This window comes from Salarias fasciatus, chromosome 19 (genome assembly GCF_902148845.1).
Source record: "Salarias fasciatus chromosome 19, fSalaFa1.1, whole genome shotgun sequence".
In the NCBI taxonomy this organism is placed as follows: Eukaryota; Metazoa; Chordata; class Actinopteri; order Blenniiformes; family Blenniidae; genus Salarias; species Salarias fasciatus.
In genome coordinates this window covers 404,523-474,307 of record NC_043763.1, presented here as the reverse complement: position 1 = coordinate 474,307, position 69,785 = coordinate 404,523, and the positions used below count along the sequence as shown (strand labels likewise).

At 49.8% G+C, this 69,785-nt stretch overlaps 3 protein-coding genes across 3 annotated transcripts; all 3 read right to left on the bottom strand.

Moving 5' to 3' along the window:
• Nucleotides 1–914: 914 nt before the first annotated feature.
• LOC115406482 (cytochrome c oxidase subunit 8A, mitochondrial-like) lies at nucleotides 915–3,032 on the bottom strand. The gene is made up of 2 exons (XM_030116557.1): nucleotides 2,866–3,032; nucleotides 915–1,226 (listed from the first exon to the last, which is right to left on the bottom strand). Exons 1-2 carry the CDS (start codon nucleotides 2,980–2,982, stop codon nucleotides 1,131–1,133), a joined length of 213 nt encoding a protein of 70 aa, XP_029972417.1. The 5' UTR covers nucleotides 2,983–3,032; the 3' UTR covers nucleotides 915–1,130.
• Nucleotides 3,033–26,066: 23,034 nt separating this feature from the next.
• Nucleotides 26,067–51,901, bottom strand: hhipl1 (HHIP-like 1). The gene is made up of 13 exons (XM_030117424.1): nucleotides 51,839–51,901; nucleotides 51,431–51,556; nucleotides 50,980–51,318; nucleotides 50,633–50,850; nucleotides 40,712–40,988; nucleotides 33,307–33,953; nucleotides 33,078–33,221; nucleotides 31,033–31,361; nucleotides 30,266–30,392; nucleotides 28,664–28,809; nucleotides 28,516–28,597; nucleotides 26,714–26,796; nucleotides 26,067–26,632 (listed from the first exon to the last, which is right to left on the bottom strand). Exons 1-13 carry the CDS (start codon nucleotides 51,899–51,901, stop codon nucleotides 26,067–26,069), a joined length of 3,147 nt encoding a protein of 1,048 aa, XP_029973284.1.
• Nucleotides 51,902–54,981: 3,080 nt separating this feature from the next.
• Nucleotides 54,982–67,468, bottom strand: rrh (retinal pigment epithelium-derived rhodopsin homolog). Its single transcript, XM_030116552.1, has 7 exons — nucleotides 67,357–67,468; nucleotides 65,677–65,867; nucleotides 65,437–65,536; nucleotides 65,057–65,210; nucleotides 60,887–61,055; nucleotides 59,887–60,065; nucleotides 54,982–55,124 (listed from the first exon to the last, which is right to left on the bottom strand). The coding sequence occupies exons 1-7, from the start codon at nucleotides 67,466–67,468 to the stop codon at nucleotides 55,019–55,021; spliced, it is 1,011 nt and encodes a 336-aa protein (XP_029972412.1). The 3' UTR covers nucleotides 54,982–55,018.
• Between the last annotated feature and the right edge of the window lie 2,317 nt (nucleotides 67,469–69,785).

Sequence of the window (69,785 nt, the reverse complement as noted above, 5' to 3'; positions counted from 1 at the left end):
GCGATGAGGGGGTGAAGCAGTGGTGGAGCGGGGTGAGGGGGTGAAGCAGTGGTGGAGCGGGGTGAGGGGGTGAAGCGGGGTGAGGGGGTGAAGCGGGGTGAAGCGGGGGTGAAGCGGGGTGAGGGGGTGAAGCAGTGAGGGGGTGAGGGGGTGAAGCGGGGGTGAAGCGGGGTGAGGGGGTGAAGCAGTGAGGGGGTGAAGCGGGGGTGAAGCGGGGGTGAGGGGGTGAGGGGGTGAAGCAGTGGTGGAGCGGGGTGAGGGGGTGAAGCAGTGAGGGGGTGAAGCGGGGCTGAAGCGGGGGTGAGGGGGTGAAGCAGTGAGGGGGTGAAGCGGGGGTGAAGCGGGGGTGAGGGGGTGAAGCGGCCACATGGACCCAGCAGAGCTCGACAGGAGGAGGAGCTCCATGAGTCCGGCGAGGCGGCGGGACTGGGACTGTCTGCACCACAGAAGCTGGCCTGCTGAGACCGGGTTCAGAGCCGTCACGTTGACCTGAAGGTCCAAGAGGAGACGTCCCTGACTGCACGGCAGCCTCCAGGACGGAGGACGGCTCCACCCCGCTCCCACTGCACACCGCACACCCCCGTCCAGGAAACGCCAGCCATGACAGACGTTCACCACTTCAGTCCTCGTCCATCTGCTACGAGACACTCTCTCTTCTGCTTCCATTACGGTTTAAAAAACCTTCAGTTTCTCTCAGTCACTTGTGAAGCTGCACATCGGAGAAAATAAAAATACAAGCTCGAAGGTTTTCACACTGGCTTCACTCTCTAACTTTCCCTTACTTGGTAAAAACTCGCCCGCCTGCTCACATTTCCTCTCTTCAAACTGAAAACAGCAAATTCAGCAGAAAATGTTTTTCCCGCAGCTGTCGACCAACAGGACTGACTTCTGGAGAAAAGTCACAGGACAGACCGTCAGCTCAGAGAGTGTAACATTTATTGGTGTAAGAGGAACATTTACAACAGAATCCCAGTGGATGTTGAGGAAGCAGCAGGTGTGTGTCCGTGGTGCAGAATCCAGCAGTCACAGCTGCAGTGTGGTCCGTGCTCCTCTCTGCAGGGGAACTTCCTGCTGGTCCCATCAGGACAGACACTGCAGACAGCCGGGACGAGACAGTTCAAAGGTCCACGCTAGTCTTTCTTCTTGTAGTCCTCCAAGTGGGCCAGGATCCATCCCGACGGTCCCAGGATGGCCAAGCTGAACATGCCCATTGCAACCACAGTTTCCTGAACAACAAGTAAACAACAGACAGTCAACAAGATGCAACATCTGCATGTTTCCCATCAGTGAGCTGTGAAGAGCAGCGCAGCTGTACTGCTGGAGCACTGGCTGGAACTGAAGAACACACACTGATCTGTCCTCATGATCAGCACACACTGCCCATCCAAACAACTATGACTGCAGCTCCTGAACAGCCTGTCAGCGCTGACAGACGAAGCTGGAGTGTTTCAGAAACACCCGATGCTGCGCTGCAGAGGAGGACGCTCAGTCACGACGCTTCAGTCCCTCCAGCACAGCTGGAGACACCCTGAGCCACGGCCACACTGAACTGCACTGAAACATTCTCAGTGCTGTTTACACTGCAACTCTACTGCAGACATCGTGCGTGTGAATGTCAGAGGTCAAAGTTCAGCTTTGTGGATGAGTCCATAGATATCTTATAGAACACTAGATACCTCGTCTCCGCTGCTGGCCAATGAAGTCGGACGTCTGCAGAGGTCGGCCATCTTTGTACGGGAATCTGGCTCGCTCATGACATTGTGTTGATGAGACATGAACTGCTTAACAAGCTGTAACTTGCTCAAATTTTTACCGATTTTCAAACGGTTTGGTTTGTAATAAACATCAAATCTCTGTTAATGACATGACAGATGTTTGATGAGCATGGCATGCCTTAAATATATATAATAAATATATATCATATCCTGAATATTCATAATAATCTTCATATTAGGCTCCATGTTCAAATCCTGACACTGAGATATATTTATAGCACTTATGAATAATTTAGACAAGCCATACATGTCCATATTTTTAGTTTTGGTGAAAATATTTTAAGACGTGGCAGGGCTGTAGTGGAGGCTGAAGATAAACTATTTACCCACCTGAAACTTCAGAAATACTTAAATCTCATGAACCTCATTATATTGAATGTATTATATTATTTTTCATTAATATATAACATTAAACAGTAACCTTCCACATTATTAAATCTATTGTGAATGTATAATGCCCCCCCATAGATTATTTAAACATGAAATAGTGCACCAGAAAACACATAATTTAAAAAATATATTTAATTAGGCATTGTAAAAATGTATAAAAGGAGCTCAGAAAGTTTCAAGTCAAATAATGGAATTACAGTCACAATATAATTAGGTAAACGAATAAAAGGCAACTGAGTGAATCTCTTGATCAATCAATTTTTATATAACTCAGAGTCACAACAGCAATTGCCTTATAGTGCTTTAAGATGTTCCATTAAAAAAATTCAGTGAAATAAGAGTATTAACGTCTGCACAGATCATCAACCTTATGCTGCGTTCCATAGAAACTCTGACAGCTTTCCCGTACAAAGATGGCCGCCCTCTGCGGACGTCGTGGACTCTGCCGTGAGGCGTCTAGTGTTCTGTAAGATATCTATGGATGAGTCCTCCACCTTCACCGTGCTGCTACAGTCACCCGATAACAACACAGCAACTATGACACCTGTCCACAGTGAAACAGTCTAATAACTGAGAGATCTTCTACTGTAGGAGATAAAACCTGACCTCCTCCTTCAAGGGCGAGTGGAGGCTGCAGCTAGCAGCGCTAGCAGCGCTAGCAGTGTTAGCATGGAGTGTCTGAACGCTAAAAGTGACGAACCAGTGGACCGATCTTCTCCTTGGCCGGCCTGGTGTACAGATGAGCCCTCTGAGAGGCGGCTTGTGTCCGCAGGACGGGGACAGCGCGGCGGACAGCTGTGCTCAGAAGTCCCGACATGTCGAAGAGTGTTTGAGTCCGATGACGCAACAGGAAGTGGCTCTTCTTCACTGGAGGAGGACTGGCAGCGGTGAGCTCTCTACTGCCACCTGTCAGAGCCAGCGTGTCCTACACTGGTAAATGCGGCGAGGCGGGCGTCCCCTCACTTCAGGGCATGTTTCTAAGACGTGCAGCAGCCTGCTGAACGTGAGCCAGACCGTGGCTGTGGCGGGTCGTGGCGCCTCCAGCATCTCGGCGCTTCGCTGGAGCTCTCCCGGCGACTGGCCTCGGCAGTTTGAGGCAGCTGCCACAGATCAGCGGCTGCAGGTTGAGCTGCTGTCGCTGTTTGAGGCAGTCGCCACGGACTTGCGGTGGGTTTTCAGATCGGCAACTTCCACATCACCTAACAGTGATTTTCGCCGCCTGCCACAACAACTACACAGGTTACACTGGTTCAGTTTATGTTTGTGTCTTTTTCCAATTCAATTGAAAACAATCATATTGAATATATTTGCAAACCACGTTTCATCCTGGCTGACCAGGGCCCTGCTTACACGGCATCCCCCAACGCACGACATGCCTGCCACATGTGCAGAGTCTCTTCTGTGTTTTGTCTGCTGGATATCTGCTCAATATCTCCATGAGACGCTGCTCAGAGAGCTCCTCCCCTGCCTGGTGCCACATCCCGGTGTTCAGCACCGGGGCTCTGCCCTGCCTGCCGATGTTTCGAATTAACTGGTGTCCGTGTTAACTTGTGACGAACAGATGTTGAAAATCCGACTGAAACTTAGTCATTTTAGTGAACGTCTGTTTTCTACAGTTACAGTAAATTTACAAGTGTAGAGCCTTTAGTGAGACTTATTTTAACATCCGCTGTTTGACTTTCCTGCTTCCTGTTTCCTGTCACATCATCACGTCACTACGTACGACGGAACGCATGGCGGAACGAATAATCCACCCCTACAATCCGCCCCTCATTGACTGGAGGTCTGCTACACAATCATTTTAATCCTAAAAAATAAACGAATTCAACCAGGGACACTGAATATAAAAGAATGGAGTACGGTGCTACGTGTAATCCAAGTCGTCTCCTGAACTGATGGATGGACCTCCTGGACACCACGGAGGAGAGCTGAGAGTGAAACGTTCAGTTCCTCTTGTGACTCAGGGAAAAGATCTGTTAAAATCAGCATTTATTCCCACATCTCTAGGGTGACCATATTTTGAATTCCAAAAAAAAAAAAAAAAAAGGGGGGGGGGGGTTCGAGACACAAATTCAGATAGGCTTCCCAGAGGTTGATGAACATGCTTTATTATGCTAAAATGAAATGTAAAAACTTGTAACAAAATAATAGCTCTCTTACACTCTTTAGAAATATTAAATAATGTTCTGTTAGAAAATCCAGCTTCAACAATATATTTCTTAATAACTGTGATAAGATAGAAGAATGGAAGAGTCTCACCAAAATACTAACTTAACAAACAAAAAGGAAATAAACTTTTAATCTTTAATTGTTTTCTTCATCCTGCCTTTCTTCTACGTTCTATTTTTCATCTCGGTGTGTTGGACATTATTTTTGCAGTTCATCTGTGAAGGTGCTCTGAAGCTGAGGCTTTTCCTGCTCTGCTGTCTGAACAGCCCGCCTGCTCCGCGCTGTGTGTGTGTGTGTGTGTGTGTGTGTGTGTGTGTGTGTGTGTGGTGCAGATCTGCTCACAAGACAGCCTCACGTCGCCCATCAAAGTGTTATCATAGCACTGTGAGCAGAGCGCTTAGTTTACGTTCACGTGCTGAGAAGCAGTGAACCCCGGACATTTCCTTGAATTTAAAAAACCCGCCCGGACGCCCGGGACAGGACGTAAAAAGTGGACATGTCCGGGTAAAAGAGGACGCTTGGTCACCCGACTCTACCAGGCCTTCCAACAAAGTGGGCAGCAGCGCTCCTTCAGCTCCAGCAGCTCCAGCAGCTCCACCAGCTCTGGGCACTGCCATCTTCTTTTGGGGTTATTTTGGTAGCGTCCACATGTTGGACTCTGTTAGGTTCTATTTATTACCTGTCAGTTATTTCGGACAGAGCTTCTTGCACATGCTCACCTGCGTGGAGCGTTACCTGGCTGCAGTTCACCCCATCACCTACAGGGGGCTGAAGAACAGCTGGGGGTCCTGATCAGGAACATCAGCATCGGTGTCTCTGGTTGCTGTGTTTCATTATTAGCATCGTGTTTGAGCTGAACGATGAGGCTTCTCAGACAGTCACACTTCTCATCGTCAGGCCTCTCGCTAGTCACCGCCTCCTTCTGCAGTGTCTCGGTTCTCTGCGTTCTGATTCGTCCTTCTGGGGAAGGAGGCGGGGACAGGGAGCGTGTCGACCAGTTAAAGCTGAGGGTGTTTTTTACAGTCACGATCATCGTGGGAGCCATTTGGCTGTGGTTCGTACCATTCTTTGTCACCAGTGTAGTAACTGGAGCAGTCCTGGAGGCTGGCCATCTCTCCTGGTATTGTGACTTCAGTGTTCTGGTTCAGTCTGCCCAGCAGCTCGGTTCTCCCTCTGCTGTCCCTGCACCAGACAGGAAGACGAGCATGTTTACAGCTGCCAACCGTTCCTTGTAAAACGGAATCGTTCCGTATTTGGACATAAAAGTGTGCGTTCCGTATGGAGCTGAAAAGGAACGCACTTTGTTCTGTATTTTTGTGAGAGTCGAAACGTGAGCAATGGAACTTGCGCTTTTTTATGAAAACTTAGGGTAAATTGTTCACCGGCTCTGTGACGTTCTGTGACCAATGAGCTGACAGACAGGGCTTGACAACACAGAATCACTCTTGGTCAAAAAAAGACCGTTCCTAGCAGGCTACGGCAGTTCATTGGCCAATAGTCCGTTTGGTCACAGAGCACATGGGAGGAAGTAAATCACAACATTAAAGGGCAACTCCGGTTTTTTGACACCTGGACCTTATTTCTAGGTGTGTGCATGCTCATATACTCACTCAGACAAACATCGTGCAGCTCGGAGTCCTTCAGAAGTTATTTAGATCCAAACGATGTAGCCGCACTAGCGGGGTTGCCACAGCAATGGAGCGTTAGCGCGGGACATAATCTCTGCAAAGTCGCTCATTTCGGCTGTATTTCTTCATCCATCGCCAGTGTTATCATAAAGTCAGCTCGTCTACCGTCTTCAGGTGGGTCAGCTGACAGTTTTCGCTAACTTAGCCACAATTAGCTCGGATGGGAACGTTGCGGAGCTCCTCTCCCCAGCAGAGAGGCACTTTGAGTCGGCCTCGGCTGTCACGGTGCCCCGGCGTCTGACTTCCAGGAGCCGAGTTGGAAAACGGCCCTCAGCTGCTCCACGGAGGCTCCGGACACCGGCGAAGACGCACGGCTCACACGCGGCCGCTGGGCCGCTGGACGTCTCTCCTCGTCGGGAGGAAGCGTATCTCTGCTTCCCGGCGGATGCGCGCTCCACGCCGGCCGCTGGACGCGCGCCGGCCGGAGCGCTCTCCTCGCCGGGAGAATCCAGATCTCCGCCGCCCGGCGGATGCGCGCTCCGAGCCAGGCCGCGGGACACCGCCGGAGGCCCCCCTTCCGACCGAAAGGCAACCCAGCGCCGATGGATGAAGAAATACAGCCGAAATGAGCGACTTTGCAGAGATTATGTCCCGCGCTAACGTTCCATTGCTGTGGCACCCCCGCTAGTGCGGCTACATCGGTTGGATCTAAATAACTTCTGAAGGACTCCAAGCTGCACCATGTTTGTCTGAGAGAATGTATGAGCATGACACACCTAGAAATAAGGTCCAGGTGTCAAAAAACCGGAGTTGCCCTTTAAAGCAGCAGCATGGCTTCCAGAGACATGTCAGTTTGTGCCGTTTCCATATCAGATATTTCATGTTTAGTTCATTGATGTGTGTCTGCTGCTGCAGACTGTGGAGTGTTTTCAGTTTAGATACTGCACCTTGTTGGTTTTTTGTTCAGAAGTTTTTTCAGTTTTGATTTTGCACTTTTTTAGTTGAAAATAAAAAAAAGAACATGTTAAAATCCAGAAGAGACAGCAGCTGTTTGATGTTATTTTGCACATTTAGCAATAAATATAGAATAGAATAGAATAGAATAGAATAGAATAGAATAGAATAGGAGACTTTATTAATCTCACAGTGGAGACATTTGCAGGTGTATAGGCTCATAGAACCCACAGCGGGGTGCAAAACTACTGAATGGTGCAATAATTAACAAGTGATAGTGCAAATCATACTAGGATTGATAATAGAAGCTAAAGACAATGAAGATCTGACTGTATGTACAACCTGAATCTTAAAAATATAACAGGAAATACATAATATATACAATATGCAATATATGATGCAGTACATAACTATACAGTATGATATATATGTACAATATGTTTTAGCAGAGTGAAGGGATGATAAAGTGTTACTGAATTTCTTAAGGGGGGGGGGGGGGGGGGGGGTGCAGGATATTATAATGTCCAGGATTATTGCTCATATTCCACAAAGTAGAACTGTACAGTCTGACAGCGGTGGGGATGAGAGGCCTGTGGTAGCTCCTTCCTGCTCTGAGGGTCTCATATGGAGTGAAATGAATGCCAAAACCTCACCAACACAAAAAATGTGTTTTATTCACAGCCAATGATTCACAAACAAACTCTGTGTTTTGCAAAAGCAAAATGTCATTCACAACTAATGCACTGAGTTCATCAAAAATACATCCCACAAATTAAAAAAATATATAACTGCACTTACATTAAAATATCTTTCAAGATTAATTATTTTTGTCCGAGTACAAAAAACTATTCTGCGGGTTGGAGAAACATTTCTGCGGGTTGCAGAAACAATTGGCTCCCCGCCGTCACGTGGCTTTTGGCAGTGATTTTGCACCTTCCTGATTCGCATCCGCAGGACTTAGGATTTATTCACAGCTGACAGTGTGTAATTTGCAGGCCACAACAGGAGGTGGCGCTGTTGATGCCGTTTAACGCAGAGCACCATCCACCATCGCCAGGACCACAACCGAATCAGTCAGTCGCCCCAGTACAACGCACCCTGAGCAGCCAGCAGCTGAGTTTGTGGTCATTGTTGATGAAAAATGAAATGATCTTCGTGGGTTCATGTCATTTTGGTCACTGCCGGAGCTAACCCATGTAGCGGTGTCAGCAGTGTTAGCTGGTTGCTAGCGTTAGCCACGCTAGCTCGCACTCTCTCTTTCCTCCACTTACTTGAATTTATATGATAGTTGTCCTCACTCAGAGGAGACTGACTTTGAGAGCACACTGTAACTGGCACATGGTAAAAGTCATAATGTTCGTGTGTGTTTTTCAGGAGAGCTGCTGATGAATGAAACTCATCCAGACTGAAGCTGTCGTTACATCTCGACACACGGAGGTGAAAGCTGCGGATTACCAAAGATTCCAATAGAGAAAAAGGAGACAGGAGGTCGTGACGGCAGTTACTGCAGCTGCTGCACCTGAACCTCACACACCTGGTGTGTATCAAGCTCCACAACAGAACGACATGGTGGAGAGTGAGCAGTGTGTCCGTAGCTTTCTGGTCTTCAAACATGAGCCCCCACACACATCCTTATGCACAGAAAGGTCACAATTCCACCTCCAATGCTTTTGAGAGTCTTGTTTTTCCATGTCCTCACTAAAGTGATGGTCATGGAAATATTCTGAATAAGGCGCGTGCCTCGGAGTGAATACGAATACGATCCATCCATCCATTTTCCACCGCTTATCCGGGGCTGGGTCGCGGTGGCAGCAGTCTCAGCGGGGATGCCCAAACTTCCCTGTCCCCAGACTCTTCCTCCAGCTCCTCCGGGAGGATCCCAAGGCGTTCCCAGGCCAGAGAGACATAGACTCTCCAGCATGTCCTGGGTCTTCCCCGGGGTCTCCTCCCAGTGGGACATGCCCGGGAACACCTCCCAAGGGAGGGATACGAATATGTCTGCTTTAAGTGACGTTTAAGGCATAGCGCCCCACACTTAAATGGTGAGGACCAGTACTGCATGCAGGCCGGCATCTTTATTAAAATGAAATAGTGAAGCGCAAATCATACATTAAAGTTGGCCTTATTCTGCATATGATCCTTGATTATGATCACACAAAAATAATAAAAAAAAGGAAATACATGAGGGAAACAGCATTTTGCCAATATTTAAGGCCCCCCCCCCAAAATTTCACACATCACAATTTCAGGGGGGCTCATGTCATCAAGGGGGGCTGAGACCCCCCTGGCTGCCCTGTAGTTCGCACCCTGCACACACAAAAATATGTGTACATAAGGTAAAGTTACTACCTGAAAATGTTTGATGTACTGAAAGCAAGAAAGGTAAATTTTCTTTTAATGGAAAGAAGCTATGCTCCATCAGCTAACGCTAAACCTGTAGCCTCCACTGTTCTGAACAGATGATGTTGTTCCCGGGTGGAGGAGTTCAGGTATACAGTCACTGTCCCGGTTGTTGGTCCCTGGTTGTGTGGTTGTTGTTGGTACCGGCTACATAGATGCTGGTACCGGTTGTGTGGTGGTTGTTGTGTTTTGTTTTTTCCATTGTCCTGTTCGACAGCTGGGGAGTGCAATATTATATGATTGCAGCCTTTTACTGTCCGAACAGATTTTAATGTCAGCAGCAGGAAGAAACTGAACCTCCTCCTGCTGCTGCCTTTATTTGAAACCGGCATCTGGCATGGCTGTCGGACAGGACTGGGACAGAAACGCTCAAAGACCAAGAGAGAGAGAAAGAAATAAAGAAAACGAGAGGGGGGACGAGGGTGGGGGTGCAGCACAAGATATATACAAATTCACAATACAAAACAGTCTTGTCGACACACCACATACAACAGAGAACAATCACAAGCCACAATCTAAACAGCACGAAAACAGAGCCGAAAACCAACACAGAGACTGACAAAACCAAAACCGATAGGCAACACAAAGACCGACAGAACCAGAACCGATTTTTTTTCCCCACAAAAGAGTGGAAGAAACGAAAAGTCGACGAAACAAGTGAACAGACAAGGCCACAACAACAAAAGGATGTGGAGAGAAGTGTGTGGGTGTTGTTGGTCCCTCGTTGTGTGGTTGTTGTTGGTACCGGCTGTGTAGACGCTGGTACCAGTTGTGTGGTTGTTGTCGGTACCGGCTGTGTAGACGCTGGTACCAGTTGTGTGGTTGTTGTCGGTACCGGCTGTGTAGACGCTGGTACCAGTTGTGTGGTTGTTGTCGGTACCGGCTGTGTAGATACTGGTACCGATTGTGTGGTTGTTGTTAGTACCGGTTGCATGGTTGCTGTTGGTCCCGGTTGTGTGATTGTTGTTGGTACCGGCTGTGTAGAGATTCTGGTACCCGTTGTGTGATTGTTGTTGGTCCTGGTTGTGTAGATGTTGTTGGTACTGGTTGTGTGGTTGTTGTTGGTACCAGTTGTGTAGATCCTGATACCGATTGTGTGGTTGTTGTTGGTACTGGCTGTGTAGATGCTGATACCGATTGTGTGGTGGTTGTTGGTACCGGCTGTGTAGATGCTAGTAACCGGTTGTGTTGTTGTTGATAGTACCGGTTGTGTGGTTGTTGTTGGTTCTGGTTGCATGGTTGTTGTTGGTCCCTGGTTGTGTGGTGGTTGTTGGAACCGGCTGTGTTGATGCTGGTACCAGTTGTGTTGTTGTTGGTCCCGGTTGTGTGATTGTTGTTGGTACCGGCTGTGTAGATGCTGGTACCCATTGTGTGGTTGTTGTTGGTTCTGGTTGCAGGGTTGTTGTTAGTCCCTGGTTGTGTGGTGGTTGTTGATTCTGGTTGCATGGTTGTTGTTAGTACCTGGTTGTGTGGTGGTTGCTGGAACCGGCTGTGTTGATGCTGGTGCCAGTTGTGTGGTTGTTGTTGGTAGAGGTTTTGTGGTTGTTCTTGGTTCCGGTTCTGTGGTTGTTGTTGGTACTGGTTGTGTGGTTGTTGTTGATTCTGGTTGCATGTTTGTTGTTGGTCCCCGGTTGTGTGGTGGTTGTTGGTACCGGCTGTGTTGATGCTGGTACCGGTTATGTGGTTGTTGTTGGTACCGGCTGTGTAGATGCTGGTACCGGTTGTGTGGTTGTTGTTGGTACCGGCTGTGTAGATGATGGTACCGGTTGTGTGGTTGTTGTTGGTACCGGCTGTGTAGATGCTGGTACTGGTTGTGTGGTTGTTGTTGGTACCGGCTGTGTAGATGCTGGTACTGGTTGTGTGGTTGTTGTTGGTACCGGCTGTGTAGATGCTCGTACCGGTTGTGTGGTTGAAGTTGGTCCCTGGTTGTGCGCTTGTTGTTGGTACTGGCTGTGTAGATGCTGGTACCAGTTGTGTTATTGTTGTTGTTGGTACTGGTTGTGTGGTGGCTGTTGGTACCGGCTTTGTAGATGCTGGTACCGGTTGTGTGATTTGTTGTTGGTCCCAGTTGTGTGGTTGTTGTTGGTACGGGCTGTGTAGATGCTGGTACCGGTTGTGTGGTTGTTGTTGGTACCGGTTGTGTAGATGCTGGTACCGCTTGTGTAGTTGCTATTGGTACCGGTTGCGTGGTTGTTGTTGATACCGATTATGTGGTTGTTGTTGGTCCCTGGTTGTGCGCTTGTTGTTGGTACTGGCTGTGTAGATGCTGGTACCAGTTGTGTTATTGTTGTTGCTGGCACCAGTTGTGTGGTTGCTGTTGGTTTCGGTTGCATGGTTGTTCTTGGTCACGGTTGTGTGGTGGTTGTTGGTACCGTCCCTGTAGATGCTGTATGCTGTGTAGATGTTGGTACCGGTTGTGTGGTTGTTGTTGGTCCCTGGCTGTGTGGTTGATGTTGGTATCGGTTGCATGGTTGTTGTTGGCACAGGCTGTGTAGATGCTGGTACCAGTTGTGTGGTTGATGTTGATCCCGGTTGTGTAGATGCTCGTACCGGTTGTGTGCTTTTTCGTTAGTCCTGGTTGTGTGGTGGTTGTTGGTCCCGGTTGTGTGGTTGTTGTTATTACCGGTTGTGTGGTTGATGCTGGTCCCGGTTGTGTGGTTGATGCTGGTCCCGGTTGTGTGGTTGATGTTGGTCCCTGTTGTGTGGTTGATGTTGGTCCCAGGTGGTCCAGGTTGTGTGGTTGATGTTGGTCTCGGTTGGTCCCGGTTGTGTGGTTGATGTTGGTCCCGGTTGTGTAGATGCTTGTACCGGTTGTGTGCTTTGTCGTTAGTCCTGGTTGTGTGGTGGTTGTTGGTCCCGGTTGTGTGGTTGTTGTTATTGCCGGCTGTGTGGATGCTGTTGGTACTGGTTGTGTGGTTGTTGGTACCGGTTGTGTAGATGCTGGTACCGATTGTGTGGTTGTTGTTGGTACTGGCTGTGTAGATGCTGGTACCGGTTGTGTGGTTGTTGTTGGTCCCTGGTTGTGTCGTTGTTGTTGGAACCGGCTGTGTTGATGCTGGTACCAGTTGTGTGGTTGTTGTTGGTACCGGCTGTGTGGCTGCTGTTGGTGCCAGTTGTGTGGTTGTTGTTGGTTCCGGTTCCGTGGTTGTTGTTGGCACCGGCTGTGGAGATGCTGGTACCAGTTGTATGGTTGTTTTTGGTCCCGCTTGTGTGGTTGCTGTTGGTAGCGGTTGCGTGGTTGTTGTTGATACCGATTGTGTGGTTGTTGTTGGTACTGGCTGTGTAGATGCTGGTACCAGTTGTGTTATTATTGTTGTTGGTACTGGTTGTGTGGTTGCTGTTGGTTTCGGTTGCATGGTTGTTCTTGGTCACGGTTGTGTGGTGGCTGTTGGTACCGTCTCTGTAGATGCTGGTACCGGTTGTGTGATTGTTGTTGGTCCCAGTTGTGTGGTTGTTGTTGGTACCGGCTGTGTAGATGTTGGTACCGGTTGCGTGGTTGTTGTTGGTCCCTGGCTGTGTGGTTGATGTTGGTATCGGTTGCATGGTTGTTCTTGGTAGCAGCCGTGTAAATGCTGGTACCGGTTGTGTGGTTGTTGTTATTACCGGCTGTGTGGATGCTGTTGGTACTGGTTGTGTGGTTGGTGTTTGTACCAGTTGTGTAGATGCTGGTACCGGTTGTGTGGTTGTTGTTGGTCCCTGGTTGTGTCGTTGTTGTTGGAACCGGCTGTGTTGATGCTGGTACCAGTTGTGTGGTTGTTGTTGGTACCGGCTGTGTGGCTGCTGTTGGTGCCAGTTGTGTGGTTGTTGTTGGTTCCGGTTCCGTGGTTGTTGTTGGCACCAGCTGTGGAGATGCTGGTACCAGTTGTATGGTTGTTTTTGGTCCCGCTTGTGTGGTTGCTGTTGGTAGCGGTTGCGTGGTTGTTGTTGATACCGATTGTGTGGTTGTTGTTGGTACTGGCTGTGTAGATGCTGGTACTGGTTGTGTGGTTGTTGTTGGTACTGGCTGTGTAGATGCTGGTACTGGTTGTGTGGTTGTTGTTGGTCCCTGGTTGTGCGCTTGTTGTTGGTACCGGCTGTGTGGCTGTTGTTAGTCACTGGTTGTGTGGTTGTTGGAACCAGCAGTGTAGATGCTGGTACCGGTTGTGTGGTTTTTGTTGGTCCCTGGTAGTGTGGTTGTTGTTGGTGCCGGTCGTGTGGTTGTTGTTGGCACCGGATGTGTAAATGATTTTACCAGTTGTGTGGTTGTTGTTGGTATCAGCTATGTAGATGGTGGTACCTGGTTGTTTGGTTGCTGGTACCCGTTGTGTGTTGCTGGTACTTGTTGCTGGTTCCGTCTGTCTGTTGCTGGTACCTGCTCCATGCTGAGCTGGCCCCGCTGCAGCGCCTGCCTGAAGCCCATCTTTCCGTGGAAGAGGCCGTGCAGGGTGGTGAGGGTGGAGGTGTGCTGGGGGAGGGGGCAGACCGGACGGCCCTCCGTCAGGTTGGCCTGCAGCCCGATGGGGATCCTGTGTCTGCAGGGAAACATACAGTCAGTCCATAAAGATTTTACATAAAGAAGTCCTGATCCAAAACCCTGAACCTTCATGACCTAAAGAGCCCTTTCTGTGGAGGTCTGGGTCCTGAGAGTGGAGGTCTGACCCTGTCTAGAGCTGGCCGTTCCTCTGTGGATCCCCCTGCTGGGTTCGGCAGGTGCTGACGGTCTCAGGTTCTGCTGGTCCCAGCAGGGTTCTCTAGAGGCGGTCTCAGGTTCTGCTGGTCCTAGCAGGGTTCTCTAGAGGCGGTCTCAGGTTCTGCTGGTCCCAACAGGGTTCTCTAGAGGCGGTCTCAGGTTCTGCTGGTCCTAGCAGGGTTCTCTAGAGGCGGTCTCAGGTTCTGCTGGTCCCAACAGGGTTCTCTAGAGGCGGTCTCAGGTTCTGCTGGTCCTAGCAGGGTTCTCTAGAGGCGGTCTCAGGTTCTGCTGGTCCCAGCATGGTTCTCTACAGGCGGTCTGGGTGTTCTGCTGGTTCCAGCAGGGTTCTCTACAGGCGGTCTGGGTGTTCTGCTGGTTCCAGCAGGGATCTACGGGGGACCGTGGCGGAGCCTCGTACCTCGCCGCCTCCTCGGCCGTTCACCGTCAGAGGCCAGGACCGTCAGAGGCCAGGACCGTCAGAGGCCAGGACCGTCAGAGGCCAGGACCGTCAGAGGCCAGGACCGTCAGAGGCCAGGACCGTCAGAGGCCAAGACCGTCAGAGGCCAGGACCGTCAGAGGCCAGGACCGTCAGAGGCCAAGACCGTCAGAACCAGCAAGATTTAAAGAATAACGTTAAAATTCAAGGAAACGTCTGAGTTAACACTGAGGCAGTCTGAAGTCTGAGGCTTTAAAGCAGAACTATGCAAGATTTGCTCTTGCGCGCCCCCTACTGGTCTCCTGTGAAAGCTCACTGTTGTAAACGTTCTCCACAGCACCCCCCTCCCCCACCCCCGCCCCGCGCTCTCCCACTCCCGTTTCCTTTATTTCCGCTCGTCAGACAAAGTTTATTTTTTCGGGGGGGGGGGGGGGGGCAGCCAATCACCATGACAAGTCTTTGTTTACCCCCACAGGGATTCTGAAACACATTTATTGAGGTAAAAAAGTTGCATAGTTTTGCTTTAAAGCAACACAAGGAACTTTCAGTTTCCGTTGATTTTGGCGGCGCCAGTGGACAAAGCGGTAGTGTTTTGCCTGAAGGAATACTACAGTTCCCATGAGGCCTAGCGTGTGGCGCGGTAACATGCTGCTCCCGGTGGCGTGCTGTCGGACTGAACTCGCCTTCATTTGTTTCCAGCGGCTGTGTGAAGGACGGATAGCGACGAGGTCATGAATCTGATGGTGGCTAAACAATGTTCTATCATGATGTGACGCATGCCGTAAAGCAGTCCACACATGTGGAGTTTTTTAGTGTGCAGGGTTCCTACCACCCTCCTCAGCTGCTCAGTCCAGGTGAAGCAATACTGACGCCCTCAGCCCGTGACAGAGGGTCATTCAACTAGTGGTAAGTTGATGTATCATCACCAAAGATATTAAAATGTTTTATTAAGGTTGAAAAGTTCCTTAGTGTCGGTTTAAGAGGAGAACAACTACAGTTCAGTCTAGATGTAGTGGAACCTGGACTGCTTCAGAACCAGTACAAGAAACACTGAGCAGGTGACCGGTCAGTCCACTGACAGCCACAACACGCAGATTATTCCAGAATAGGCCATTATCCTGCTGTTTTAGGTTCTGCAGCAGCTTGAAAGCTCTAAATTGTGAAATAAACGTTCTTCTGGATACTTTCTCACTTTAAAACTGGCTCGAGCAACAATTACTGACGCAAAACAGGACTGAATGAACATTAAAAAAAACTCAGAAAATACAAAAATTAAACTAATCCCTGAGTAAAACCAGAGTAAAACATTAAAGCTGCAGTGAAAAGTGAATGAGCAGCAAAGTCAAAATGCAAAAGTATTAAAGATAAAGAGGGATTACATCAAAACAACAAGTCTAACAGGTCACCTTTCAAAGAGTCAGGTAATGTTCCACATGTTCCTCCATATATATGTCCATCCATCCTTCCATTTTCTACCGCTTATCCAGGGCCGGGTCGCGGGGGCAGCATATATATACATATATGTGTATGTGTGTGTGTGTGTGTGTGTGTGTGTGTGTAATGTTCAGAATAAAAGCATGGATCAGTTTCCTTTATGGACTCGTTTTCTATTCTACAGTCAGCTTAAAGTGAGTCACCAGGACCTGCTGCTTCCTGCCTGATCATCCCTTCAGTTTCACAAAGACAATTAAACATGAAGGCTCCGTTCACACACATCAACTTTTTAATAAGCATAAAACACACATGGATGGAAATGAGGGAAGTGATGTGACCTTCACTCAGGCGGACAGTACCAGAAGCCGGAGCTCGAAACCGAGACGTTCTGACAGCTTCACCTCGACAACAACGAGAAAGTAAAAAGTCTGAAGTAAAGTCCACACCACTCTGAGGGTCTCTGGTCCCCCACAGTCCCACTCTGAGGGTCTCTGGTCCCCCACAGTCCCACTCTGAGGGTCTCTGGTCCCCCACAGTCCCACTCTGAGGGTCTCTGGTCCCCCACAGTCCCACTCTGAGGGTCTCTGGTCCCCCACAGTCCCACTCTGAGGGTCTCTGGTCCCACTCTGAGGGTCTCTGGTCCCCCACAGTCCCACTCTGAGGGTCTCTGGTCCTTCACAGTCCCACTCTGAGGGTCTCTGGTCCCACTCTGAGGGTCTCTGGTCCCCCACAGTCCCACTCTGAGGGTCTCTAGTCCCCCACAGTCCCACTCTGAGGGTCTCTGTTCCCCTACAGTCCCACTCTGAGGGTCTCTGGTCCCCCACAGTCCCACTCTGAGGGTCTCTGGTCCCCCACAGTCCCACTCTGAGGGTCTCTGGTCCCCCACAGTCCCACTCTGAAGGTCTCTGGTCCCCCACAGTCCCACTCTGAGGGTCTCTGGTCCCCCACAGTCCCACTCTGAGGGTCTCTGGTCCCCCACAGTCCCACTCTGAGGGTCTCGAGTCCTCTAAAGTCCCACTCTGAGGGTCTCTGGTCCCCCACAGTCCCACTCTGAGGGTCTCTGGTCCCCCACAGTCCCACTCTGAGGGTCTCTGGTCCTTCACAGTCCCACTCTGAGGGTCTCTGGTCCCACTCTGAGGGTCTCTGGTCCCCCACAGTCCCACTCTGAGGGTCTCTAGTCCCCCACAGTCCCACTCTGAGGGTCTCTGTTCCCCTACAGTCCCACTCTGAGGGTCTCTGGTCCCCCACAGTCCCACTCTGAGGGTCTCTGGTCCCCCACAGTCCCACTCTGAGGGTCTCTGGTCCCCCACAGTCCCACTCTGAGGGTCTCTGGTCCCCCACAGTCCCACTCTGAGGGTCTCTGGTCCCCCACAGTCCCACTCTGAGGGTCTCTGGTCCCCCACAGTCCCACTCTGAGGGTCTCGAGTCCTCTAAAGTCCCACTCTGAGGGTCTCTGGTCCCCCACAGTCCCACTCTGAGGGTCTCTGGTCCCCCACAGTCCCACTCTGAGGGTCTCTGGTCCCCCACAGTCCCACTCTGAGGGTCTCTGGTCCCCCACAGTCCCACTCTGAGGGTCCCTCCAGTAACAGCTTCTGTGAGGAGATATGTTGACATGCTGAACAGAGATTCTGGCAGTGAACTTACAAATATAAAGGAGTACACCCATAACCACACACAAATACACTCACAGACACACAAAGGTTGCCTGATAGACTATAGGAGTAAACGCATACATATATAAGGACTTATAAAAGTGAGGAACTCCTCAGCAGCAGTCACACAAAACGTTGCATAACACCCCAGGTTTTTTTAATTATTAACAGCTGCTTTTGGATTTTATTGTTTTTAAGGAATTTTTACAATTATTTTCCTGATGCATTAATACCGCCTAAACTCATTTATAACTTATTTAAACTAATTTATAATGCATTTTTTGAATAAAACCAGCAACAATATCACACTTGTTTTCCTATTCCGAAGTGAAAATGTCTCACAGAATGCCACATCTTCCACACTGCAGACAGAAAGAGCAGCATTTCTGTGTGCACAGAGTCAGTTAGAGATTTACAAGTTAAAATACAATCAAATGAAATAAAGTCTCTGAAATACTTGGAAATTACTCTTTGAATTTACTAAAATATTTAAAAAATCTACCTGAAAACTTTTTAAGTCATTTTGTTTTCAAACTTTTACCTTTTAAACTTTGTAATACAAGCATGGGTTATAAAAGTATTGAAAGATCTTCATTTCTCAATCCTTTACTTATTTTCAGAGAGATTTCTCCAATTGTGATCATTTTTCCGCTGGATGTGTGTCACTACGGTTATATAACACAAAAAGACGTTCAGTTAGATCAGAAATGGACAGGTTGGATCAATGTGATCACAAACTGTAAGATTCACCAATAAATGACAGCTGGAGCAATTCATTTCCCATCGTCAGCTCACTGTGGTCAGTTTGCAACAAATAATCAGAAATCTTCAAGTTTCCAAATGATTCAAACAAAAACGAGCTGAGCTACAAACAGTCAAATACAGTTTGGATCATTTTCATTTTATGACAAAGTAACACAAGTTTACTTCAGCAGCTGCTTTAAAATATCTCTTTTAATGGCAACTAATTGGTTATAATAAAAGATGTTAAACTGAGAATTACGCACATTGCCACACCTTCATAATGTTCATTCTTCATAGTTATTTTTTCTTCATAGTTATTCTTCATTAGTTATTTACAAAAACTCCCATAAACGTCACAATACACATCGTACATAATCGCCTCAAGGAGGACAAATCATTAAAAAGAAGGACCCCACTCACTGTCCAGGACATCACAAGGCTCCTGGAATTCGTCTCCACCTCCACCTACTTCCAGTATCGGGGTACCATCTACAGGCAGAAGGAGGGGTTCACAGTGGGGGGTCTGCTGTCTGCCATAATGAGCGGCTTCTTCATGGAAGATCTTGAAGCCCTCAAAACAGTCCCACCACACTGCGGCCTTTCCCTCTGGAAGAGGTACGTGGACGATATTTTGGAAATAACCAAAAAAGGACACACACAAGAACTCACGGATCATCTCAACACACTGGATGACACAAACAACATCAAGTTCACCCACGAAGAGGAAACAGACAGCACCATACATTTCCTGGACCTGGACATAAAACACCTGGAAGATGGCAGCATTAAAATCCACATATACCGGAAACCCGCTCACACAGACCAACACCTCCTCTGGACGTCAGAACATCCCATCAACCACAAACTTTCAGTCGTAACAACCCTTTTCGAACGCACAAAACTAATCACACAGGAAGAAGACAGAAAGGAGGAGGAACAACACATCATAAAAGCACTACGAAAGTGCAACTATCCGATGTGGGCCATAAACAAAGGCCGCCAACAAGCAAAACAAAACAAAGACACAAAAAAGAGAACAACAACTAAACAAACTGAGAAACCAAACAGGGCCATGGTGACACTTCCATACATCAGAGGGATCACAGAGAGAATACAACGGGCCATGAATAAGCACAACATCAGCACCCCAGTAAAACCACAGGTTGAACTACGGCAGTTACTAGTACATCCCAAGGACAAAATAGAGCCACGACACAAATGCAATATCATTTACGAAATACCTTGTTTGTCGTGCAACAAATCCTACGTCGGGGAGACTGGCAGAGCCTTCAACATCAGGACTAAAGAACATCGCATTGAATGCGAAAAAGAAACATCTAAAGCGTGCACACGCTCCTCCAAACGACAGGCAGAGCAGGAACAGCTGAAGTCTGCCCTCTCTGATCACTATAGAGGGAAAACCACCTCATGGACTGGGACCATGCCCAGATCATCAGCACAGAAAGCAACAAGTACCACCGCTGGATCAGGGAGGCCATCGAGATCCGGAAACACGCCCCCCAGACTGTGAACCGGGCAGAGGGGGCTATCAACTTTCCCATACCTGGGACACAGTACTGAAGAAGTTGGACTGCAGATGGCGCTGTCATCCTACTGCACCCAGTAGGAAGCTGGCGCCAAAATCTGTTTAAATCAGCCGACCAGACAACATCACGTGACACTTCTGAGGAAGGCAGCAGCTTGGCAGCCGAAGCATGTCAGGTGGGAAAGAAATCACTGGCTTGATCAGAAGAATCAAAAACTGTTCATTCTTCATGTTTTCGGGCCAGATATTAAAATCTAATCAGACTCACTAAAACAGTCAACCGGTTCTGAAGACATTAATGAAAGATCCACGTTAATGGACAATATTTCAGCTCTTTTTCATTGAAGCCACGTTCTTTTTGTGTCACATTAGAAGAAGCAGCAGTACAGAAACATGACATTTGACAGCGAAACGGGACCCTGAGCAGCCAAAGTGTATAAAACATGTAAAACACACTGAATATTGAATGTTTCACTGCTGCTGAACGTGGTAAACTGTCAGGTGAAGGAATAAAACAGCTTTCAAACCTTTAGAGCAGGGCAGTCCAAAGTGGGTCCTGGAGTCTGCAGCCCTGCATGTTCTCCATGTCCTCCCTGCTTCAGCACAGCTGAATCTCATGAGGATTCCTGGCCCAGTCCAGCAGGAACCAGATAACGAGCCTCAGTGCAGTCAGCTGTGTGGAAGCAGGGAGACATGGAGGACATGGAGGACATGGAGGACATGCAGGGCTGCGGCCTCCAGGACCCACTTTGGGCTGTCCTGCTGTAAGTCTCACTTCGCTCTCTATAAGGATCGATACGTCACGTCATCCCGCCTCACCTGGCCTCGAAGCACCGCTCATGGAGATGATGAACTCCATGTCAGACACTTCCGGTAAAAGCAGTAGGTGCGTTCACGATGGCGAAGCCAGAGGCAGACTGTTAAGACTTTAGACCGCCCCGCCCAGATTTGGCCCGGCGTCACTGATACGTAGGACCTTCGTAGGGCATCGAAAACTGGCGAGACCCAAACGAGATCGGTCCCAGAGGAGCTGCTGTGAGCTTCTGGAGAGCAACTCACCGCTGCCTGGCCCAGCGCTCTGGTTCAGACAGAATCTGAATCAGAATAGTCTTTATTGTCATCGCAACAAGTTACTGAAGTTACAAGTTACAAAAAAATTACTGGGTTTTAAAAGATGCCCAGGCAGCTAATTACAGCGCTCCGTCTTGAAAAAGAAACAGAGTTAAAGAAACTCAGACAGAAATTGGGGGAGGGGTGGTGGTAAAAAAAAAAGATACATCAGTTCAGATCTCGGTTCCAAAAGGGAGTCGTGATTAGAAGTGAGAGACCAAAAAAAGCCAACCTGAGCACAAACACAGCGAGACACGTGAGACAAGCTGCTGTCAGACTAACGGATCAGCATCGCAGCTTCATCATCAGCAACACGGCTTCACCGCTAGGGGGCAGCAGAGAGGTGTGGTGGAGACGCTGAGAGTGGGGGAGGGAGTGTGTGTGGCTCATCAGTCCAGGCAGTGTGTGTGGTTTGGCCCGCCTCCCCTCTGCGCTCCAGCTCAGATGGTCGCTGCTGGACGGCCTTGAACGAAGCAGTCCAGAGGTGAAGTTGGGTTGCAGCTGGGAGAGAGAGAGGGAAGGTAGAGAAGCAATCATTCTGTCCTTGAGTCTTCAGGAGATGTTTAGTCCTCCAGGGTTCCAGACACAATCAGAAGGTCTCTTGTTTTGGTGGAAGGAGCCGTTGGACCTTCCTCTGCTGGTTCTCCTCTTTCCAGACAGAAGCTGGTTTAACCCTCTCGCTGCTGGTGACGTCCAACTCGCGTCTCAGTCGTCCATAACCCAAACTGTCCGCCTTTCGAAAGAGTTCGCACAAACAGTCAGTCTCAGCTTCTGCCCGTTGATTTGAAAAGACCGTCCTCCCTTGGACGTCTTTTGTGGCGGCGGTCTTCTTAGTCCTCCAGAGGATCAGGTCGCAGCACCGGCCAATCAGCAGCAGGCCGATCAGCATCAATCCGAAAATGTAATCATCCACAATGACCTGGACGGACAGGGGTCCAGGCATGTGACCCCCCTCCCCTTCCCCCGGGCGTCCATCACATACCCAGCATGCCGAGCCCCGTCCGGACAGGCAGGATCCTGCTCCTCTGCTCTTTGTTGAAAAACTGGTATCAAATGCGTAGAGAGACCAGCTGATCAGCTCCATGGTTGATATTCGGTTTGTTCGAAAAACCAAGTCCAGTGATTCCTCCAGTAAGACAGACGAGACAGAGAGCAGCAGAGACCAGAGGGAGGGAGGAGCCAACAGGGACGGTAGAAACAGCGTCCGCCTCCTCCCAGAGCCAGCACAAGAATGGGCACGGTGGGAGTCATGAGAAACAAACATGGAGAACCATAGGGTCGTCCGAGTTGGAGGCAGACTTTTACAGTTTTTCTCCAGTGGTTTGGCTCATTTCTTGAAAACGAAATTACATTTTCAAAACAACTTGGACAAATCTCCAAACTACCCTGTAGCTGCTCACAACAGAACGGTATTTCTCATTCATGTCATCACATTGGAAATGTCTTCGTACATGTCTGAATGTCTCAGAAAATCTTTGCAAATGATGAAGCACAGTAAGGATAGATTTAGCACAATTCCCAAGTGAACAGGTCATGTTGATCTAAACTGACTGATCGAGTCTCAGTCTGATGGTTGTTCTCTCCAAAACATATCAGCATCATTTCATTGTATCAGTCACCACCTGCAAAATCATCTGTTCAGCTGTCAGAATTAGTGAAAAACACACTTCAATACCATGAAGACCAGACATGGATGTGTTTGCATGAAGGTGAGGAGGACAGTCAGGAGGGTGAGGAGGGAGACCAGTGAAGAAGTGAGCTGTGAAACTCCAGCTTCATTTACAGCACTGTGGGCTACAGACAGTTTTCCTTTTTGTTTTTGTTTCTTTGTTTTTATTTTACAGCATATTGAACTCCGATGGATGGAAGTTACTTTGTGTGTGAATAAAAATTCTAACAGTTTCCTTGGAGGTATGAGAGCGATGTGTGAATCAGAACTTGAAGGTTCTTCTTACTGTAAAATGCTTTTAGTCTTCATTTTCTTATACATGATATTTTCTGTTAGCTAAAAAACCCAAAGAAAAAAATAAAAACTATCACAGGAACCATGATGACTGAAGCACTGGGCTCAGACAGAAAGGTAGATGAGGAACATTTCAGTGGTCCTCTGCCCTTAAAGACAAAACATCTGAACATTCTGACTGTCAGAGCTCACACAATGTCAGAAGGACAAAGCATTTTGAGGGCATTCACCATTTGTTTGAGAAAGAAATTTTTCCACCTGAGTGAACTGTTTTGGCAGAGATGTGATCTCTGACAGGTGAACCGTGGTTCTGCTGAACCGTCCAGGTGGTTTTTGACAAGAGAGCCAAGAGAACTGAGAACGTCCGGTCTGTCTGGAGAAATGAGCCGAAGCTGCTGAGAAGGATCTTTACATTTTGGAGGCTCTGACTGTTTATATGGGAAAGAAATGAAGCTTTGAAACATGAGTGAACAGTTTTGGGAGAGAGATGAGCTTTTGCTAGTGAACTATGGTGTTGAGCTGAACTGTAAGACCGTTTTGCCAAATGATCTTCGAGTTCTGAAAATGTAATTTCAGTTTCAAGAAATGAGCCAAACCAGTGGAGAAACCCTGTAACTCCGCCCCACGGCCGCGCCGTCTGCTTCGTCGAGCTCCGTCACCTCTGGCTTTGCCATCGTGAACGCACCTGATGAAGCGGAAGCAGCGTGTCGGCGCGTGGCGGCTCGTCTTTCTGCCTGAGTGGTGATTCACACTCACCTGAAGCTCCGGCGTCTCTGAAGGACCGCGCGCCGCGCGCCACCTGGACACAGGTGAGCCTTCCCACGCTCTGACGTCAGTGCCACGTCCGAACAACAGGCCACGTGCAGCGTCGCAGCGGCAGCTGTCTGATGGCCCGAAGCCACGAACAGTCTCCACAGTCAGGGGTGGATCAAGCCAGAACGAGGGAGATGGAGGAGGAGGAGGAGGAGGAGGAGGAAGAAGAGGAGGAGGAGGAGGAGGAGGAGGAGGAGGAGGAGGAGGAGGAGGAGGAGGAGAGGGAGATGGAGGAGGAGGAGGAGGAGAGGGAGATGGAGGAGGAGGAGGAGGAGAGGGAGATGGAGGAGGAGGAGGAGGAGGAGGAGGAGGAGGAGGAGGAGGAGGAGGAGGAGGAGAGGGAGGAAGAGGAGGAGAGGGAGGAGGAGGAGGAGGAGAGGGAGATGGAGGAGGAAGAGGAGGAGAGGGAGATGAGGAGGAGGAGGAGGAGAGGGAGATGGAGGAGGAGGAGGAGGAGAGGGAGATGGAGGAGGAGGAGGAGGAGGAAGAGGAGGAGAGGGAGATGGAGGAGGAGGAGAGGGAGATGGAGGAGGAGGAGGAGGAGAGGGAGATGGAGGAGGAGGAGGAAGAGGAGGAGGAGAGGGAGATGGAGGAGGAGGAGGAGGAGGAGAGGGAGATGGAGGAGGAGGAGGAGGAGAGGGAGATGGAGGAGGAGGAGGAAGAGGAGGAGAGGGAGGAAGAGGAGGAGAGGGAGATGGAGGAGGAGGAGGAGGAGAGGGAGATGGAGGAGGAAGAGGAGGAGAGGGAGATGGAGGAGGAGGAGGAGGAGGAAGAGGAGGAGATGGAGGAGGAGGAGGAGGAGGAAGAGGAGGAGATGGAGGAGGAGGAGGAGGAGGAGGAGGAGGAGAGGGCGTGGCAGAAACCTGCTGCCCATGTCAAAGCTTAAGTTTAACTGTAGTCCTTTATCAGAATATTATTAAATATTAAATATTATTACAGGGAAACTGTTTGAATGGTCACCAATTACGGTATTTAAGGGGGGGGGGGTTCATTCAGATAGGCTCCTCAGAGGTTGATGAACATTCTTTATTATGCTTCAATGATGCAAAATTAACTTCTATAACAAAACAAAATGAAATGTAAAAACTTGTAGCAAAATAGCTCTTAGACCCTTTTCAAATATTAATGTTCTACATATGAACTGTTCTGTTAGAAAATCCAGCTTTTAATAACTGTGATAAGATAGAAGAATGGAAGAGTCTCACCAAAATACTAACTTAACAAACAAAAAGGAAATAAACTTTTAATCTTTGTTTTCTTCATCCTGCCTTTCTTCTACGTTCTATTTTTCATCTCGGTGTGTTGGACATTATTTTTGCAGTTCATCTGTGAAGGTGCTCTGAAGCTGAGGCTTTTCCTGCTCTGCTGTCTGAACAGCCCGCCTGCTCCGCGCTGTGTGTGTGTGTGTGTGTGTGTGTTCTTGTATTTCTATCCTTGTCGGGGCCAAATGTCCCCACAAGGATAGCAAAACGTGGAACGACGTGCCTTGTGGGGACCTTTTTCCGGTCCTAAGTAGGAGAAACAGTGTTTTCTTGACCATGTTGTTGTTACTGTTTCTTTAGGGTTAGGCTTTGTTGTGGTGTGGGTTAGGGTTAGGGTAAGGGTCAGGGTTAGGGGCTGGACATGAATGGGAGTCAATGGACGGTCCCCACAAGGATAGAAATACGAGACTGTGCGTGTGTGTGTGTGTGTGTGTGTGTGTGTGTGTGTGTGTGTGGTGCAGATCGGCTCACAAGACAGCCTCACGTCGCGCAACAAAGTGTTATCATAGTACTGTGAGCAGAGCGCTGGTCAGTTTGCGTTCACGTGCTGAGAAGCAGTGAACTCTGGGTAAAAGAGGACGCCTGGTCACCCTACACATCTCGGTTTTCCCACAGTGAACATGAAGGCCTGGATTTGTTGTCGTAGTTGGAAGAATGCAGAAGTTACCACAAAGGTTTCAGTGATACTTTAATACGAATCATTGCATCGAGCCTTTAGGAAGGCTCAGTACATGGAAGAATATGACATGAATCTTATCAAATTGATCAACAAATCTAAAAACAACCAACGAACCGTCTGGTTAATGCTTCATCTCTAAAGACGATGTGATCTCAGCACAATCAGCCACTAATCTGTCACCGTTTTACAAACAATCAGTGCTTTGGGTGGATGAAAGGATTATTTTTCTGGTTTGCCTCAAACAGTGAACTGAAGGGATGATTTCCTGGCAGCGTTGGCCGTGGTCAGATCTCTGTCCTGTGTTCTCAGGTCTTCTGTTCCTGCTGAGTTCCAGTGTGTCTCAGTGGACGTCTGCTCTGTCCATTCAAGAGGAGATAAATGATTGTCAGTGACTTATTGTAACTTTGAGCTTTAGTTAGGTGTTGACCTCTGACCTCTGACACTATACATCTACGATGGAGTTTCCACAGACGACCCCAGCGTCTTCGAGGTGATCGCAGTTATGAGTCCCGACTCCGGCGTGTCTGCAGTCCAGCAGGCTGGACTCGGTCCCGTGGCACTGGACGTCGTCCAGCAGGATCTGCAGATGTTCCGCCGCCCCGAACTCCGACCTCTTACTGGCCTTCAGAGCGAACCGGAAGCCCAGCTGCCGACAGACCACCGCGGCGCTCTGGGTCGTCCACAGGTCGTCGCACACGGTGCCCCATCCCCCGTTAACGTAGACCTCCACACGTCCGCGGTCGCGGCGGCCGTGCTGGTCCCCGGCGAGCCTCACCGCTCCGTTCTGAGGCTCCGGTTCTCCTCCCGCTCCGGGTTCTCCTCCCGCTCCGGGTTTCCCCTTCCTCCGCCGACCCCCCCGCCTGGAGCTCCGGGGTCTGGCGGGGGCCCCGTGGACAGACGGGTCCGGTCCGGGATCTTCTAGAAGATGGAGGAGCTCCTGCAGCCAGTCGTACGGCTCTGTGGGCGGCGGCTCCGTGAGGTCTTTGTGAGGCTCAGGGAGAGTGAGCACTACGCAGGAACAGAGAACAGCTGATCCTCAGAACCCAGAGAACCGCCCGGTTATGCTGAGAACGTCTGAAGAACTCTTACCTTCCTGAGGAACAAACCTGATGACATTACTCTTCACTCTGACAGGAAGAGGCTCATAGTGGCAGTGTCCGGGTGGAGCGCGTCTGAAAAACACAGACAGACGATATGTTGACAGTCGTCATCCAAAGGCAGCACAGCACACTTCAGTCCCTCACGCTGTCCCTCGTCAAACCAAATCCCAGGACCTGAGGACCTGAGGACTGACCTGAGGACCTGAGGACTGACCTGAGGACCTGAGGACTGACCTGAGGACTGACCTGAGGACCTGAGGACCGACCTGAGTACCTGAGGACCGACATGAGGACCTGAGGACCTGAGGACTGACCTGAGGACCTGAGGACTGACCTGAGGACCAGAGGACTGACCTGAGGACCTGAGGACTGACCTGAGGACCAGAGGACTGACCTGAGGACCTGAGGACTGACCTGAGGACCAGAGGACTGACCTGAGGACCTGAGGACTGACCTGAGGACTGACCTGAGGACCTGAGGACTGACCTGAGGACCTGAGGACCTGAGGACTGACCTGAGGACCTGAGGACTGACCTGAGGACTGACCTGAGGACCTGAGGACTGACCTGAGGACTGACCTGAGGACCTGAGGACTGACCTGAGGACCTGAGGACTGACCTGAGGACTGACCTGAGGACCTGAGGACTGACCTGAGGACCTGAGGACTGACCTGAGGACCTGAGGACCTGAGGACTGACCTGAGGACTGACCTGAGGACTGACCTGAGGACCTGAGGACCTGAGGACTAACCTGAGGACCTGAGGACTGACCTGAGGACCTGAGGACTGACCTGAGGACCGACCTGAGGACCTGAGGACCGACCTGAGGACCTGAGGACCTGAGGACTGACCTGAGGACTGACCTGAGGACCGACCTGAGGACCTGAGGACCGACCTGAGGACCTGAGGACCTGAGGACCGACCTGAGGACCTGAGGACCGACCTGAGGACCTGAGGACCTGAGGACTGACCTGAGGACCTGGAGGACGACCCTGAGGACCGCCTGAGACCTGAGGACCTGAGGACTGACCTGAGGACCTGAGGACCGACCTGAGGACCTGAGGACCGACCTGAGGACCTGAGGACCTGAGGACTGACCTGAGGACTGACCTGAGGACCGACCTGAGGACCTGAGGACCGACCTGAGGACCTGAGGACCTGAGGACCGACCTGAGGACCTGAGGACCGACCTGAGGACCTGAGGACCTGAGGACTGACCTGAGGACCTGAGGACTGACCTGAGGACCGACCTGAGGACCTGAGGACCGACCTGAGGACCTGAGGACCTGAGGACTGACCTGAGGACTGACCTGAGGACCGACCTGAGGACCTGAGGACCGACCTGAGGACCTGAGGACCTGAGGACCGACCTGAGGACCTGAGGACCGACCTGAGGACCTGAGGACCTGAGGACTGACCTGAGGACTGACCTGAGGACTGACCTGAGGACTGACCTGAGGACCTGAGGACCTGAGGACCTGAGGACTGACCTGAGGACCTGAGGACCGACCTGAGGACCTGAGGACCTGAGGACTGACCTGAGGACCTGAGGACCTGAGGACCGACCTGAGGACCTGAGGACCGACCTGAGGACCTGAGGACTGACCTGAGGACCTGAGGACCTGAGGACTGACCTGAGGACCTGAGGACTGACCTGGGGACACAGTGTCCCTCTGTCTACTCTGCCACAGCAGTCCCACAGTGAAGTTGGACTCTGGGGACGCTCAGGGACGTGAAGCAGCTGTGGGGAGAACTGGTTTCTGGTCTTCACGTGAACCATGTCTCTGCTCACCTTGAGGGATCCACCACTTTGTAGACCACTCCTGTAGCTGAGGTGGCACTGGGGACCCCAGTGGACAGGAAGTACAACTCCCCTGGAAGGAAACAACCACGTCAGCCAGGACGGACCCGGAGACAGACGGCAGACGTCACCCGATTACCAGATTCGTCCTCTGCGAAGGAGATGATGTAGTGCTGGTAGTTGTTGATGAGACCAGGAAAGGTGCAGGTCCTCCCCGTCCCCATGCAGACCTCCCTGTAGCTCCACCCCCTCGTCCCACGCTCCTCCTGCAGGCTCATCAGACGCCTGCAACACACACCCCCAGGAACGTCTTCAGACTGGAGCTGGACTGACGCTGACCCAGCTCAGAGAGTGAGCGAGAGAGAGAGAGAGAGAGAGAGAGAGGGAGACAGAGACAGAGAGAGAGAGAGAGAGAGAGAGAGAGAGAGAGAGAGAGAGCGGAACTAGCAGCAATACGTCCGGATACCAGGGCAGTCAGATCAGGACCAAGACCAAACCCCAGCCAGAAGGAACCACACCCCCCCAGGAAGGAGGAACCAGACCCCCAGGAAGGAGGAACCACACCCCCCCAGGAAGGAGGAACCACACCCCCCCAGGAAGGAGGAACCAGACCCCCAGGAAGGAGGAACCAGACCCCCAGGAAGGAGGAACCACACCCCCCCAGGAAGGAGGAACCACACCCCAGGAAGGAGGAACCACACCCCCAGGAAGGAGGAACCACACCCCCCCAGGAAGGAGGAACCAGACCCCCAGGAAGGAGGAACCACACCCCCAGGAAGGAGGAACCACACCCCCCCAGGAAGGAGGAACCAGACCCCCAGGAAGGAGGAACCACACCCCCCCAGGAAGGAGGAACCACACCCCCCCAGGAAGGAGGAACCAGACCCCCAGGAAGGAGGGACCAGACCCCCAGGAAGGAGGAACCAGACCCCCAGGAAGGAGGAACCAGACCCCCAGGAAGGAGGAACCAGACCCCCAGGAAGGAGGGACCAGAGGAAGAACATAACAGTCCATTACAGGACTTCAGAGTGGTCTCAGTCCGCCACGCCCTCCAGACCAGGACCAGGAGTCTCTGGCTCCAGTGTAGCACAGCTGCTTCCAAACGTGGCCTGGAATGGTTCCAGCAGTTAGCTGGTTTTCTCCACGCTAAATGCTACCAGTTTTTTGAGGTATTTACATCTTTACATGTAGCAGTTCACTTCAGAATGTTGATTTCTCGTTTATTCTGTCAGAAAGGTTTCAGATGTGGGCAGTATAACAGTCTGAAAACTGCTGGTTTTTCTGAACTTTTTTTGCCTCTTCTTGATACTGTCCTGGTTTTTGGAAAAAAAAGAAGTTGAAAGTTCCAACAGCTGGTGTCTTGATGCTAAACAAATGTTCAGAAACGACCCAGGTAGAAGTGACGGTCTGTGGTCATTCCTGCTCAGCTCTGTCACATGGTCTGGTGTTTAAACAGTATCACAGAATCACACTTTAAATGGACCCAGGAGCAAGCATGTGGTTCCAGACTGGGATGGGGGTGGGGGTGGAGGGGGTGGAGGGGGTGGAGGGGGTGGGGGTGGGGGTGGAGGGGGTGGAGGATGGAGGGGTGGGGGTGGAGGGGGTGGGGATGCGTCAGTGCATGATCAGGGTTCAGGGTTTTATAGCTTAGACATCAGCTGCTCTGAAATGAAAAGCGGTTCATATGTAGTGTAAACTGTCACTGGAGGATGGAAGGATGTTTTATTTCATTTGGACCTACCCACTCATGAAGTCTCCAAATATGTACATGCCGTTGAGGTTTGGATTTTCACAGCCTCGGTACACGTAACCGCCAGTCACTGACTTTCCCACCTTATGAGAATACGCGTAGATCGGCAGGACGTCGTCTGCGGAAACAACAGGAACGATCAGTGAATTCACGTTTGTCCGTTTCACAGTGAAGTTTCTAAAGTGAGGGAACTGAAAGGAAGACACCAAAACAGGTGGACTGCACTGCTCATTTCTTTGTGACATGTGACCTCTGACCTTTCTCTGACCTGCACAGTATGACATCAGCAGCGATCACAGAACACTGCTGATCTTCACATTCTCAGAGCCTTAAAGCAGGAATTCTACCACTGCTGGGACACCTGGAGTCACCAGGCTGTGAACAGTTAACAGTCGCATTCATATTTCAGATACATAGCTTTAACAGCATTTTATTTCATCACTGCAAAACAATTTGCTTTCTTTGTACTTGTTGCTCTAAAAATGATAATCTGAAGCTTCTTGACTCTCATGAGTAGTTAGAGTGGATTCAAACAGTCAGATAGTCCTGCAGTCAGTTTCAGCCAAGTTCTTGTTGAAAAAGGTGAAATGTCTCATTGTGAAATCTGACATGTGCTTCGTGTTCCCTTTTCATTTCCATTTTCACATCTTTCTCTTCACATTCTGACTGTGAAAATGCATCCGTGCACGTGCACGGACCGGGTTTGGGCCTTGGTCAGTGAATCAGAGCGGAGGCGACAGCGAGGTGTGGCAAATTACCCAGTGAACTGTTGGCACAAAGCTTCTTATCGTAGCAGGAGAAGCCTTCTCTGGCTCTCCAGCCGTAGTTACGTCCCTTCTCGATAATGTCGATTTCCTCAAACTTGTTCTGGCCTACGTCCCCGCAGAAGAGGCGACCTTTGCCCTCTTTGGTCAGGGGATCGCCGCGGTCCACCGAGCACCTCCACATGTTGCGGACGCCGTAAGCATAAACCTCAGGCCGTGCGCCGCGCTCCTGGATGAAGGGGTTGTCTGGAGGGATCCGGTACGGAACCCCCCTCTCACCGACGTCCACATCGATACGCAGAACTTTACCCAGAAGAGCCGATCTGCAACCCAGACACACAAAGCTGAGGACAGAAGAATGACACTTTCCTCATGACTGTTCCAGGGGTGAAAGGACCCTGGACCTAGTCCTGGACTAGCAAGGCCTGGACCACAGAGACCTGGACTAGCAAGGCCTGGACCACAGAGACCTGGACTAGCAAGGCCTGGACCACAGAGACCTGGACTAGCAAGGCCTGGACCACAGAGACCTGGACTAGCAAGGCCTGGACCCCAGAGACCTGGACGACCAAGCTGGATTTTCTCTTTGCTCAGCCTTGGTGGAGGTTTTTAGAGAGCTTTAATCCTCTCACATAGTCAAATGAATCCTTGTCACTGAGTTATGAAGGAAGTTCTCCTGCTGGTTCTTCACTTGTTCTCAAGGATGACATCTGAAATAATAATGGTTCCACATGGCAGAACTGAAGAACCAGGAATTTATGGAAGCACAACTACTGCAGCAGTCACAGTGAGGAATTAATATCCAACAGAACAGGTTCCAACTTCTAACTGAGCCTCAAAAGAGTTGAATGGAATGTCTAACCTAAAGGCAGAGGACGTTCTGCTATAAACCCAAATCCAAACGAAAGAACACTAATGAAGTTCTGCTCAAAGTCCTCTCAGATCACTTACTGGAGGACCTCACCGAGTTCCACTTCAACACACTCGTTCTCGCTCAACAGAGTGGATCATCTGATCAGAACCGAGTCAATCCAGAACACAGGATCTGGTGATCCAGCTTCAGAGTCCAGGATCTGGTAATCCAGTCTGAGACTACAGGATCTAGTAATCCAGTTTCAGAGTCCAGGGTCTGTTAGTCTGGTTTCGTAGTCCAGGCCTCTTTTCATTTCTTTTGTAAAAGCAGACACATACTTTCCTACTGAGGGACAGTGAGAGGAATGTTGGGTAACGCTGGTTATCATCAAGAGCGAAACATTAACAGAAATATACTAATAGATTAACAGCAATATACCAGCAGAGAAATGGATGTTTTTTGATATGAATTGTAGGAAACCCCCCGACATCAGAAAGAATAAAGGAGCAATGCAGAAGAAGGCGGCGATGCTGTTGTTCAGGACAGAGCAGGCTGTTTCTCCTGAGGAGACTTTGACCTGTGTGGTGACATGCTGAACATTTTCTACCAGGCTGTTGTTGCAGGTGCTGTTTTCTTTGGGGTTGTCTGTTGGGGTGGCAGTATGACAAAAAGAGACAGCAGTCGGCTGGACAGTCTGATCAGGAAGTGTGCATCTGTGATGGGAGGAAGGTGGACTCTGCTGGAGCAGTCCTGGAGAGGAGGATGAGGCTCTAATGCAGAGTATCTGGAGGAACCCCAAACATCCACTGCAGGACAGTGGCAGCTCAGAAGAGTGACCGGAGTAACAGGCTGCTGTCACTGCGCTGCAGAACTGAGGCTTCCAGAGGTCGTTCATCCCCTCAGCAGTCAGGCTGTTGGACAGATGTGCCTGAGCCGAACTGAGTACACTATCAGCACTCTATTGTACTGTTATTTATTTGCATGTGAATGATTTGCGTTTGCTGCTGGACACCTGAATTTCTCCCTTGGGAGATTAATAAAGTTTTTATCTATCTATCTATCTATCTATCTATTTCAGCTGCTACATGTGGCGTGTTGACCTGAGAGTGTTAAATGAAATGACTGCATGGAAATGGGAAACATTTTGTGGACGTAACATTGCAGAAACATTCCGCCGTGTCCGTACTTATTCTGGGCATTTCCGTACATCCCAAATGGATCTCCGGCCATTCCGCCGTCACCCGTGAAAATGTACAAGTAACCGTCATCTGCAAACAGCAGCTGTCCTCCATTGTGGTTCGAAGCAGGTTCATCGATTTCCAGAATAACTCTAGGAGTGAAGACACACAGCAGACCGGTGTGAGCAGACGGAGGTCGTCAGGAGGCGATCCATCTGGAGCTGGAACCAGACCTACCGTTCGGAGGTGTGATCCACCACGTTCATGTCGTGGCGGGACACGTGGAACTCACTGATCCGGATCCTCTCGTCCAGACCCACCTCCACTGAGTAGTACACATAGAGCTTCCCGTTGTATCTGTACTGGGGGTGAAAGGTGAGTCCCAGGAAGCCTCTCTCGTCCCCCTCCCAGGAGGAAGTCAGCACGGCTCTGGTGACGTTCAGAAACGGTTTGTCCAACCTGGAGCGATCAGGAAGGAAAGTCCACACCAGTCCCACCTGCTCTGCCACGAAGAACCGGTGCGTACCGTCATTAGCATGAACCATGGCTAAAGGGTTGCGCAGGCCATTGGCCACTTCCTCCAGACACAGCTGGAGACAGCCGTCCGAGTCCGCCTGGACCCGGCCCAGGTTCTGGTTCAGCCGCTGGTTGCTGAGCAGGTGAGGATAGCAGTAGTCCATGTCTCCCAGCTCCAGGTGGCGGCACACCCCTGTCTGGTTGTCCATCAGCCTGGAGATGTGGCGGTCGTCCGTCAGCAGAGGCAAGGCGGACCGGCACCGCCGGTAGAACTCAGAGCAGTAGTCCGGACAGAGACCCGGGACGGTCCGGACCGGGGTGCTGGGGTCCTCTGCATCAAACAGGTGGGCCGCATAGGGAGAACACTCCTGAGACCACAGAGAGGAGGAGAGGGGGAGAGAGGGAGGAGGAGGAGGAGGAGGAGAGGAAGAGGAGAGGAGGAGCAGGAGGAGGAGAGGAGAGGAGGAGGAGCAGGAGAAGGAGGAGAAGAGAGGAGGAGGAGGGGAGGAGGAGGAGAAGAGAGGAGGAGGAGCAGGAGGAGGAGCAGGAGGAGGAGCAGGAGGAGCAGGAGGAGGAGGAGAGGCTTTTGGTTTTCAAAGTTTTCTGACTGTGATATTAGAAAAGAAAAATTATCACATAAATGGTTAAAACAGAGTAACACCCCACCCTTGTCAATGCTGCTGGTGTGTGTGTGTGTGTCTGTGTGTTTGTCTATTGGATATCTCTGCCCTGCATTCTTGACTGTTTCTCCACTTCCTGCCGTCCACATGTCAAGGCAGGAGGTGATTAATTCCCCACTGGAAGGTCAGATGCAGCCCAGTCCCTGAGCTGTAGTTTCTGTTGGAGGAGTCATGGCAGGGTGCTCTGGTGGAGGCGGAGTCCCGTGCTGTGGAGCAGTACCAACACCCTGGACTGCTCTCCGATGAACCGGGCCATGGCGGTTTTCCTCTGGGAGGAGCAGAAGCTTCAGTCCCTGGTGGAACAGGTGTGTTGCTGGACCACCTGACGTACAGGTGATGCCGCTGTTTGCTTCCCCCCCCCCCCCCCCCCCCCCCCCCCGGGTTACTGCATCAGCTGTTTGTGGTGTCGGTCACATGGTGGTGACGTCAGCAACCATCAGGTATTTGTAGGCGCTGTTCGCGCCCTGGGATCATGGGAAATGTATGCAAGAAAAAAAGCCTCATTCATTTGAAGTCACGCCGTTGTCTGGACCATCTTCTGGGATATAATATTGGCGACGAGGATGGAGCTTCCACTTACACCTCTTCCTCAGTTTCTCGCTCTGCCGGGCAAGCCGCCGTTCCCCTGGGCCTGATGGTACGAGTCCTTTCAGACTTTTTTTGCCGCCGCCGGGCTAGCCGACGCTAGCTAAGCGCGGCTACAGGCGCTGCTAATTCACAGCCTGGGAACCGAAGGACAGCGCATCTTCCGCACACTCGGTCCGGCTAAGAAGTACAAGGACTGTGTGGCTTTACTGGCAGGACATTTCGCGGCTCCACAGAGCGTGATCGTCCGGAGGATCGCTTTCCGGCAGCGCAGACGGAGACCAGGTGAGCCGGTACACCAGTATGTCACGGATCTCCGGTGTTTGGCTAGCCTCTGCAAATTCGATCATCTGGAAGATGAGTTCATTCGCGATCAGCTGGCGGAGCATACATCTGATCCGAAGCTTCGTGAGAGACTGCTTATGGCACCAGATGATCTGCCCTTGTCCAAGGCAGTGGAGATGGCGTTTCAGCTGGAGTCGGCGGCGCAGTTAACATCACAGCTAACATGTGCGAATCCAACTTCATCGCACTCAGCTTCACTCGCACAGACTGTGACCCTGGCGGCGCAGCTTCCCGACCCCACTTACCCTCCTGACGAGCTGGAGGTTAACGTCGCGGGTTACCGGGACCCCTCAACGCGCCGATCCTGTGGGAACTGCGGCTCAACGTCTCACCGGTCTGTCCAGCCATAGGACAGAGCTGTGGGAAACCCAATCACTTCGCCAAAGTGTGCCGCTCAGTCACCGCAGCTACGAGACCCCAGCGCCGCTCATCTCACCCGTCCAGCCCGACCACCATCCACACCGTGGGCTCAGCCTCCAAGCCTTTCACCTGGTGCACAGTGGAGCTGGATAGGGTGTGTCTACCCCTGCTCCTGGACACAGCTGCCTCCAGGTCCCTCCTCAGTGAGTCCATAGTTCGCCAGCTCTTTCCAAAACACACTGTTAAAGCAGGAGCAGATGAACTGTCTGGGTACGGTCACTCCAAAATCAACATGATTGGCACCGCCACCTTTTCTGTGAGTTATGGTTCGAGAGTCCTCCCAGCCTTCACATTCCAGGTGTCCCGCCACGGCGCCAACCTCCTGGGGTTTGATCTCTTCTGTGCCCTGGGGTTCTCCATCACTGACAACCGAGGTGCCACCATCCTGACTGTAACGACATTGTGGCAGCAGCGCTGGCCGTCGCTTTTCACCGGGCTTGGTTGCCTCACCGCCTTCAACCACCAGCCGCTCATCGACCTGGCTGTGCGCCCCATTGTCCAGCCTCTGTGCAGGCTACCCCTCACCCTGCAGGATGGTGTCACTGCCGAACTGCAGAAACTGCTGGATGCTGGCATCATCGAGCGGATCGACGCATCGCCCTGGATCTCCAACCTGGTGGTGGCTAAGAAGAAGACGGGCGGTCTGCGCCTCTGCGTTGATCTCAGGCAGGTGAACAAAGCTGTGGTCGCGGATAAATACCCTGACCCGGCAGTGGAGGAGCTTTCTGCAGAGTTCCATGGCTCAACAGTCTTCTCTAAGCTGGACCTTCACCAGGGCTACCTGCAGGTTCCTCTACACCAGGACAGCCGCAATCTCACCACGTTTTCGACCCACATTGGGGTTTTTCGCTACACCCGCAAGCCCTTCGGACTCAGTTCTGCTCCCAGCTGCTTCCAGAAAATCATGGTCACTATCTTCGCAGGCAGCCCTGGTGTGGTCATTTACCTGGACAACATTGTCATGCATGGAGCAACACCCGCCCTGCATGATGACCGCCTCTCCACGGTCCTGGACGTGCTTGTGGGTCACGGCCTCACACTCAACGGAGAGAAGTGCATCTTTGCAGCCGCTGCCATCGAGTTCGTGGGGTTCCGTCTGACTGCTGAGGGTCTGAGTCTGCTACATTCTAATGTGGACGCCATCCTGCGCCTGCCCGAGCCCTCCTGTCCTGCGCAGCTGTCCTCATTCCTGGTGATGACCGCCTACTACCTGCGTTTCCTGCCCCTTTACTCTGAGACCACCGCGTCCCCTGGACCTGGTCTGCTGCATGCACCACAGCAGTCCGCCGGCTCAAGTCACAACTGACTTCTCCACCTGTGCTCGCTCACTTTGACCTGGAGAGTCCTACGTTCGTCACCTGTGATACCTCCAACACTGCGGTCGGCGCGGTCTTGTCACAGTGCCACCAAGGGGTGGAATGTGGCGTTTGCCTCACGGACACTCACTCCCACTGAGCAGAAGTACTCTGTGGGGGAAAGGGAGGCGCTGGCCTGCGTCTGGGCATGTGAGCGGTGGCACATGTACCTCTACAGCAGGCATTTCACGTTGCGGACCGACCACCAGGCCCTCACAGCTCTCCTGGCCACCACTGGATCAGGTCACAAACCACTGCGCCTCTATCGGTGGTCTGAGAGGCTGCAGGCGTACAACTTCTCCACACAGTTTACGGTCAGAGAAAATGTGGTGGCAGATCTCCTCTCTAGAGCCACGCCCACCTCCACTTCAGACAGCACGCAGGATCCCGTGGAACCAGAACTGATCCTCATGCTGCACACGCCCCTTCAGGCAGCCGTTTCTCTCAGATCTGCAGACAGCCTCTGCACAGGACCCCGTGCTTCAACAGCTGTGCACCTATATTCGTAGCGGCTGGCCTGCCAGGGTCTCGGAGGAACTGGCACCCTTCCACCGAGTCAGGAACGACCTCTCCTGTTGGAATGATGTCTGCGTGGCTAGGGGGCTGTGCAGAGTGATCCCAAGGGCTCTGATAGAACGTGTTCTGACTATGGTCCATGACGGCCATCTGGGCATTGTGAGAGTGAAACAGAGATGCAGAGGTCTGGTCTGGTGGCCAGGCATCGACAGAGACGTTGAGGATTTAGTCCGGGACTGTGCAGCCTGCCTCACCAGCGGTAAAACTGGCCCACCTCCCTCCCCACCTCTGCAGCCTGTGCCGTGGCCTCAGACACCGTGGACCCACATTCAGGTAGACATCTGTGGCGAACTCCACGGCACCCCACATCATCAGCGCTTCCTGCTGGTGGCCTATGATCTGCACTCCAAATGGCCAGAAGTGCTGCCTGCTGGGTCTGTTACCACTACGGTAGTCATCGGTTTCCTCTCCTCCCTGTTCGCCCGCTGGGGCGTCCCGGACGCCATCACCACGGATAACGGGCCCCAGTTCATCTCGACTGACTTTGCGGCTTTCATGGAGGGGAGGGGGATTAAGCACATCAGGACTGCCCTGTACCACCCGCAGGCCAATGGCGGCGTGGAGAGGTTCAATCAAACCCTAAAGAATGGACTCAGGGCGCACATGGCGGACGGCCTCCCGTTTTCAGACTCTCTGCAGAGCACGCTAATGCATTACAGAGCAACACCACATTCCATGACTGGCAGCTCCCCGGCGCTGCTGATGCTGGGGCGTGAGCTGCAGCTCCCTCTGGATCACTTGCGTCGTCCTGTTAGCAACGTCTCGGCAGTGCCAACTTCCACCGTGGACAGAGTGGCAGAGCAGCAACGGCGCATGAAACAGTGGTTTGATAAGGAGCATCGGGCTAGGCATCCAGCGCTGGCCGTGTCGTACTGGGTTCGAGTCCGGAGACCCACTCGCTCCCACAAGCTGCCCTCTTTCTGGTCCACGCCGCTGCAGGTCGCAGCACAGCTGGGACCGCCCACTTTCTGCCTGGCAGACGGTTCGTGCTGGCATGCCAGCGCCTCCGACGGGTGGCGCCACCGTCACTGACTGATCACCTGACTCCCTCAGATCTCGTCACGTCAGATGGGGTCTGGGACCCCCTTCATGAGCAGATGGAGACTCCAGTACAGGTGGAGGCTCCGGCAGGGCAACCCGGTGAATTGGCTGGGCCATCTGAGCCAGCGCAGCCAGAAGCTCGTCCGGTTAGGGCCCGCCAGAGGCCCGCATACCTCAGGGACCACATCACAGACTTTTGGGTTGAAGTTTAGGTACATAGCCTGTGATGTGGCAGAATAATCCACAGGGCTATGGGGGTTAACTGGTAGTCCACCTGGTTTACCTAGGGACGTTAAGTAATAATTTATTTTGTTATGTCACGCTTGAACTCGGTTGTTTGTTGCGTTTTTCAGGGTGTGTGTGTGTGTGTGTGTGTGGGGGGGGGGGGGGGGGGGTAAATGTGGTGTCGGTCACATGGTGGGGACGTCAACACGCGTCAGGTATTTGTAGGCGCTGTTCGTGCCCTGGGATCATGGGAAATGTATACAAGAATAAAGCCTCATTCATTTGAAGCCATGCCGTTGTCTGGACCATCTTCTGGGATATAATACTGTTCCCCCAGTGACGGCGCTCAAACTCCCCCGCCATGATAAGGTGGCAGTCCAAATCTGACGCCATAGTCCTGGACCGGACCAGAAGCAGCTGGTCCGGCCTCTCTAGGCTGGCGGGGAGTCCCTGGCCCAACAGGAGGAGTTTCAGTATCTCAGGGTTTTGTTCATGAGCGGTTGAAGAATGGAGTGTGAGACTGACGGATGGATCAGTCATTTCTAACACGCAAGGATTCAAAACACATCATGAAAAGTAAAGACAAAGACCTGTGCTGACAGTATGCAGGGATCAGAGGACGCCCAAACCGGCCTCACTGCTATCTGCATCCACAGTGAAAAATCTGGATCACAGCAATCCAGCTGCTTTGAACTTGTCCAGGAGAAATGAAACAGGAAACAGGTGACATCTCCCCCGTACAAATCCCCCATCAGCCAAAAAGAATAAACGTCCAGTGAAAGCTCAGAAGAGAGGAGGCAGGGCAGCACTGACAGGAACAGAGACTCTTTGGGCTTTCTGAAGACATTTGTCTCAGGACCAGCTGATGATCCCGTTTGGTGATTCCTGCCCTCCTCAGGCTGACCCTCAGGCTGGAAGATTGCTTCCAACATCCGGCGAAATCAAACGTTCTTCAAACATCCGCAGGCCTGCAATCCCAGAGACCGGCCAGGTGAAAGGCGGTGGTTCAGTGGCTGGTTCAGGGAGGCAGAGCCGAGGCCAGCGGGTCCACACTCTCCCTGACTGCTTTCCTGGAAACGCTGCCTGGCCCTGCTGCCTCACTGCAGGTTAGACCAGGAGCTGAACTGGAACTTTGGACATGAGGCAGATAATGACCTGCAGTCAGTATATCATGCCCGACAGTCACAGGTTTTTCTCTGAGTTCTCTCTGTGGACTGATGAGGGGATTTCATTCACTGAACTCCTCAGAAACTAAACATCCTTTAAGTAAACTGAAAGCAAAGTTCACCTTTTCACAGTGCCCAGTTAGAAAAGTTTCTCTGAGTTGATGTTCGATCAGCCACTAGGCCCACGATGCAGACGCTCTGGATACGTTTCTGTCCATTGCTGCGTAGTGATGTATGATATCCTGTTTGTCTCAAACCCAATAAAAACTAAAACATTCATCTGCAGAGTGAAGTTACCCCAAAGCTGCAGTGCTGGGAAATACTGAACCTTACTCTAAATTCTGAAAAAGATGCTTTCTGAACTCACTTTTTATGAAAATCGTTTTTATCATGAAAAACTACATTTAAATATTTAAAAAATACTTCAAATGAAAATGTCTGAATCAATACAAACACAGCTCCATGCCTCACAGGCCTGCATGTGGCTCTGTTATCTATGAAGTTAATGATTGACTGTGAAGTGAGCTCAGATTATACAAACAGCACACAGAAGACAAGGCCTTTATTATTATTATTACTATTATAAGCTGACTTGATTCATTCTTTCACTGGTCTTATCTCAGAAACAAATATTTTAATTTGTACTATCAAGTATGAATCTGTTACTGACGTCCCAGCAGTCTTTCAGCAGGATGGAACCAGCGACCTTCAGGTGAGGAGTGATCAGGTTTACCTGGCAGAGCAGCTCCAGCACGTAGCCTGCGCACGCCGGGTCCCCGGGGGCGTCCGGGTGGTCCATGACCCGCTGGAAGGAGCGCAGCAGCTGCTGGTCCCTCTGCTGGTCGCAGCAGCCGAAGTCCTGGTACATGACGCAGAGCTGCAGCGGCGCCGGCGGCCTGAAGGGCGGCTTGAAGTCCAGACACTGTGGGTGTGAGGACCCGGGGGGGGGCGCCAGGATCAGGAGGCCCAGGAGGCTCAGGACCCGGCGGCCCCCCGAGGAGAGCCCCCCGCTGAGCGCACCACGCATGCTGTGTGAGCGTCTGTCTGCTGTTAACGCCTAACGCAGCGGCGCCGTGTCCCTGACTCCAGAGTCCAGTGGCGCCGTGTCCCTGACTCCAGAGTCCAGTGGCGCCGTGTCCCTGACTCCAGAGTCCAGCGGCGCCGTGTCCCTGACTCCTGTCCCACTGAGCCAGCAGGCTCCGTCCGCCTGACTCCTGAAGTTCAGTTGCAGCCCGCACTGCATTGTGGGTGACGGAGTTTTCGTCAGAGAAGAGCCAACATTGAGTTCAGCTCGTCAGAGTGGAGCTCCAGTCTGACTCAGCAGTTTTCGCCAAAGCTTTTATGGGTCATCGTTAAAAAAATGGTGATAAATAAGCTGCAAATCAAGTCACATCCAGTCTGTCTTTCTCCACAGAGCAGTTTTCATACAATAACAGCAACACAAAGTGCCTCACAGCTTTTAAAAACATTAAAACCCTTCTGAATTAAAGACGAGAAGAGGTTATTGTATTGATGGGTCTGCTGAAGAGGAAGTGACGGAGTACAAAAAGCAGGAAGTAAAAGGTTTAGGCCGTTAGGAGACAGACGTTAGCATTTGGTGCGTTTCCTCTCTTCACCTTCGGTGAAACAAATCCTTCCAACATTCCTACCAGCTGCTCCCTAGGTTCACTACCAGTCAGTTTGCTCCAGGGACATCCAGCAGGACGAGACGGCGTCTCTGCCTCGGAGGGCTTCTCCCTGTGTGGATGAGTCCCAGTTTACCGTCCTCTGGAGGGAGTCACGGCCATACTGTGCACGTGCAGGTGGATATGAGCGAGATGCAACTCAATGTTATACTTTCTGTGGCCACCGGGTGGTGCTATGTGGCCATTTGTGTTAATCTTGAGCCATTTTGTCGGCGGCCATGTTGTTCAGCTGTATTTGTTTATTAGTTAAGTAGTGACTTGGTGCTGGTATTGTGTGGAGTGCTGTGTGAATATATTGTAGCAGCCGTGGGGGCCGCTGTCCCAGAACTGAGCTCTGCTCCCGCAAGGGATTCTGGGTAGGGGGACTATTTGGGCCATTTCGGGCCAGTTTATGTGTTTTGTGGGGTTCATTTGCGTTCTGTTCTATCATGTTCATATGTGGGTTTATTGTTGTTCTGTGCTGTTGCCATTTTTGTGTTGTTTTATTTCATGTCCTATCGGACCGGGACTCAAAGGGGTCATTTGGGGGAGGACTCGGCCTGCGCGCCGTGAGGAAGGGCGCTGGAGTGCGCAGCTGGGGTTAGTTGTTCTCACAATAAACTCCTGCTTATGAAATCTCGAGAGCATGAATCCTTCCTCGTTGCCGCCACTGCTCATGGAATGCCACAATATGCCCACTAAAGTACATTATGAGGATTTTATGTTGATATATGTTCACATATGTTGAAGGAGCAAGTCAGATGCTGTTGATATCAGTGAGGTTTATTTATTATTTCAGACTGTTACAACACTGCTGAGCAAACTCTAAAACCTGAACCGACCCTCGCAGCTCAACAGGGACGATCAGCCTCCTTTCCTGCACCCTGACCGATACGCCATCTTGTTTACTGTCAAAATCCCAAACCACATCCCAGCGCCTTTCCAAATGTACTTACACACAGACACACACACACACACACACGCACACACACACATACACACACACACACACACACACACACACACCACTGACAGTACGGTAAAACATCACCATTGGAGCCATCCACTCAGGGAGGAGTTGCAGGGCAGGATCTCCCCCCAAACAGACAGGGGACCCCCACGGTGGGGTGGGGAGCCCCCAACCAGCCAGGCCAAAGGACCCACACACAGCACCCCCATCAGAAAACCAGATCCAGCTCCAAGCGTGGAGGACCCCAGTGAGGAAACACTGGGGATAAAAAACTAAAACTTTAAAAAAGAAGATATATAAAAGACCTGATGTAAGAAAAATAAACTGAAAGAGTAAAAATTCACAATGAAATAACTAAATACTGATGAGAATACAAGAAGAATGTAGACGGTCAGTTAAAACCTGATTAAAAAAGTGAGTTTTTAAGTTTCCTTTTAAAACCGGGACAGTCTCTGCAGTCCTGAGGTTCTCCAGCAGGCTGTTCCACAGGCGGGGGCCGCAGTGGGTCTCAGTTCTGGTTCTGGTCTGGATAGTAGGCCACTGCCAAAGGACCTCAGGGTCGATGTGGTAAAAACAGATCAACTAAATAAGAAGGTGCTGTAAAGACAAAGCCATTTAGGCACAAGAAAAATAAAGAACAAACAAACAAAAAAACACCTTAAAATCGACCCTGAAGCAGACAGGGAATAATGTGGCCCCGCCCCCTGGTCCTATCAGGACCTTAATACTGGAGTAATGTGGCCCCGCCCCCTGGTCCTATCAGGACCTTAATACTGGAGTAATGTGGCCCCGCCCCCTGGTCCTATCAGGACCTTAATACTGGAGTAATGTGGCCCCGCCCCCTGGTCCTATCAGGACCTTAATACTGGAGTAATGTGGCCCCGCCCCCTGGTCCTATCAGGACCTTAATACTGGAGTAATGTGGCCCCGCCCCCTGGTCCTATCAGGACCTTAATACTGAACTGATGACGTGTTGTTGCAATAGTAATCCTTGCAGCTGAAAGCTGGTGGCAGCATTTACCATGTTGCTAATGATGTGTTTAACTATATAAGGTACATTAGACGTAAAACATTAATGTAAAACAGGGCATCATGAAGACCTGAGCAGACGGATGACAATGCCAAGAAATCCAAGCCTTCATGTAGCATCTTTTCATTATCAAGAAGTACCGTGCCGTAGAAAGCAGTTTGGCGTCTCATAGTTTGGGTTCCTGGCATGCAGATCTCGGCGGGCAGGCAGAACTCGGCACCCCACCGGTAGGAGGGATGATGAGGCGGAGCTGATCGTGCTGCCCTGGACTGAGCCGTGCATGAAGGCTGTGAACTGCCCTGGACAGTCACTTTGGCCCAGGTGCAGGGCTGTTGCACTGAGGCTGGTCTAGGAATATAAATATGTTGTAAATCACTGCAAAGACCAATGTAACAGTTTGATGTGGATTTGCTTATATCAAAAGTAACAGGAAAAAAATATTAACATTAAACTGTGTTTGTTTCTGTTTCAGGTGATGCGCTCACCGCTGTGCAGTGGATGCGGAGCATGGAGGGTCAGCTGTTGGGCCTCCACACTCCAGCTCCGTGGCAGGACTGGCAGCTGTTTTCCAGTTACTACAACTTTAATCTGGTGAACCAGGAGAACGCTGCGTGCACACTGGAGTTCATTCAGAGGGAACTCGGTGCTTGTAGGAGAGAACTTGTTTAGTTTGCTGTCATGACTGCTGGACAGTGCTGGCCAACTTACTTCCAAAATGTAATATATATATATATTAGTAACTCTTATTGGAAAGTAATTAAGTTCATTATATTGTCACTGTCTCTGAATTGTAATACATTACACTACTTTTGAGTTACTTTTACTGAAATAAGCAAGAATATGATTGTATTTTTTGCATTATCAGTCTTGTTTTGTATTGTTCAAATGCATTTAATAAAACCTGTTTTGAAGCAGCTCTGACATTGACTAAACTAAACTAAACTAAACTAAACTAAACTAAACTAAACTAAACTAAACTAAACTATCTAAACTATACTAACTAAATACTAGTTTAAATATTAAACTATCCACAAAGCTGCCCTAGGAGCTAGAATGCTGTGGGAAGTACGGTGCACTGAGCCCTGTCCTCTAATGTCTGAATGTTATTCCCTTTAGTCCGTTCATTGCTTTTCCCCTGCTGTCCCCCCCTTCGAGGGGGAGTCTTCTCCAGTTTCAGTTGCTGACTCCACTATTACGAAGGCCTATGAACAAGCTCCGTCCGGACCGGGAGGACACCCCTGTCGGTCCTGCCCGCGGACTGGCTTCAGTTCTACTTCTGGGATCCGTGGTTCTTGTGCTGGACCGTCCAACGGACTGTCCTCAACATAGTCCTAGGCTTTACTTCTTATTGTCTCATGCTAGCTGTTGCCAAAGCTGTCCGTCCCTGGGAGAGGGATCCCTCCATACTGTGGTTCTCCCCAAGATTTCTTCTTCTCCCACTGGGTTTTTGGAGTTTTTTCTTGCCGGATGTGAGGGTCGAAGGCGGTGGTTGCTTCGTTTTGTCTCGTTACTGTGAATTTGACATATTAACATTATGCTTATTCACTGTTTTTATTTTTACCGACCAATGTAACATCTTGAAGCCTCTGAGGCAGCTGTTGTTGTGATACTGGGCTATACAAAAATAAATTGATTGATTGATTGATTGTTTTGTTTCATTCATATTTCACAATCTGCATATCTTGAAAAGCAGTGAATGAAAAAACAAAACAAACCGTAAAAACACTTTACAACATCATATTGTAGTTTTAATTATTTACAGGTATTTATTGGCGACTCCAGTTGCCAGGTGTCTACTTTAATTTAGTAGAATACGAGAAGAAGTTGTAGCCAGGTTACACTGAATTACTGTTTTCTTTAAAAATGGTATATTATTGTAGTTTACATACAGCAAAAACCTGTAAAAAATTAACAGTAATATGCTGTAAAATAATTTACAGCAATGAACTGTATTGTTACAATACTTTATTTTCAACTTTTTTGCCAGGTAATTACTGTAAATTCTACAGCCAATTCTTTACAGTGAGCTGAACCCTGACCCGAAGAAGCTGAGGTGGGATCAAGCAGGAGCTCCTGAGTTCTTGGGAAGTGTTCATTTGTTAACACGACCCACCGATATCTCATCAGTGTAACTTTTAATGAAGGTTTCTGGCTCTCCCACTACCTGCTGTTCATTTTCCAGGGTTAATTGTGATATAGTGACAGATCTTTACTTCCACAGAAACATTTGTTGGCTTCGGTGCAGAAACTTTTTATGGTGGTGGTTCTGCGGAGGACCTTTCAGATTAAGGATGACAGAATGTTTTTATTGGAAAACCAACTTTCCTGTGGCTCATGTAGTGAATATTGTGGAGGGGCTGTAGACACGGAGGAGTTTTGTAAATGAAATGAAGGCAGTGAGTTAGCCTGTCCAGTTTTGGGTTTTAGCTTGGTGAGTTCACTGTCAGGCCAGATACCACATGAGGGTTTTTCCTGTTGAAAAGCATCAGTGTTTATTTGTGTTTCTTGTGGAGTTTTCTGGGACAGAGCTGGAGATGAGGAGCTGTGGTGTCAGTGTTCACGAGGAGGTTTGAATTCCGCTGACTGAGTGGCTCATGCTCATAGACCGCCAGCCTTCTCCGCCATGGAGTCAGTCCGCCCGGTTTATAGAGACAGTAGGGTTCAGGACTTGTCAAGCCAAGGCAGCGAGACCTTCACACAGCATCTCAAACTATTCCATCCATACCAGTGTTCAGAACCAGGGGCTTCCTCTGTCTCATTTTCTGTCAGCTCTGAGTGACTTCAGCACCTTTAGGACCACTTCTGTGTACTTTTCTGATGAACCTTTGGCTTCTGACATTATTTGTGTGCAGTCATGGTTTTGTGCAGCAGGTGGCGCTCATCTGTCTTTACAGAGCCCTCATGGGGATGTGCTCACTGTCATGTTAGTAGTGATGACTTCCTCCAGCAGATGGCGCCAATACCCTGACTTTTCAGAGTAGTTGAGATTCCCCAGTGCTCATTTATGTGACGTGTTCTTCACCGTAGAGCTGCACACTCTGACAATGAGAGCGCCACTGCCAACTACTGGAATGGATGTGCAATTACACTTTATTACAGTCCGGCGGAAAAAAAAGCATGTTCCCCACGGTCACACGCGCCCCCCCGGGCATCGCACTGCGCCCCCCCAGGGGGGCGTGCCCCACAGCTTCAGAACCACTGTTATAACTGGAGAAAGTCAGCATCAAACTAAATGGTTCGTGCATGAAGTCAAGATGGCTGCTGAGGGCAGGAGTGGTTTGTTGGGCTCCACTCAAGCCCTCTGTATTTTACAAGTTTTCTTATTGTTGCTTTATGCCTGGAGTTACAACTTTTCACCATGTAAAGATACCTTGGCTGACTTAATACAAGGTGAACAAACTAAGCTCTACATGTTTGGATATGGACACAGCACTCTGTTCCAGCTGGTCGTCTTCCTGGTCTAAGAGCAGAGGGAGCAGTGCCAATAAAGCACCAGCTCAGCAGGGTCGAGCGCATGGCACTGCTGGTGCTCCTCCGTCTGGCTGGGGACGTACACCTTAATCCTGGACCAACTGTGGGTGAGCAGCCAGCCAGCGCTGTGGAGCAGGTGAGGCCTGGTGTGGACGGTGACGCCGGGACTCCGGGCACAGGCCCGGTCAGCTGTCGGCTCTGAGCCGGGACCCGCTGGAGCAGCGGCGTTACGCCGAGGAGCGCACCGCTGTTGGATCTAACGGCTTGTATACTTCGGACTGCTACTCGACCGGTGAGACATCCCCTCTGACACACCGACACGCAGACGCAGAGACTATGCCGGTAACAACCATGGCTTCTGACTGCGGAGTTACGTTGAGGGACTTGGGCGCTGTGTCGGCGAGGGGTGCAAACAGAGGAGCGAGTAAAACGCGTTCTTGTCGCGCTGCGCAAAAGCAAAAGGATTATCTCTTCTTTCACACTGTTAACCACGCCAGGGTGCTCTGGGAACCTGCCAGCAAGCCAAAAGGAATACTAGGAGGACAATTAAACATCCGTGGTCTTATCTCCAAAAGAGACCAGATCTGCGCACTCCTGCAGGACTCCAATTTGGATTATCTTTGCCTAACAGGAATCCTTTCTGCACAAAAGCATACCGACAAATATGATCAACATTTCAGGATACCAGTGCTTCAGGAAGGACAGAAGCTCTGGAAAGGGGGGAGGAGTGTTAATCTATATTAAAGACGAATTCAAATGCCAGTTAGTCAATCTGAACACCACCCTCGAATGCCTTGCTCTGAATGTTACTTTGTCCTCTTCAATGAATTTTACTATTGCTGTTCTTTATAATCCCCCATCTCACAATGTGTCTTTTTATGATGAACTTTGTCACGCAGTTAAACAGCTTGAAGTGTATAGAGAGACGAAATGTTATGGTGATTTTAACATCAATTGTCTGGACAAAGGCTGTAAGCAAAAGCTGCAAACTTTAATGACTAAATTTAATTACAATCAATTAATTAAAGATCCCACGAGGATTACAAAACAGTCTAAAACACTCATTGACATGGCTTTTGCTAACAGACCTGAACGCCTTACAAAGACATATAATTTAATCACAGGTCTCTCAGACCACAACCTCAATCAATCAATCAATCAATCAATCAATGTATTTTTGTACAGCCCAGTATCACAACAGCAGCTGCCTCAGAGGCTTCAAGATGTTACATTGGTTGGTAAAAATAAAAACAGTGAATAAGCATAATGTTAATATGTCAGATTCACAGTAAGGAGGTGCACATGACTTTGACAGTTAGAAAACTGACAAAGAAGAGACTAAATACTTTGGTAAATCTGATTACAGTAATAATGTAAAACGTATCATCCCCAAATCTAAAACCTTACAATTTGAAAGAGAGCTAAAGAGTCTAAATTGGGAGCATATAATGACTATGGAGGACGTAGATGACTGCTGTAATTCAATGACTGCAGCAATTATTAGTCTTATAGGAAAATTTACAAAGCAAATAAAATGCAAACAAAATGAAAGTACCCTTCCATGGATAACAAATGAGATTAAAAAACTAATGAAGATGAGAGATATGGCTCTAAAAAAATCACTAGCCTCAAAACATAACACTGATCTTTTAACATATAAAAGTCTAAGAAATAAAGTCACGCAGGAACTACGGAAAAGCCTCTTATTATATACAACTTATTGGCAATGCTAAGGGAAATAATAGCTCACTTTGTAAATATTTAAATAATCTAACAAACAAAACGTCTAAACAAAAAGGAATTAAGGAGCTTACTATTGATGGCAAAACTATTAACAAAAGTGCCACAATGGCAAATGAATTAAATTCTTATTTTATACGGTCAGTAGAAGATTTGGCAAAAGATTTTATAACCGCTGAACATAAAAATAACCTCACACAGACATCATCTGTAGATAATTGCCTCCGCCAGGAGGTTGTGTAATCATGTCGGTTTATTGGTTGGTTGGTTGGTTTGTTAGCAAGATCATGGGAAAAGTAATGGACGGATTGCAATGAAAATTTGTGGAAAGGTGGGTCTTGGGCTAACTTAGAATCCATTAAATGTTGGTGATGATCCGGATCACTGTCTGGATCCAGGAATGTTTTAAAGGATTCTTTATCATTGAGAGATAGGGAGTCTTTCACATGGTTGGGCAGCCCGCCGACAGGGGGGACAAACGCCTGGTTCACAGGACGCACCAAGCACCGACTGTCAGATCGGCGCCCCTGTTAACCTCTCTGACGGTTCATACAGGAGGCGTAGCGGCTCGCGCCGTGGACCGCGGCGCTCCGCTCCTCTCTATGTTCTCCACGAGCCTCACGAGCTGTTGACCGCCAGCTGTAAAGCTGGACAGAGCAGATGCTCCACACAGGCAGTCAGGAACAGAAAATACGAGAGAATCCGGTCCATTTTCAAATTAAAATCAAGTAAAATAACATAAATGATGTTCCTTTTCGGTTTTCCTTTTCAGATAAACACACACACACACACACACACACACACGCACGCACACAGGGAGAGAGGGCGAGAGAGAGAGGCACCGCACGCCGCAGCGCTCCGCTCCGATCACACCCGGTCACAGTGTTGTGTGATCATATCTGGTGTTCTTCTGGTTGCTGGTGACTGGTTTGAGCGCTGGCGGAGGTCTGCCTCTCTGGGTGCCACATTAGGCTAGTTACGGTACTACGGAAGCCCTTAAAGCAGCGGCTTTCAAAGTGTGAGGCTGGTACAATCCTCAGTCCGCTGGTCTCCAAAGCTCCTCCTCACCAGCCCGGTAGCTCCGTGGTGAAAAGACAGTTTAATCCAGTAGATCCCACAAAAAAACACCAAGTTATCTTCCACACTGGTGCAGATCCAACCTAGAAAACGCTCCACGGCCTCGCTCCTCCGGCAGTTGAGTTCCAGGACGGCATGTGACGTCACTCCCCCCGCTCGGCAGGTGCGCTGTCTTCCTTAAATAACCAAGCCCCGCCCCGATACCAATGTCCAGATAATTATATTACTGACACGGTTTCCCAACACAAACCCGTGCCCCAGATTAAATACCCACAGTGACCCAAGATTTACATATTAGGATGACAGCACAGGAAAACCTTTCATTGCCCCTGCTGGGTGAAACATGTGAGGACCTACCCGGTCGTTACACCCCCCCCCCCCCAAGCCAGCGGCTTATCTGGTCTGAAGCAGGGCTTCATGTCAGTCGCACTAACTGTGTCCGCCTTCCCTTTAGCCGTCACCCCGTGTACTTGGTAATTCACCGGCCTAACCTTTTCTCAACCATCGCAGGCCCCGTCCATCCTGGCACAAAATTGGCTGACTACTGACCGCAAAGTGTACATCCCTGCGTCGTGCGCTATAGCATCTGGCTTGCCTAGCTTTAGCCACGCCCACGTGTCTCCTGACCTCCTCCTGAGCTGTGTGTGTGTGTGCAGGGGTTGGTGTGTGGCTGTGTGTGGTGCTGGTGCCCTCCCCACAAGCCTCTCCAGAGGCCCCTTCAGCTCCCTTCCTAGAGCCAGCATGGCTGGAGTTGCACCCGTGGTCTCATGCACCCCCGTGCTGAGGGCCAACCGGAGCTCCGGCAGCCTTTTGTCCCAGTCCTGGTGGTGGTCCCTGACGAAGGAGGCCATCACGGTCTTCAGGGTGTGGTCGACCCCCTCTGTCATGTTGATCTGGGGGTGGTAGGCTGTTGTGAGTTTCTGGGTCACCCCCCAGGACTCACACAGCCGTGCCATATGGTGACTCGTTAACTGGGGACCACGATCCGTCACCAGGTACTTAGGGACTCCCCAGCGGGTGAGGATCTCATCCTAGAGAATCTTACAGACCTTCGGAGTCTTGGCATCCCTCACAGCGAATAACTCCACCCATCTGCTGTAGTAGTCCACCACCACCATCAGGATGGAGTTCCGGTCCTTACTGTGGGGAAACGGGCCCAGGAAGTCCACTCCGATCACCTCCCCTGGGGTTTTGACATCGGGTGACGGGAGGAGACCTGCAGGTTTCTCATTGGGACCCTTGTCCTGCTGGCAGGTAGTGCAGGTGCGGACGTGCCCCCAGACGTCTCTGTGGACCGTCGGCCACCAGGCCACCTGGAAAACCCTCAGCAAGGTCTTCATCCGGCCCAGATGCCCACCAGACGGTCTGTGGTGGTAGTAAGCCAGGAACTGTGGCACCAACGCGGCAGGCACAACCAGCTGGCAGGTGACTTCCCCTATGTTTAGTCGGAACCCTCCGGAACCACACCCCTTTCTGGCGCTTGTAATGAACCTGACCCACATCGGACTGGTGTGTGGAGGGCTCAAGTTCTTGGCAGGTCGGGTCCGTTGCCTGCGCGTCCACAACCTCCTGGAAGGAGCTCGGCAGGTCCCCCCAGTATGTTTCAGGAACAGCAGGAGCCACAGCCTGGGGAACCCCAGGACCAGTGTCAGCCACACAAAAGTTCACCTTATCTGCAGAGCTCCTCGACTCTCCAGCCTGAAGAACCTCCTGACAGATGGGGGGGGTGGAGGGAGTCACAGGCGGAGCGATGACAGCGACCTCAGTCGGTGGGCGGTGTCCGGAGGTCGTGGGAACAGCAGGTGCAGAAGGAACAGTGGACTCCCTAATGAGAGGGCTTCTGGCTTCATGCTGTTTCAGCTCTTCCCGCCATTGCTCATCTCTCCGCTGCAAACATGCTGCGACCACCTGTTCCATCCGCCGCAGCTCCGCATCCACATATTCCTTGAGCTCCTCCCGCAGGCGGGCCATAGCTGCCCTCAGACCCTCCTCTCTGCTGAGGGTGCTGTCCACCGCCTCTCTGAGTCGGGTATTTTTGTTCCCCCTCGTCAAACTCATCAAATACACAATCCAACAACCCCAAAACATTTTGGTGGACACGTTATAATCCACACATTCACTACACTGTGAAATATTAATGCAAAATGACCAGATTGAGTTGTTTATGCGAAGATTGCTAAGACGGAACTACTTACTAAACATGGCGTCTGGGCGTAGTGATCTCAAAAGAAAAAGTAGTTCCCAGTATTTGCTTCAGTGTCGTAACGCTACAGTATTATTTGTTGGTGTTCCACAGCGTAGTGAATGTGTGGATTATAACGTGTCCACCAAAGTGTTTTGGGGTTGTTGGATTGTGTATTTGATGAGTTTGACGAGGGGAACAAAAATACCGTCCACTTCCATTGTGTCCGTCCTGAAAACCTTCCCCGACTCACCTCTGAATAAACAACAGCTCGCCCTCACAGAAACAGTAAGTATGCTGTTCGAGATGACTAAGGAATTGCGCTAAATGGGCCAATTTGCCAAAATGTTGAAGTATCGCTTTAATACATCTTTCAGTTTTCTGAGGCTGCCGTTCGGAATAAAATCCGCACCAGAAATGTTCCACAGAGCAATGGAACAGATCATTGAAGGCTTAGAGGGAGTCAGAGTCTACATTGATATCATCATTATTTGGGGCTCTACTCTCCAAGAGCACAACCAGAGACTCAAAGTGATGGAGCGCATACAAAAGTATGGACTGAAGCTCAATAGAGCTAAGTGTGAGTTTGCAGTACAAGAGATTCTCTTCCTTGGAGACAAACTTACAGCTAAAGGAGTACAACCAGACAAAGGCAAAATAAAGGCAATATTGAACATGCCAAGACCAACAGACAAGACAGGAGTGTTGTGCATAGTGGGAATGGTGAATTTCATAGGCAAGTTTATTCCCAACCTCACAGCAACGACCTCCTGCATCCGTGAGCTCTTACATAATGACAGTGACTTTAAATGGGCTGAGAAACATGAGCAAGAGTGGCAGAGACTAAAGCAGACTCTCACCTCTGCACCAGCATTAGCCTACTATGACCACACCAAAAAGCTCAAAGTGTCAACTGATGCATCCAAAGATGGTATCGGAGCAGTGCTTCTTCAAGCTGAAGGGCAACACTGGAAGCCGGTAGCCTATGCATCATGGGCTATGACCAAGTCTGAATGCAAGTATGCACAGATTGAAAAAGGGTGTTTAGGCGTGGCTTATGGTCTGGAGCGTTTTCACAGTTATGTCTATGGACTGCCGTCTTTCACTGTGGAGACCGACCACCGCCCTCTTGTCTCTATTATATATGTTATTATATATGTAGTCCAGCACTATATTGAGGAGTTAGGGGACAGAGTGGACATTCAGACACAGCCTCTGGCTGCAGATCACCTCTGGACCAGGTTCTGGTTCCTCAGTCATGCCTTGATTAAAACAGTTCATGGGTTCAGTCTGAATGCACAACATTCACCAGTAGAGCCAGTAGCAAACATTTACACCACTGAAGCTGAACTTCATGGTCAATAGTAACATTCACCTCCTTTCAAACTTTAATGTTAAAGTAACACTAAGGAACTTTCAGTTTCCGTTGATTTTGGCGGCGCCAGTGGACAAAAGCGGTAGTGTTTTGCCTAAAGGAATACTACAGTTCCCATGAGGACTAGTGCGTGACGTCGTAAAATGCTGCTCCCGGTGGCATGCTGTCAGACTGAACTCGCCTACATTTGTTTCCAGTGGCTGTGTGAAGGACGGATAGCGACGAGGTAATGAATCTAATGGTGGCTAAACAATATTAGATCATAATGTGACGCATGCCGTGTGCTGGGTTCCTACCACCCTCCTCACAGTTTCTTAGTCCAAGTGAAAGCAATACTGACGCCCTCAGCCCGTGACAGAGGGGTCATTCAACCCGTTGTAAGTCGATGTGTCATCACAAAAGATATTAAAATGTTTTATTAAGGTTGAAAAGTTCCTTAGTGTCGCTTTAAATTAAACAGCTTTAAACGTGAACTTTTCCTTCAGATGAGCAGAAACAGATTAAACCGGACCCAGACACCGTTGAATTCACGCAAAACGATCCATATGTCATGTTTGACAACAGCGGAGAGTGACGGCCTGCTGCAGCTGAGCGCCGGGTCACCCCAGGTCACCCTGGGTCACCGCAGGTCACCCCGCGTCACCCTGGGTCACCCCGGGTCACCCCGGCTCGCCTCGGACCGCCGTCCGGTCCCCAAATTTCCAAAATTGTCGGAACAAATTTTCAAATAAGCTTGATGTGAAAAGACTGACTCCATGTCAACATTCTGAACAGCTCTGTTCTCGCCTGAAACACCGTTAAAAATACTTTCTGTTAAACAATAACGCTAATATTTCTGAGTTCTTTTTACTCACCACTGTGTGTTTACTCCTCCGGCATGTCTTGCGAAATGCATTCTGGGCAATTTCGCTTCTGAAGTCTGCACAAATCTGGTCCGATGCAGACTCGGTGAAGTAGGCGGAGTCAGTCCGGTGTTTCATGCGTGCTTGCTGAGATGCTGTGATTTGGATCAGGACTTGAACGGGAGTTCACAAGTTCAACAGGGGACGACACGGACACAGGAGAAGATGGGAGACCCAGCCAGCGGCACAGGGGCCTGACAGATAATCTCTTCTTCTTTTTTTAAACGAGAATCAACACACAGACGGACTGTGGAGCCTCATGTCTGCAGCTGCTGCTTTTACACCTCTTCTTTAGGGGAGACATTAGTTTGATATGGAAGGCCACTCTTCCTCTTCAGGAAAACCCACATCAGTGTAGACGAGTGCCCTGTCATGGATTTCGGTGTGAAAACAGAACCAGTATAAGAACAGACTCCACAGGAGGAGCTGTTTGTTGGTTTATTACAGAAACAACTGTACCATAAACAAAGACAACATGACAGCAGGTGGAATTCACGCACTCAAGCCACCGAGCATTTTAGAAAATGTTACAAGAAAATAAATCTGGTAACGTTGATTTGAAATGATCTGAAAGTGTTAGAGTTTGCTGCCTGGACTTTCCCACAGCGTCCTGGTGTGGCCTGGCGCTGTCACTGGGTCAGCGGCTGCTGGGAGGTTGTCATTGGAACCTGAGAGTTGATGGTGATTCTCTGCCTGGTTTGACATCGAATCATCCCGATGATGGCTCTTCTGAACCTGCAGGAACAGCAGAAGAGTCTTCATGACGGCTTCATTCAAACCCACCTGGCTGTTTCACAGAACTGCAAACTCCTCACATCTCTGTCACTGAGGTTTTCTGAACAAGACGCCATTTTTAAGTAGCTTTGGAAAAAGGTGATTTGGGGTGATTTGGGGTGATCTTAGATGAACACATTGCACACATTGTAAATCCTTCCTGTGACCGAGGGAAGAAGAATTAAATGAAGAAGGAAAGGTTCGCGCTCTTTGTTGTCCCCGACGCTCCGAGCTGGCCAGCGGGCCTCGGTCTGTTCACAGTGAAGCTCGGACTCCTGCTCGCAGTGAAGAGGAGCTTTCCACAGGAAAGCTGGGTATTTGTTGTTTCAGGACGTTTTATTCCAGTTCTTATACCATCAGACAGTGTGTTTGACCTGTCTCATGAGAAGAGCAGTTCCATACTTGTATTGTTCAATATTTTGAGTCTCGTGGATGCTTTGATGTGATTTTTTTTCCTTCTCTCGTTTTATCTGATTAGATTTTCTTTCCTGTAGTCTGGGCTTCAAGCTGAGTGTTTGAGGTGGCAGAGAGCAGATGGACTGTAGAACTCCGAACACCTTCCACCTCCTGAAAGGTTTCATCATGACGTGAACTAAAAACTGTGGAAAAGCAGCTCATACTGGATTTCTGACTCATGACCTGCATCAAGATGTAGACTTACTCAAAGTACATTTTCACTGAACTACGTTTTTACTTCGAGGCTGACGTGACTTTTAGATGGTACATTCACTTAAAAAAAGAATTTCAGCAAAGTGAAAATATTCTCAAAGTATTTCAGAACTTCTTCCACCTCTGCTGTTTCATTCTCTGCTTCATTCTTCGGTCGGACATCCAGCCTGCAGAGAGACTACAGACTCCTTTACTCGTGGACCTGGACCTGGACCTGGACCTGGATCCGGATCTGAGTCCATCAACAGCTTCACTTCATTTCATTTCATTTTCATTTATTTTGTTCATTTCAGGCAATTGCTGTACAATAATGCACAGGGTAAAGGAAAGGAAACAAATTAACAAAAACAATAAACAATGTAACAAATAACTGAATAACAGAAGATTTCATTATGCCTTTCGGTTCCAGAAAGGATGTGGACTACCAGCCAGCTGGAAGCAGCTAACGTAGCTGTGTGGAAGCACAGTGAGTGTATCTTCTGCTTTAATGTCTGAACATCCATCAGCAGGAGCAGAAGCTGTTTTCTTTAAGCAATTCATAATCCATCATTAATCAGCACCAAAAGTATGTATTGCCTTTCCTTCTGCTAAAATAAGATTATATAAGTCACTCGATGAAAAAACTGACTGGAGTGAGCGAAATTTTACTTTGACAGGCAGATTGTGGACTTCCTGTTGGATTCAGGTCAGAGGTGTGAGAACGCCGTTTTTAGGTCTTGAAGAGTTGAACGAGTGAGTGTTGGTCTGATCTCTCTGCAACATTCCTACAAGCCGTAGTGGGAATTTTAGTGCGTCTAGGTGGCGATAGAGAGCCCATTTCAGCAGTGAGAGGGTTAATTTTTTCTCATCATTACATGTTTTGCCAGTCAAGACGTGCGTGCCACATTTTTTGATGTGATTGTCTGCAGTCACGTTGAGGCTGTTCAGAACTGGGAGCTGCTCCTCCAATCACAACGCTCCAGTTTCCATCCAGATGTTCAGAAACGTTTCACAGTGTTTAGTGAAAATGCAACTTCATGCTAGTTTCCATTCATTATTTTGCGAGAGAGCGCGCCATGAGATGATGTCATCACAGTGAACAATGAGATGACATCATTGAAGAGCACCATGTGATGATGTCATCAGAGTGCGCCATGAGATGACATCATCAGAGAGCATCTCTCTGCAATGCATTAATGCGTCAGTGTTATATTAAAGGTGTAATACAACATTTTGATTTCCGGGTGGATCACCTAAATAACTGGTGGGTCTGTTTGTCAATCATTCTGACGAGCTGCTTTCGTAAGGCGGTTCTCCGTGCTCGCGCCCAATCAGCTTCTCCCTTTTGCGCATTCAGAGTGTTTATGTAGCCGTGAGCTTCTGAGCTAGTACTGACCGATGGCGAGTCTGACATAATGAAACTGTAGCTGTTTCGGAAAAAAAGCTTTATTTATGAGCGAGGCGGATCGCAGAAACTGTAAACAGAGCCGTGCACGCCGGAGAAGAGGAGATCGCGCTCGTACACTTCCGCGTTTCCTGGGAGAAGCAGGAGAGCCGGGCGGATGGTCTGGAGCATGGCGTTGTTCAAAAAGTGAGTAACAGATGTGGGGCTTCGTCTTTTCGAGAAAATCGTGTATTTCACCTTTAACTCCAGGAAAAATCCGGTATCTTCGTCTCCTCAATAGGGATGGGTACCGAATTTCGGTAATTTTTTGGTACCGACCAAATTCCCGCTTAGGTACCGAGTATCGATTCACGTGAAATCCGTCGGTACCACATTTCGGTACCTGAACGCACCTTTTTCTTTTTTTTTTTTGACCCTGAACGCACCTTGACATTATGCATCGGCAAGAGCGGAGGACGCGGTGACGCGGTGACGTGGGTCCAAAATCTTCGGAGTATTTTGACTCGCAGACCGGGAGCGAATATATAATATACCGGGAGAGCGGACACACACACGGGCCGTGAGAGCAGGCGGGGGGGGGGGACCTCCCGATGGCCACCCCGCCCCTATTCGGAGTTGTTCGCGGGAGGAACAAGCCGCTTCTGCGGCTTCTGCTTCTGCGATGGTCGCTCCCGCTGCATGTCACTTCCTAAACAATGCTCTGCGCATGCGCGGCTCGAAACAAGAGCGCGCATCGAGGCGGCGACTCGACATGATATGTCATCACGCAAAAGCGGTCCCACGTGGCTTTGATTGGCATTATGACTGCCCAATCACGAGTTGGAACCATACAATTCAGATCCTCCAGTAAACCTTTGAGTGTTTACTGTAGAGGGGCCTGGTGCTGCTAATGTGAAACATTTTATACAGTTATTTATGCTGAAAGTTGTTTGTTGCTGTATGGGCAGCAGGTGCAAATGTGAAACATTTCATACAGCTATTTATTTTGAGTCTATTTTTATTATGTTATTTATTATTGTTATTTATTTAACTTATTTACTTTATTCCCACACACATTTTTCTCAAGTTCTATGTTGGAGTTATTTCAGTTGATGTTATTGAAGCATAAATGTTTAAAATTCTGAAGTTTTGACTATTTTTTTAAAATATACAAAATAACTTTAATTACCAAATGCATATCCCCCCCCCCCCAAAAAAAAAGTATCGAAAACAGGTACCGAAAAATACCGGTATCGATTCGCAGGTACCGAGTATCGGTATCGTATCGATTCAGATGTGAAAGGTACCCATCCCTACTCCTCAAGCATACCTTACTTTATCGTTGCTGCAGTTTGTTTGTGTGCACATCATAAATGTGTGATGAGGCGTCCGCCCAGCCGTTTTTTATCCACAAAACCTGTTTCTACAGCACAGGTCAGATTTTCTTTTATCGATACACAGACAAATGCACTCCTCCAAGCATAAAAACTTTTTTTTCAAATTCTGTTTTTTTTTTTGTTTTTTTTAATTCGAATAAGACCAGGTGGACGGAAACCCCACCACTGACCCATGATTACAGATTGGGCACAATCCCTTTTTAATCAGGCATTGCACTTTGGACTCAGATTATGTGGAGCAAACTTGGAAGCGTTCACTAAATTTCTTCCCAGGCTGTTTGGTATAAATCACTGAAATAAGGCAAAATGTTTGCCAACAACAACACGTAGATATGATGGGCAGTTAGTTTTTTGAGAAGATGATAGGAAGTCTTTATTTCCAGCATCATTTAGAAATAAAGAGCTGTGTTATCTGTAGAAGTGAAACGTCTTCATCTCAGATCATTGTTTCAACTCGATTTTAAATCATTTTTCATTCTGTTGTGTTTTAAAAACCAAACTGAATTCATTAATTAATGCAGAGGAACAGAAATGTAACTAAGTTTCAGAGCAACTTGATCCGTAAAAAAAAAAAAAAAAACTCAACCAGGCAATCGCAGCGTGGCTATAATGGTGTTGACCGAGCTGACAGAACAGACGCCAAAACACATAAACTGCGGTTTGTGTTCATCAGCTGACGGGAGAATATGGGAATAAAGTGGACATTTGTAGCTAGAAAAGTCGTCAAAACGAAGGCAAGTCTTCAAAATATCTTAATGCAGCATTTTCCACCGAAACTAGAAGAGATGTCGCCATGTTTTCCTGGGAGCAGCAGAGAGACGCAGTCTGGCCTGAAGACGTGTCCAGAGGACAGACTGAGGGTCAGACCTGTCTACGGCTGGTTCACGGTCTGGAGGAGGCTGGCTGGACTGACAGCTGCTCTCAGCTGAATGATGTCGTCACTCTACGCCCATATATGGTCATGAGGAAGACATGCAGTAGGAGTGAATGAGGGCAGGAAAAAAGGGAGAAAACTGCTCCCTGATCCGTTAATGTTGGGCAAAGGTGAATAGAAATGATCAGTTTTGACAGGAAAATGAGTTATCTCTCAGTCTGAGAGGTTTTCAGAGCCGTCAGACTTTCGGCTTGGCATTAAGCAAGCATGTAACACTCCCTAAACAAATATTGCATTTCCAGTGAGAGGCAGACTGAACCAGAAGCATTTTGAGTCTGGATGTGAAGAGAGGGAGATGTCAGGATCGATGTTAGGATCATTATTCGGCCATCAGTAAACTACCAAAATGACAGCACTCACTTCTTATTTGCGATCACATAAATGCAGGGGTTGTAAAAGGTGGACGACTTGGCGAAGAGAGGAGCAATGATCGCCATGGGGGCCGGGATGGTCCGGGGGTCTCCGAACGAAGCCCAGAGACACACCGTGGAGTACGGGGACCAGGCCACCAGGAACATGACGATCATCACGATGGACATCTGTGGACAACATCGCAGCGTCAAATGCAAGGAAGAACATGGGGCTCCACCGCAGCAGCTGGAGGCCAGCAGAGGACGCCTCCGTCTGAGAGACAGTCTCCTCAGGCTGGCATGTCAACCCTGCTCTCTGTCCTGCAGCCTGTCCCTCAGTCTGTCCCTCAGTGTGTCAATCAGTCTGTCCCTCAGTCTGTCCCTCAGTCTGTCCCTCAGCCTGTCCTCTACTCTGTCCCTCAATCTGTCCCTCAGTCTGTCCCTTAGTCTGTCCCTCAGTCTGTCCCTCAGCCTGTCCCTCAGTCTGTCCCTCAGTGTGTCAATCAGTCTGTCCCTCAGTCTGTCCCTCAGCCTGTCCCTCAGTCTGTCTTCTAGTCTGTCCCTCAGCCTGTCCCTCAATCTGTCCCTCAGTCTGTCCCTCAGCCTGTCGCTCAGTGTGTCCATCAGCCTGTCCCTCAGTCTGTCCTCTAGTCTGTCCCTCAGCCTGTCCTCTAGTCTGTCCCTCAGTCTGTACTCTAGTCTGTCCCTCAGCCTGTCCTCTAGTCTGTCCCTCAGTCTGTCCTCTACTCTGTCCCTCAGTCTGTCCCTCAGCCTGTCCCTCAGTCTGTCCTCTAGTCTGTCCCTCAGCCTGTCCTCTACTCTGTCCCTCAGTCTGTCCCTCAGCCTGTCCTCTAGTCTGTCCCTCAGCCTGTCCTCTACTCTGTCCCTCAGTCTGTCCCTCAGTCTGTCCTCTAGTCTGTCCCTCAGCCTGTCCTCTACTCTGTCCCTCAGCCTGCCCCTCAGTCTGTCTCCACTCAGTGTCAGTCACTGAGGAGGGACAGGTGCGTCACCTTGGTAACGTCCATCTGGTCGGACCAGTCCACGTTGGCGCTGTCCAGGGAGTTGCTGGCCTTGTACCTCCGGACAGCGACCGACACGTTGTAGTAGCAGTAAAACATGACGGACAGAGGGAGGAGGAAGTTGACAGCGATGACTGCCATGGTGTAGGAGACGAAGGAGCTGTGGACATGAAGAGGACATTTGAGGACACTATTCTCAATACCCCACAATGCAATTCAGTGAGGACTCCACTCTTTCCATGAGTTACAGTCAGACTGGTCTTGAGTTTTACCTCAATATGTCAGCGGTTGAAATAGAACATAACTCCAGTCTGTCTTGAAAGTAAAATTTCTGCAATAATAGTGAGTTAATTCAAATTCCTTTTGACGCCACTAGTTTATTTGCCGCGCAATTGACTCGTGCATGTTTTGTGACCCTCATCTCGCACCGTATTTTGGGAAACTGAGAGGTACTGCACACTCCTGTACAGTAGGTGGCACTATGCACCTTCAAGCTGTTTGTGATCCGCTAAAACAGAAGAGGAAGCAGAAGCAGTTTGGAAAATTCTGATATAACCTGCTGTGTGAGGCAGCGTGGCCCCTCCTCAAGATGGCCGCCGCATAAGCACGACAGCTCCAACCACAGCGGCGTGAAGCAGCGTCCCTGTATCCGATGTCTGTGGCGGTGACAGGCTGGACGAGGACCACCAAGAGTCAGGAGGCTGAGCCGTTCTGTGATTCTCTTCTGTTACTGACCAGCAGGACCTGCTGCTCCAGGACTCTCTATTGATCCAGGAGCTCCACCAGTCTGGGGTGGAAACTGTTTGGAAAGCTGGACATGTCGCTGGTTGGACACTACATGGTCAGATTATTACTAAATGATGCTCCATTCAGGTCAAAATGCCTTCCAGCCTGTTTTCTGAGCAGCAGAATGTCTGAGGCTCTGTGGAGGTGGTTCTGGACAGGATCTGATTTTGATCTGGATTGTGGCAACAACAGTAAACATGCTTTTACACAAACCAGACATATTTGTCCGCTCCCGTGCTGATGAGATTATTGAGAACTTGAAAATGTTCCCTTTAATGTTCATTGATGGTAGTTTAAAAAATGTGGGATCAATTTGCGATTAATTGAGAGTTAACTATGGACAATGATGCAAATAATCGCGATCAAATATTTTGATCAATTGACAGCCCTAAAAAAGAGACCAATGAATTTGAAATCTCATAAATTCACTATTTCATAGAAAATATGACTGAATGTGACTTTGATGCTGGCAACACATTCAGCCAGACCAGCGGCAAAAGGCTGGAATCGAAAGTCGAAAGTGGCACAAATGTAAAAGAGTTGGAGGAGTATGAGGAAGTGAAGATGTTCCTCATTCAACAAAACCAAACCAAATTCAGAACACTCACACCCAGTCCTACAGGACATCCATCCACCCATCCATCCGTCCATCCGTCCATCCATCTTCCACATCTTATCCGGGACCGGGTCGCGGGGGCAGCAGTCTCAGCAGAGATGCCCAGATGTCCCTGTTCCCAGACTCTTCCTCCAGCTCTTCTGGGAGGATCCCAAGGCGTTCCCAGGCCAGACAAGAGACGAAGTCTCTCCAGCGTGTCCTAGGTCTTCCCCAGGATCTCCTCCAGTCTCAGCTTCCTCCACGGAAGACGTGACGTTGGGATTGAGGAGGTCCTCGAAGTCTTCCTTCCACCGTCCTCTGATGGCCTCCGTTGAGGTCAGCAGCTCCTCCTCCTCTGTGCACAGTGTTTGCAGAGACCTGCTTTCCCCTCCTGAGGCGCCAGACGGTTTGCCAGAATTTCTTCGAGGCCGACCGATAGTCCTCCTCCAAGTGTGTGTGTGCGTGTGTGTGTGTGTGTGTGTGTGTGTGTGTGTGTGTGTGTGTGTGTGTGTGTGTAGCCCATCTCCACCTGTAGTGTTTCAACCACAGATTGTTTCAGTTCGTGAAGGTGATAATGCGATAATCCAGCATGTTGCTATAGCGACATCCTCAGTTGGAGCTGGCTATGAGAGAGCTGGCTATGCCTGGTACTGAATCGTCCGGGGATTGTTGTTGATTCCAGTCAGTAGGTATCTTGTTTTGGTGTGGAAGGCTGGTTCTTCAGGGCCTGTCTCCTCCGTCCAGCCCCCAGTGGAGGATCGGCTGGGTCCCTGGTTCTTCAGGTCCTCTCGTGGCTCTGACACATCAAAAGTCACTCCAGTGACCAATGCAGTATTGTGTAAAATGGTTCAGTTCTAAATAAAGCCACACAGCTGTTCAGGGGTAAACAGCAGCGTCCCCCCGCTAGACTGAGACAGAGACAGAGACTCCTGTCTCCGAGCATCTGAAGCAGCTGCAGGGATTGTTGAAATTGCAGGAGACGGGACCTGTTGTTTCAATCTAATTTCATCCTAGAGCTACGTCCCCTCACCCCAACCGGAACAGCAGAGGCCGCCACCTCTGAGCCTGGTTCTGCAGGTTCTCCTCCTCTGAGCCTGGTTCTGCAGGTTCTCCTCCTCTGAGCCTGGTTCTGCAGGTTCTCCTCCTCTGAGCCTGGTTCTGCAGGTTCTCCTCTGAGCCTGGTTCTGCAGGTTCTCCTCCTCTGAGTCTGGTTCTGCAGGTTCTCCTCCTCTGAGCCTGGTTCTGCAGGTTCTCCTCCTCTGAGTCTGGTTCTGCAGGTTCTCCTCCTCTGAGCCTGGTTCTGCAGGGTTCTCCTCTGAGCCTGGTTCTGCAGGGTTCTCCTCTGAGCCTGGTTCTGCAGGTTCTCCTCCTCTGAGCCTGGTTCTGCAGGTTCTCCTCCTCTGAGTCTGGTTCTGCAGGTTCTCCTCCTCTGAGCCTGGTTCTGCAGGGTTCTCCTCCTCTGAGCCTGGTTCTGCAGGGTTCTCCTCTGAGCCTGGTTCTGCAGGGTTCTCCTCCTCTGAGTCTGGTTCTGCAGGTTCTCCTCCTCTGAGCCTGGTTCTGCAGGGTTCTCCTCTGAGCCTGGTTCTGCAGGGTTCTCCTCTGAGCCTGGTTCTGCAGGGTTCTCCTCCTCTGAGCCTGGTTCTGCAGGGTTCTCCTCTGAGCCTGGTTCTGCAGGGTTCTCCTCTGAGCCTGGTTCTGCAGGTTCTCCTCCTCTGAGCCTGGTTCTGCAGGGTTCTCCTCCTCTGAGCCTGGTTCTGCAGGGTTCTCCTCCTCTGAGCCTGGTTCTGCAGGGTTCTCCTCTGAGCCTGGTTCTGCAGGTTCTCCTCCTCTGAGTCTGGTTCTGCAGGTTCTCCTCCTCTGAGCCTGGTTCTGCAAAAGTGTCTCCCTCTTCAGTTAGTTTTTTTTCTTTCCAGTCGCCTGTTCTTGCTCATGTGGATCTGTTGGGTTTCTCTGTAAAAGTGCCTGAAACGACCATGTTGTAATTGGAACTTCATAAATAAAGCTGAATTGAATTGAACTGAGTAGTCCTCTGTCTCGGGTTAAGTTAGCTCTCTCTGTTAAACTGAAGACTCTGAGGATCCCTCATTTGAGGACCCCAGTTATTTTCTTTTTGCTGTTTGAGTGTGTGTGTGTGTGTGTGTGTGTGTGTGTGTGTGTGTGTGTGTGTGTGTGTGTGTGTGTGTGTGTGTGTGTGTGTGTGTGTGTGTGTGCCGTCCATGAACGCCATCCACACCAAAACGTTTTCAATGATGAGGTGAATAATTAATAACCAAAACTTGCCGACTTAAACCTTGAGCCGTACAGTTGTGCAGTGATTAGCGCTCTTGCCTCACAGCAAGAAGGTTGTGGGTGCAAATACCAGCCTGGGCCTGGAGCCTTTCTGTGTGGAGTTTGCATGTTCTCCCTGTGTGTGTGTGGGTTCCCTCCAGATACTCCCACGATTCAAAAACATGCTACTTGATCACCCTCAGTTGGCCCTCGGTGTGAGTGTGTGTGGGTCAGCCCTGCGATAGAGTGGCGAGCTGCCCAGTACCTGCCGCCGCCCAGAGCTGGGATTGGCTCCACACCCTGGTGACCCTGAAAGGACGAAGTAAGGAAAATACATAGCTGTGTGTTTAAGGTGATGCAGCTCTTTCTCAGACTGTGGGTTGGGGGAGAGGAGCACAGCTTTCATAAATGTGATGGTATCGTTCTTCCTCTGATCCCTGTCAGAAGCCGTCCCCTTTGGAAGCATTATGAATGCATCAGATGATGGAGGCGCGGTGTTTGTGAAGCCTTACGCGTCGTTCTGCCTCCAGTTGATGGTGCACGTGGCTCCTGTGGGGTCTGGAGCGTAGCCAGCCCAGCCTACCACTGGCATGGAGGACCAGAAGACGGCGTTCAGCCACGCTGCAGCAATCAGGAGGTTGTAGGACTGTCTGGTCATCTTCTGCCCTGCAGACGCAAACCACAGGATCAGCATCACAGTCCTGCAACTCCAAGTTTTCTCCAACTGTGGTTTCATCTGTAGAACTCTTCGCCATCATGTGACCTTTCTATGCAGAATGCCCTTCGGTGTCACTGTTCTGTGGACAGTTTGACAGTTTGTCAGGAGAGGAGCATCCTGGACACCATTCTAGAGGCAAGAAACACGAGTCACACGTTTAAATCTGAATAATACCGATGTCTGGTCTGCAGATGGTCAGGTAGCGGTCGATGGCCACCACCGTTAGAAGGCCAATACTGGCCATCCCGAAGAAGATGTTGAGAGCAGCATAGATCTGTAGAGAGAAACACAGACCGGCCACAGTGAAGCATCCTGGGACGGTTCAGGCAGACTGACCACTGCAGATCTAATGAGAGCAGTAACTGACAGGTGTGTGTGTGTGTGTGTGTGTGTGTGTGATCTTCTGATCCTCACCTGACAGCCCGAGTAGCCAAACTTCCAGCTGCCGTGGATGTCGGACGCGGCTGACATGGGGTAACCGATTCCCGCCACGCCGATGTCGGTGAAGGCCAGGTTGATGATGATGAAGTTGGTGGCGGTTCGGAGCTCCTTAAACTTCACAAACATGAGCAGGACCACGATGTTGCTGCTCAAACTGATCACACCTGCAGGACCAATCAGACATCAGTGTGAAGGTAGAGTGAGAGTCATGTGTTCATCCTGAGGGGGGGGTGTAGAGCTGACCTCAGACCATCAGCATGAATCTGAAGGTACGGCAGGCTTTCCCTCTGATTCCACACATCATGTCTGTCAGTGAGACCAATCAGTGAGAAGCACAGCACCCTGCTGGGGGGAGGATGGAGTCACCTGTCCTCCGTCCCACCATGAAGTCCTTCAGGGAGAAGAGCGGTCCTCAACAGTCCGGCACATTGTTTCAGACCTTTGCTTCCAGAACAGCCTCACAGAGTTCAGAACCGGTTTCACAGAACTTGTGGTCAGACCACACTCTCTGCAGTGGAAATATTTCACACGCACACTCTGATGAAATCTGCCAAACGAGGAGGAGGTTTTTAACACTCCAGATGCCAGGATGCAGAGGCCATGAATGGAAACACACTTCAACGTTCACTTCTTCTCCAGATGAAACTGTTGGAAGCTGGTCGCTCCAGAGACTGACTGTCCAAACCACAACCGAGCTCCCACAGCGGAGGAGCTAGATTTAAAATTTAACCACAAAATAATATTATAATGTTCATTTCTTTTAAAGATCCATCAAATTTGGAATTTCCATCTGTGGGGATGGGAGCGTGTGCTGGACCCTCCAGGACGGGCTCAGTTCAAACTGCCTTTTTGTCCTCGGCGTTTGAAGAGCTGAGCTCCTGCCTCTTTCTGTGGAATCGCTGTGTTTCATGGACCCTGTTTGATCTCTAATAATAGGTCAGTGTAGACTACGTTACTCGTATTATCGTGTATTTTCTGTGCGACTTCATAAATCAAACTGGGCTGTCTGTGTGCCGCTGCAGAGGAGGTGTTGGGATACCGATTCCTCCACGTCGTCAGTAGTTTAGTGCTTTTAGGAGATTTCTGTCTGGCTGAGGAAGCTTCCTGTAGCCATGCTTCAACCCTGAACAGGATGACCAGGACAGACCATTCAACAGATCTTTGTTTTATACATTCTTCCAGTCACTGTATTTTGGAAAAAAAAAATCTCAGCATTTTTCTAAAACAACCTGCAAAAACACAAATTTCAAGTATTTCCAGCTGTTTAAAGAAGGAACCATGTTTGACCTGAAGCCTTGTGAGGGCAGTGGCAGCGGATTCCTCACAGCTGAGACCGTGGACTGCTGCTGGACCCCAACAAGCAGTGAGGCTTTAGCAGCTTGGGGAACATTTCTCATGAAGAACAAAATGTCAAGAAAAGATTGAAGGTGTTTTGTCCCGTGACCTCGATAAGCTCAATTTTCTCTGTTCTTACAGAGTCAGTTAAAAACAAGCTAAAGCCATATTAATCCGCCTCACCACAGAGCAGAAGCTCTGCCTCTGTTCCCATGTGTCTGTCTGTTCTTGACTCAACACATTCAATTAAAGTAGAAGGTGCACAACAACATGAAGTAAACAGTCATGTGATCGGCTGTAGGATTGTAGTGTCGATACCTGCAGTAATGAGATATCCAGCCACTATGTTGTGCTCCAGCTGGGAGAAGGCGCTCTTTCCCCCGTAAGGTGTAAACTCATCTGAAATGTTGATTCCAGGGTCCATTCCCATCCTCTGACTTATTAGAGGGAAAAAATACTGAAAGTGACCACGTTTCAGAAGATCCTGAGGAAGTTATCCAAGTAAAAACCAAGAGAAGAGAGGAAGAGGCTGCGTGACTGGAGTGTTGAAGAGAGATGGAGGTCATGGGGCTTTAAACCAGCAGCAACACTTCCAGAGAGGATTAGCTCTCACGTGGAGCCGCTCACAAGTTGGACTCTGGCCACTGAGTTTTATTTTTACTGGACGGAACAATGGCTGAACGGCCTCAGAGTGGAAACGGCTCCGATCACAGAAGATACAGGTCCCAGTTCAGGATGCTGCCTGTGCTCCTGAGCTGAACCAGCAGGCCACCGTACCGGGAGAGGCCACAGCCCCACCCCCAGCTGAAGCTCAGGCTGGCTGAAGCTCAGGCTGGCTGAAGCAGAGACTCATGAATATAATGACATCTTGTCTGCTTTACTACATTTGCACTCCGTGGGTAACTCCACCTGCTGCTGCTGTGATCCTCCACCCGAGCTGCTATGTCGTTCTGTACAGTGTATACTTAGTGTCACGGTGCGAGGTGGAAGGACCCAGGCGCAGGCAGTCAGGTGGAATTCAAAAGGCTCTTTTATTTCCAAAAAAACTCAGGAAACCAGGAACTCAAAAACACAGCTGGTGCAGGCCAGGACACGTGAACACTCGGACAGACCCACAAGGAGCCGACCAGACACACCAGCACAGCAGGGCTTATAAAGGGGGCAGGACAGGTGCAGCACATCAGGGAGATAACGAGACAGAGACCAGGCAGGAGAACATGAGGGCAGACCAACACAAAACAGGACCCGAGCGCCCCCAAGGGCACAGGGCGTGACACTTAGTCTGTTTAATACTTATTACATGTTTTTATTGAATTTTATGCATTTATTTATTGCCTTACTCTCTCATTTTTTTGCTAGTTTCTGTTTAATGTTGCAGTGTTTGCACCGGGTAAAATTCCTAGGTTATGAACTTGTTCACGGTTAATGGCAGTAAAGCTCTTTCTGATTCTGATTGCCCTAGCCATCTGAGATATGCGGCTATACAACAAAAGGAACAATTTACAAAATGTTGTTATATGCAGCTCACATCCTCCTGGACATAACTCGACCACAAACAACCCTTCCAGCACGTCCAGAGAAGATCCACCTGTTTGGATTTGTTTCATGCATGAACCAGCTGGACTGAAAGCGTCTTAATGCCAGTCCATTAGAACGATTCCACCTGGCTGGAAAAACTCAGGTGTGTGGGGACTGAGGCTGTGAGGCAGCACTCCTTTCTCTTCAGGGAGAACATCCTCCCCTTGACAGAACATTCACACATGAGATGGGCTGTGTCCAAAATCACTCACTCATTCCCTATTTCCTACTCACTACATAGGGAATAGTATGTAGTGGACTATATAGTGAACGGTTTCGGACACTACTTCGCCGCACAGTTAATTACGTCATTAGTGTCACACGATTCTAACGTGCTGCGACTGCAGTGAATTATGGTATATATTGCTTCGTCTAGTGACCATCGGCTGTCCACTAGATTTCGCAGTGAATTGTGGGATACATTGAGTGCACTATGTAGGGAACATCGATGCTCACTAGGCTTTCGGACACCCCTACAAAATGGTGTATTCCCTATATAATGCACTATACGAGGGCGTACCCAAAAGAAACCGGAATGTGGTCATAAAATACTAATAATAATGAGTTTTGACTTCTGGCCGTCAGATGTGCTGCAGGTAAGCCTCGTGCACATTTGTGAAAAAGCTGAGCTCCCAGAGTGACCCTGACGCCTGTCAGGCGCTATTTATAGTAACAGAGTGCAGAGGCGGTCTGCGATTTTTTCCAAAATGGCGACATTGACTGTGAAGCCAGAGCAGCACAAACATTAAATTCTGCTTTTTGCTGGAAAAACAGCAGCAGAAACACTCAGCTTGTTGCAGCAAGCCTACAGGATGCTGCTCTGGGGAAGACTCAGGTCCATGAGTGGTCCGGGGGTCTGAGAAGGGCCAGATGTCGGCGCGTCAGGTCCGCTCAGCGTGAAAACAATGCTGAGCTGCTTCTCGGCTGTCCAGGGTCTCGTCCACAGCGAGTCTGTCCCTCCAGGTCAGACTGTAAACCAGGACTACTACAGGAAGTCCTCAGACGCTCCGTGAGGATGTGAGGAGGAAGCAGAGTGTCGTGGCGGAGTGGAGCCGGTTGATCCACCACCACAGAGCGCCAGCGGACACGGCGCTGCGCCTCACGCAGTTTCTGGAGAAGAATGAGATGAATCTCCTCTCCCATCCGCCTGATTCGCCAGATGAAGCCTC

Coding starts and splice junctions, on each gene's coding strand:
- rrh (XM_030116552.1), bottom strand. CDS start 67,468: ATGGGAATGGACCCTGGAATCAACATTTCAGATGAGTTTACACCTTAC. Junction 65,211..65,436: donor CATCTGCAGACCAGACATCG/GTATTATTCAGA, acceptor TTGCGTCTGCAG/GGCAGAAGATGACCAGACAG. Junction 55,125..59,886: donor TATGTGATCGCAAATAAGAA/GTGAGTGCTGTC, acceptor CTGTTCCTGCAG/GTTCAGAAGAGCCATCATCG.
- LOC115406482 (XM_030116557.1), bottom strand. CDS start 2,982: ATGTCGGGACTTCTGAGCACAGCTGTCCGCCGCGCTGTCCCCGTCCTG. Junction 1,227..2,865: donor AGGAGAAGATCGGTCCACTG/GTTCGTCACTTT, acceptor CTTGTTGTTCAG/GAAACTGTGGTTGCAATGGG.
- hhipl1 (XM_030117424.1), bottom strand. CDS start 51,901: ATGGCCCGCCTGCGGGAGGAGCTCAAGGAATATGTGGATGCGGAGCTG. Junction 33,222..33,306: donor GTGGATCACACCTCCGAACG/GTAGGTCTGGTT, acceptor CTTCACTCCTAG/AGTTATTCTGGAAATCGATG. Junction 30,393..31,032: donor TTGTGCCAACAGTTCACTGG/GTAATTTGCCAC, acceptor TTGTTTCCGCAG/ACGACGTCCTGCCGATCTAC.